Genomic DNA, 72089 nt, shown 5'->3' with positions numbered 1-72089 from the left:
TTAAATGCATGCAGTTTGTTTATTTGAAAGAAAGCGTTAAGCTTGTCCCATTGAAAGAATGAGAATAACTCTATTCACTGAATGGACAACTGCAGCCTCTTTCATTGAATGAACCTACAAAGTTTTGTGCACGAGGAAAATATGTTTGGTTCGTTGCATTGAAACAAGGAATACAGTTTGATTCAATGAATCAATGGTTCTCGTTTGATTGAATGATTCAATGCATGCAACTTGTGTATTTGAAAGAAATCGTTAATCTTGTCCCTTTGAAAGAATGAGAATAACTCTACTCACTGAATTGACAAGTGCAGCCTCTTTCATTAAATGAAAGTATGCAGTTTGTTTCACTGTGCAAGGGAGTTAGTTTTGTTGCATTGAAACAATGAATACAGTTTGATTCAATGAATCAATGGTTGTAGTTTGATTGAATGCATGCAGTTTGTTGAATTGAACGAAAGCGTTAAGCTTGTCCCATTGAAAGAATGAGAATAACTCTACTCACTGAATTGACAAGTGCAGCCTCTTTCATTGAATGAAAGTATGCAGTTTGGTTCACTATGTAAGGGAGATAGGTTTGTTCCATTGAAAGAAGGAATACGGTTTCATTAATTGAATCAATGATTGTAGATTTATTCAATGATTCAATGAATGCAGTTTCTTTCATTGAATGAAAGCCTTAGGCTGGTCCCATTGAATGAAAGAGAATAGCTCTACTCATTGAATGACAAGTGCAGCATTTTTCATTGAATGAACATATGCAGTTTGTTTCACTGTACAAGGGAGGTAGGTTTGTTGCATTGATTCAATGAATAAGGTTTGATTCATTGAAGCAATGATTTCACTTGGATTAAATGATTCAATGAATGCAATTTGTTTCATTGAATGAAAGCATTAAGCTTGTCCCACTGAATGAATGAGAGTAGCTCTACTCATTGAATTGACAAGTGCAGCCTTTTAAATGAATGAACCTACAAAGTTTTGTTCAGGAGAAAAGTACGTTTGGTTTGTTGCATTGAAACAAGGAATACGGTTTGATTCAATGAATCAATGGTTATAGTTTGATTGAATGATTATATGCATGCAGTTTGTTTATTTGAAAGAAAGCGTTAAGCTTGTCCCATTGAAAGAATGAGAATAACTCTACTCACGGAATTGACAAGTGCAACCTCTTTCATTGAATGAAAGTATGCAGTTTGGTTCACTATGTAAGGGAGTTAGGTTTGTTCCATTGAAAGTAGGAATACGGTCTGATTAATTGAAGCAATGTTTTCACTTTGATTCAATGATTCAATGAATGCAGTTTCTTTCATTGAATGAAAGCCTTAGGCTGGTCCCATTGAATGAAAGAGAATAGCTCTACTCATTGAATTGACAAGTGCAGCATTTTTCGTTGAATGAACATATACAGTTTGTTTCACTGTACAAGGGAGGTCGGTTTGTTGCATTGATTCAATGAATAAGGTTTGATTCATTGAAGCAATGATTTCACTTGGATTAAATGATTCAATGAATGCAGTTTGTTTCATTGAATGAAAGCATTAAGCTTGTCCCACTGAATGAATGAGAGTAGCTCTACTCATTTAATTGACAAGTGCAGCCTTTTAAATGAATGAACCTACAAAGTTTTGTTCAGGAGAAAAGTACGTTTGGTTTGTTGCATTGAAACAAGGAATACGGTTTGATTCAATGAATCAATGGTTATAGTTTGATTGAATGATTATATGCATGCAGTTTGTTTATTTGAAAGAAAGCGTTAAGCTTGTCCCATTGAAAGAATGAGAATAACTCTATTCACTGAATGGACAACTGCAGTCTCTTTCATTGAATGAACCTACAAAGTTTTGTGCACAAGGAAAGTATGTTTGGTTTGTTGCATTGAAACAAGGAATACAGTTTGATTCAATGAATCAATGGTTATAGTTTGATTGAATGATTGAATGCATGCAGTTTCTGTATTTGAAAGAAACCATTAAGCTTCTCCCATTGACAGAATGAGAATAACTCTACTCACTGAATTGACAAGTGCAGTCCCTTTCATTGAATGAAAGTATGCAGTTTGTTTCACTGTACAAGGGAGTTAGGTTTCTGGCATTGAAACAATGAATACAGTTTGATTCAATGAATCAATGGTTGTAGTTTGATTGAATGCATGCAGTTTGTTTAATTGAACGAAAGCGTTAAGATTGTCCCACTGAATGAATGAGAGTAGCTCTACTCATTGAATTGACAAGTGCAGCCTTTTTCATGAATGAACCTATAAAGTTTTGTTAACGAGAAAATAATGTTTGGTTTGTTGCATTGAACCAAGTAATATAGTTTGATTCAATGAATCAATGGTTGTAGTTTGATTGAATGATTCAATGCATGTAGTTTGTTTATTTGGAGGAAATCGTTAAGCTTGTCCCATTGAAAGAATGAGAATAACTCTACTCACTGAATTGACAAGTGCAGCCCCTTTCATTGAATGAAAGTATGCAGTTTGTTTCACTGTGCAAGGGAGTTAGGTTTGTTGCATTGAAACAATGAATACAGTTTGATTCAATGAATCAATGGTTGTAGTTTGATTGAATGCATGCAGTTTGTTGAATTGAACGAAAGCGTTAAGCTTGTCCATTGGAAGAATGAGAATAACTCTACTCAATGAATTGACAAGTGCAGCCTCTTTCATTGAATGAAAGTATGCAGTTTGGTTCACTATGTAAGGGAGATAGGTTTGTTCCATTGAAAGAAGGAATACGGTTTGATTAATTGAATCAATGATTGTAGATTTATTCAATGATTCAATGAATGCAGTTTCTTTCATTGAAAGAAAGCCTTAGGCTGGTCCCATTGAATGAAAGAGAATAGCTCTACTCATTGAATTGACAAGTGCAGCATTTTTCATTGAATGAACATATGCAGTTTGTTTCACTGTACAAGGGAGGTAGGTTTGTTGCATTGATTCAATGAATAAGGTTTGATTCATTGAAGCAATGATTTCACTTGGATTAAATGATTCAATGAATGCAGTTTGTTTCATTGAATGAAAGCATTAAGCTTGTCCCACTGAATGAATGAGAGTAGCTCTACTCATTGAATTGACAAGTGCAGCCTTTTTAATGAATGAACCTACAAAGTTTTGTTCAGGAGAAAAGTACGTTTGGTTTGTTGCATTGAAACAAGGAATACGGTTTGATTCAATGAATCAATGGTTATAGTTTGATTGAATGATTGAATGCATGCAGTTTGTTTATTTGAAAGAAATCGTTAATCTTGTCCCTTTGAAAGAATGAGAATAACTCTACTCACTGAATTGACAAGTGCAGCCTCTTTCATTAAATGAAAGTATGCAGTTTGTTTCACTGTGCAAGGGAGTTAGGTTTGTTGCATTGAAACAATGAATACAGTTTGATTCAATAAATCAATGGTTGTAGTTTGATTGAAAGCATGCAGTTTGTTGAATTGAACGAAAGCGTTAAGCTTGTCCCATTGAAAGAATGAGAATAACTCTACTCACTGAATTGACAAGTGCAGCCTCTTTCATTGAATGAAAGTATGCAGTTTGGTTCACTATGTAAGGGAGTTAGGTTTGTTCCATTGAAAGTAGGAATACGGTCTGATTAATTGAAGCAATGTTTTCACTTTGATTCAATGATTCAATGAATGCAGTTTCTTTCATTGAATGAAAGCCTTAGGCTGGTCCCATTGAATGAATGAGAATAGCTCTACTCATTGAATTGACAAGTGCAGCACTTTTCATTGAATGAACATATGCAGTTTGTTTCACTGTACAAGGGAGGTAGGTTTGTTGCATTGATTCAATGAAAAAGGTTTGATTCATTGAAGCAATGATTTCACTTGGATTAAATGATTCAATGAATGCAGTTTGTTTCATTGAATGAAAGCATTAAGCTTGTCCCACTGAATGAATGAGAGTAGCTCTACTCATTGAATTGACAAGTGCAGCCTTTTTCATGAATGAACCTATAAAGTTTTGTTCAGGAGAAAAGTACGTTTGGTTTGTTGCATTGAACCAAGTAATATAGTTTGATTCAATGAATCAATGCTTGTAGTTTGATTGAATGATTCAATGCATGTAGTTTGTTTATTTGGAGGAAATCGTTAAGCTTGTCCCATTGAAAGAATGAGAATAACTCTACTCACTGAATTGACAAGTGCAGCCCCTTTCATTGAATGAAAGTATGCAGTTTGTTTCACTGTGCAAGGGAGTTAGGTTTGTTGCATTGAAACAATGAATACAGTTTGATTCAATGAATCAATGGTTGTAGTTTGATTGAATGCATGCAGTTTGTTGAATTGAACGAAAGCGTTAAGCTTGTCCATTGAAAGAATGAGAATAACTCTACTCAATGAATTGACAAGTGGAGCCTCTTTAATTGAATGAAAGTATGCAGTTTGGTTCACTATGTAAGGGAGATAGGTTTGTTCCATTGAAAGAAGGAATACGGTTTGATTAATTGAATCAATGATTGTAGATTTATTCAATGATTCAATGAATGCAGTTTCTTTCATTGAATGAAAGCCTTAGGCTGGTCCCATTGAATGAAAGAGAATAGCTCTACTCATTGAATTGACAAGTGCAGCATTTTTCATTGAATGAACAGATGCAGTTTGTTTCACTGTACAAGGGAGGTAGGTTTGTTGCATTGATTCAATGAATAAGGTTTGATTCATTGAAGCAATGATTTCACTTGGATTAAATGATTCAATGAATGCAGTTTGTTTCATTGAATGAAAGCATTAAGCTTGTCCCACTTAATGAATGAGAGTAGCTCTACTCATTGAATTGACAAGTGCAGCCTTTTTAATGAATGAACCTACAAAGTTTTGTTCAGGAGAAAAGTACGTTTGGTTTGTTGCATTGAAACAAGGAATACGGTTTGATTCAATGAATCAATGGTTATAGTTTGATTGAATGATTGAATGCATGTAGTTTGTTTATTTGAAAGAAATCGTTAATCTTGTCCCTTTGAAAGAATGAGAATAACCCTACTCACTGAATTGACAAGTGCAGCCTCTTTCATTAAATGAAAGTATGCAGTTTGTTTCACTGTGCAAGGGAGTTAGGTTTGTTGCATTGAAACAATGAATACAGTTTGATTCAATGACTCAATGGTTGTAGTTTGATTGAAAGCATGCAGTTTGTTGAATTGAACGAAAGCGTTAAGCTTGTCCCATTGAAAGAATGAGAATAACTCTACTCACTGAATTGACAAGTGCAGCCTCTTTCATTGAATGAAAGTATGCAGTTTGGTTCACTATGTAAGGGAGTTAGGTTTGTTCCATTGAAAGTAGGAATACGGTCTGATTAATTGAAGCAATGTTTTCACTTTGATTCAATGATTCAATGAATGCAGTTTCTTTCATTGAATGAAAGCCTTAGGCTGGTCCCATTGAATGAATGAGAATAGCTCTACTCATTGAATTGACAAGTGCAGCACTTTTCATTGAATGAACATATGCAGTTTGTTTCACTGTACAAGGGAGGTAGGTTTGTTGCATTGATTCAATGAAAAAGGTTTGATTCATTGAAGCAATGATTTCACTTGGATTAAATGATTCAATGAATGCAGTTTGTTTCATTGAATGAAAGCATTAAGCTTGTCCCACTGAATGAATGAGAGTAGCTCTACTCATTGAATTGACAAGTGCAGCCTTTTTAATGAATGAACCTGCAACGTTTTGTTCAGGAGAAAAGTACGTTTGGTTTGTTGCATTGAAACAAGGAATACGGTTTGATTCAATGAATCAATGGTTATAGTTTGATTGAATGATTAAATGCATGCAGTTTGTTTATTTGAAAGAAAGCGTTAAGCTTGTCCCATTGAAAGAATGAGAATAACTCTATTCACTGAATGGACAAGTGCAGCCTCTTTCATTGAATGAACCTACAAAGTTTTGTGCATGAGGAAAATATGTTTGGTTTGTTGCATTGAAACAAGGAATACAGTTTGATTCAATGAATCAATGGTTATAGTTTGATTGAATGATTCAATGCATGCAAATTGTTTATTTGAAAGAAATCGTTAATCTTGTCCCTTTGAAAGAATGAGAATAACTCTACTCACTGAATTGACAAGTGCGGCCTCTTTCATTAAATGAAAGTATGCAGTTTGTTTCACTGTGCAAGGGAGTTAGGTTTGTTGCATTGAAACAATGAATACAGTTTGATTCAATGAATCAATGGTTGTAGTTTGATTGAATGCATGCAGTTTGTTTAATTGAACGAAAGCGTTCAGCTTGTCCCATTGAAAGAATGAGAATAACTCTATTCACTGAATGGACAACTGCAGCCTCTTTCATTGAATGAACCTACAAAGTTTTGTGCACAAGGAAAGTATGTTTGGTTTGTTGCATTGAAACAAGGAATACAGTTTGATTCAATGAATCAATGGTTATAGTTTGATTGAATGATTCAATGCATGCAGTTTCTGGATTTGAAAGAAACCGTTAAGCTTCTCCCATTGACAGAATGAGAATAACTCTACTCACTGAATTGACAAGTGCAGCCCCTTTCATTGAATGAAAGTATGCAGTTTGTTTCACTGTACAAGGGAGTTAGGTTTCTGGCATTGAAACAATGAATACAGTTTGATTCAATGAATCAATGGTTGTAGATTGATTGAATGCATGCAGTTTGTTTAATTGAACGAAAGCGTTAAGATTGTCCCAATGAATGAATGAGAGTAGCTCTACTCATTGAATTGACAAGTGCAGCCTTTTTCATGAATGAACCTACAAACTTTTGTTCAGGAGAAAATAATGTTTGGTTTGTTGCATTGAACCAAGTAATATAGTTTGATTCAATGAATCAATGGTTGTAGTTTGATTGAATGATTCAATGCATGTAGTTTGTTTATTTGGAGGAAATCGTTAAGCTTGTCCCATTGAAAGAATGAGAATAACTCTACTCAATGAATTGACAAGTGGAGCCTCTTTAATTGAATGAAAGTATGCAGTTTGTTTCACTATGTAAGGGAGATAGGTTTGTTCCATTGAAAGAAGGAATACGGTTTGATTAATTGAATCAATGATTGTAGATTTATTCAATGATTCAATGAATGCAGTTTCTTTCATTGAATGAAAGCCTTAGGCTGGTCCCATTGAATGAAAGAGAATAGCTCTACTCATTGAATTGACAAGTGCAGCATTTTTCATTGAATGAACAGATGCAGTTTGTTTCACTGTACAAGGGAGGTAGGTTTGTTGCATTGATTCAATGAATAAGGTTTGATTCATTGAAGCAATGATTTCACTTGGATTAAATGATTCAATGCATGTAGTTTGTTTATTTGGAGGAAATAGTTAAGCTTGTCCCATTGAAAGAATGAGAATAACTCTACTCACTGAATTGACAAGTGGAGCCTCTTTAATTGAATGAAAGTATGCAGTTTGGTTCACTATGTAAGGGAGATAGGTTTGTTCCATTGAAAGAAGGAATACGGTTTGATTAATTGAATCAATGATTGTAGATTTATTCAATGATTCAATGAATGCAGTTTCTTTCATTGAATGAAAGCCTTAGGCTGGTCCCATTGAATGAAAGAGAATAGCTCTACTCATTGAATGACAAGTGCAGCATTTTTCATTGAATGAACATATGCAGTTTGTTTCACTGTACAAGGGAGGTAGGTTTGTTGCATTGATTCAATGAATAAGGTTTGATTCATTGAAGCAATGATTTCACTTGGATTAAATGATTCAATGAATGCAGTTTGTTTCATTGAATGAAAGCATTAAGCTTGTCCCACTGAATGAATGAGAGTAGCTCTACTCATTGAATTGACAAGTGCAGCCTTTTTAATGAATGAACCTACAAAGTTTTGTTCAGGAGAAAAGTACGTTTGGTTTGTTGCATTGAAACAAGGAATACAGTTTGATTCAATGAATCAATGGTTATAGTTTGATTGAATGATTAAATGCATGCAGTTTGTTTATTTGAAAGAAAGCGTTAAGCTTGTCCCATTGAAAGAATGAGAATAACTCTATTCACTGAATGGACAACTGCAGCCTCTTTCATTGAATGAACCTACAAAGTTTTGTGCACAAGGAAAGTATGTTTGGTTTGTTGCATTGAAACAAGGAATACAGTTTGATTCAATGAATCAATGGTTATAGTTTGATTGAATGATTGAATGCATGCAGTTTCTGTATTTGAAAGAAACCGTTAAGCTTCTCCCATTGACAGAATGAGAATAACTCTACTCACTGAATTGACAAGTGCAGCCAATTGAATGAAAGTATGCAGTTTGTTTCACTGTACAAGGGAGTTAGGTTTCTGGCATTGAAACAATGAATACAGTTTGATTCAATGAATCAATGGTTGTAGTTTGATTGAATGCATGCAGTTTGTTTAATTGAACGAAAGCGTTAAGATTGTCCCACTGAATGAATGAGAGTAGCTCTACTCATTGAATTGACAAGTGCAGCCTTTTTCATGAATGAACCTATAAAGTTTTGTTCAGGAGAAAATTATGTTTGGTTTGTTGCATTGAACCAAGTAATATAGTTTGATTCAATGAATCAATGGTTGTAGTTTGATTGAATGATTCAATGCATGTAGTTTGTTTATTTGGAGGAAATCGTTAAGCTTGTCCAATTGAAAGAATGAGAATAACTCTACTCACTGAATTGACAAGTGCAGCCCCTTTCATTGAATGAAAGTATGCAGTTTGTTTCACTGTGCAAGGGAGTTAGGTTTGTTGCATTGAAACAATGAATACAGTTTGATTCAATGAATCAATGGTTGTAGTTTGATTAATTGCATGCAGTTTGTTGAATTGAACGAAAGCGTTAAGCTTGTCCATTGAAAGAATGAGAATAACTCTACTCAATGAATTGACAAGTGCAGCCTCTTTCATTGAATGAAAGTATGAAGTTTGGTTCACTATGTAAGGGAGATAGGTTTGTTCCATTGAAAGAAGGAATACGGTTTGATTAATTGAATCAATGATTGTAGATTTATTCAATGATTCAATGAATGCAGTTTCTTTCATTGAATGAAAGCCTTAGGCTGGTCCCATTGAATGAAAGAGAATAGCTCTACTCATTGCATTGACAAGTGCAGCATTTTTCATTGAATGAACATATGCAGTTTGTTTCACTGTACAAGGGAGGTAGGTTTGTTGCATTGATTCAATGAATAAGGATTGATTCATTGAAGCAATGATTTCACTTGGATTAAATGATTCAATGAATGCAGTTTGTTTCATTGAATGAAAGCATTAAGCTTGTCCCACTGAATGAATGAGAGTAGCTCTACTCATTGAATTGACAAGTGCAGCCTTTTTAATGAATGAACCTACAAAGTTTTGTTCAGGAGAAAAGTACGTTTGGTTTGTTGCATTGAAACAAGGAATACAGTTTGATTCAATGAATCAATGGTTATAGTTTGATTGAATGATTAAATGCATGCAGTTTGTTTATTTGAAAGAAAGCGTTAAGCTTGTCCCATTGAAAGAATGAGAATAACTCTATTCACTGAATGGACAAGTGCAGCCTCTTTCATTGAATGAACCTACAAAGTTTTGTGCACGAGGAAAATATGTTTGGTTCGTTGCATTGAAACAAGGAATACAGTTTGATTCAATGAATCAATGGTTCTCGTTTGATTGAATGATTCAATGCATGCAACTTGTGTATTTGAAAGAAATCGTTAATCTTGTCCCTTTGAAAGAATGAGAATAACTCTACTCACTGAATTGACAAGTGCAGCCTCTTTCATTAAATGAAAGTATGCAGTTTGTTTCACTGTGCAAGGGAGTTAGGTTTGTTGCATTGAAACAATGAATACAGTTTGATTCAATGAATCAATGGTTGTAGTTTGATTGAATGCATGCAGTTTGTTGAATTGAACGAAAGCGTTAAGCTTGTCCCATTGAAAGAATGAGAATAACTCTACTCACTGAATTGACAAGGGCAGCCCCTTTCATTGAATGAAAGTATGCAGTTTGTTTCACTGTGCAAGGGAGTTAGGTTTGTTGCATTGAAACAATGAATACAGTTTGATTCAATGAATCAATGGTTGTAGTTTGATTAATTGCATGCAGTTTGTTGAATTGAACGAAAGCGTTAAGCTTGTCCATTGAAAGAATGAGAATAACTCTACTCAATGAATTGACAAGTGCAGCCTCTTTCATTGAATGAAAGTATGCAGTTTGGTTCACTATGTAAGGGAGATAGGTTTGTTCCATTGAAAGAAGGAATACGGTTTGATTAATTGAATCAATGATTGTAGATTTATTCAATGATTCAATGAATGCAGTTTCTTTCATTGAATGAAAGCCTTAGGCTGGTCCCATTGAATGAAAGAGAATAGCTCTACTCATTGAATGACAAGTGCAGCATTTTTCATTGAATGAACATATGCAGTTTGTTTCACTGTACAAGGGAGGTAGGTTTGTTGCATTGATTCAATGAATAAGGTTTGATTCATTGAAGCAATGATTTCACTTGGATTAAATGATTCAATGAATGCAATTTGTTTCATTGAATGAAAGCATTAAGCTTGTCCCACTGAATGAATGAGAGTAGCTCTACTCATTGAATTGACAAGTGCAGCCTTTTTAATGAATGAACCTACAAAGTTTTGTTCAGGAGAAAAGTACGTTTGGTTTGTTGCATTGAAACAAGGAATACGGTTTGATTCAATGAATCAATGGTTATAGTTTGATTGAATGATTAAATGCATGCAGTTTGTTTATTTGAAAGAAAGCGTTAAGCTTGTCCCATTGAAAGAATGAGAATAACTCTACTCACGGAATTGACAAGTGCAGCCTCTTTCATTGAATGAAAGTATGCAGTTTGGTTCACTATGTAAGGGAGTTAGGTTTGTTCCATTGAAAGTAGGAATACGGTCTGATTAATTGAAGCAATGTTTTCACTTTGATTCAATGATTCAATGAATGCAGTTTCTTTCATTGAATGAAAGCCTTAGGCTGGTCCCATTGAATGAAAGAGAATAGCTCTACTCATTGAATTGACAAGTGCAGCATTTTTCGTTGAATGAACATATACAGTTTGTTTCACTGTACAAGGGAGGTCGGTTTGTTGCATTGATTCAATGAATAAGGTTTGATTCATTGAAGCAATGATTTCACTTGGATTAAATGATTCAATGAATGCAGTTTGTTTCATTGAATGAAAGCATTAAGCTTGTCACACTGAATGAATGAGAGTAGCTCTACTCATTGAATTGACAAGTGCAGCCTTTTTAATGAATGAACCTACAAAGTTTTGTTCAGGAGAAAAGTACGTTTGGTTTGTTGCATTGAAACAAGGAATACGGTTTGATTCAATGAATCAATAGTTACAGTTTGATTGAATGATTAAATGCATGCAGTTTGTTTATTTGAAAGAAAGCGTTAAGCTTGTCCCATTGAAAGAATGAGAATAACTCTATTCACTGAATGGACAACTGCAGTCTCTTTCATTGAATGAACCTACAAAGTTTTGTGCACAAGGAAAGTATGTTTGGTTTGTTGCATTGAAACAAGGAATACAGTTTGATTCAATGAATCAATGGTTATAGTTTGATTGAATGATTGAATGCATGCAGTTTCTGTATTTGAAAGAAACCATTAAGATTCTCCCATTGACAGAATGAGAATAACTCTACTCACTGAATTGACAAGTGCAGACCCTTTCATTGAATGAAAGTATGCAGTTTGTTTCACTGTACAAGGGTTTCTGGCATTGAAACAATGAATACAGTTTGATTCAATGAATCAATGGTTGTAGTTTGATTGAATGCATGCAGTTTGTTTAATTGAACGAAAGCGTTAAGATTGTCCCACTGAATGAATGAGAGTAGCTCTACTCATTGAATTGACAAGTGCAGCCTTTTTCATGAATGAACCTATAAAGTTTTGTTAACGAGAAAATAATGTTTGGTTTGTTGCATTGAACCAAGTAATATAGTTTGATTCAATGAATCAATGGTTGTAGTTTGATTGAATGATTCAATGCATGTAGTTTGTTTATTTGGAGGAAATCGTTAAGCTTGTCCCATTGAAAGAATGAGAATAACTCTACTCACTGAATTGACAAGTGCCGCCCCTTTCATTGAATGAAAGTATGCAGTTTGTTTCACTCTGCAAGGGAGTTACGTTTGTTGCATTGAAACAATGAATACAGTTTGATTCAATGAATCAATGGTTGTAGTTTGATTGAATGCATGCAGTTTGTTGAATTGAACGAAAGCGTTAAGCTTGTCCATTGGAAGAATGAGAATAACTCTACTCACTGAATTGACAAGTGCAGCCTCTTTCATTGAATGAAAGTATGCAGTTTGGTTCACTATGTAAGGGAGATAGGTTTGTTCCATTGAAAGAAGGAATACGGTTTGATTAATTGAATCAATGATTGTAGATTTATTCAATGATTCAATGAATGCAGTTTCTTTCATTGAAAGAAAGCCTTAGGCTGGTCCCATTGAATGAAAGAGAATAGCTCTACTCATTGAATTGACAAGTGCAGCATTTTTCATTGAATGAACATATGCAGTTTGTTTCACTGTACAAGGGAGGTAGGTTTGTTGCATTGATTCAATGAATAAGGTTTGATTCATTGAAGCAATGATTTCACTTGGATTAAATGATTCAATGAATGCAGTTTGTTTCATTGAATGAAAGCATTAAGCTTGTCCCACTTAATGAATGAGAGTAGCTCTACTCATTGAATTGACAAGTGCAGCCTTTTTAATGAATGAACCTGCAACGTTTTGTTCAGGAGAAAAGTACGTTTGGTTTGTTGCATTGAAACAAGGAATACAGTTTGATTCAATGAATCAATGGTTATAGTTTGATTGAATGATTAAATGCATGCAGTTTGTTTATTTGAAAGAAAGCGTTAAGCTTGTCCCATTGAAAGAATGAGAATAACTCTATTCACTGAATGGACAAGTGCAGCCTCTTTCATTGAATGAACCTACAAAGTTTTGTGCATGAGGAAAATATGTTTGGTTTGTTGCATTGAAACAAGGAATACAGTTTGATTCAATGAATCAATGGTTATAGTTTGATTGAATGATTCAATGCATGCAAATTGTTTATTTGAAAGAAATCGTTAATCTTGTCCCTTTGAAAGAATGAGAATAACTCTACTCACTGAATTGACAAGTGCGGCCTCTTTCATTAAATGAAAGTATGCAGTTTGTTTCACTGTGCAAGGGAGTTAGGTTTGTTGCATTGAAACAATGAATACAGTTTGATTCAATGAATCAATGGTTGTAGTTTGATTGAATGCATGCAGTTTGTTTAATTGAACGAAAGCATTAAGCTTGTCCCATTGAAAGAATGAGAATAACTCTATTCACTGAATGGACAACTGCAGCCTCTTTCATTGAATGAACCTACAAAGTTTTGTGCACAAGGAAAGTATGTTTGGTTTGTTGCATTGAAACAAGGAATACAGTTTGATTCAATGAATCAATGGTTATAGTTTGATTGAATGATTCAATGCATGCAGTTTCTGGATTTGAAAGAAACCGTTAAGCTTCTCCCATTGACAGAATGAGAATAACTCTACTCACTGAATTGACAAGTGCAGCCCCTTTCATTGAATGAAAGTATGCAGTTTGTTTCACTGTACAAGGGAGTTAGGTTTCTGGCATTGAAACAATGAATACAGTTTGATTCAATGAATCAATGGTTGTAGATTGATTGAATGCATGCAGTTTGTTTAATTGAACGAAAGCGTTAAGATTGTCCCAATGAATGAATGAGAGTAGGTCTACTCATTGAATTGACAAGTGCAGCCTTTTTCATGAATGAACCTACAAACTTTTGTTCAGGAGAAAATTATGTTTGGTTTGTTGCATTGAACCAAGTAATATAGTTTGATTCAATGAATCAATGGTTGTAGTTCGATTGAATGATTCAATGCATGTAGTTTGTTTATTTGGAGGAAATCGTTAAGCTTGTCCCATTGAAAGAATGAGAATAACTCTACTCACTGAATTGACAAGTGCAGCCCCTTTCATTGAATGAAAGTATGCAGTTTGTTTCACTGTGCAAGGGAGTTAGGTTTGTTGCATTGAAACAATGAATACAGTTTGATTCAATGAATCAATGGTTGTAGTTTGATTGAATGCATGCAGTTTGTTGAATTGAACGAAAGCGTTAAGCTTGTCCATTGAAAGAATGAGAATAACTCTACTCAATGAATTGACAAGTGCAGCCTCTTTCATTGAATGAAAGTATGCAGTTTGGTTCACTATGTAAGGGAGATAGGTTTGTTCCATTGAAAGATGGAATACGGTCTGATTAATTGAATCAATGATTGTAGATTTATTCAATGATTCAATGAATGCAGTTTCTTTCATTGAATGAAAGCCTTAGGCTGGTCCCATTGAATGAAAGAGAATAGCTCTACTCATTGAATTGACAAGTGCAGCATTTTTCATTGAATGAACATATGCAGTTTGTTTCACTGCACAAGGGAGGTAGGTTTGTTGCATTGATTCAATGAATAAGGTTTGATTCATTGAAGCAATGATTTCACTTGGATTAAATGATTCAATGAATGCAGTTTGTTTCATTGAATGAAAGCATTAAGCTTGTCCCACTGAATGAATGAGAGTAGCTCTACTCATTGAATTGACAAGTGCAGCCTTTTTAATGAATGAACCTACAAAGTTTTGTTCAGGAGAAAAGTATGTTTGGTTTGTTGCATTGAAACAAGGAATACAGTTTGATTCAATGAATCAATGGTTATAGTTTGATTGAATGATTAAATGCATGCAGTTTGTTTATTTGAAAGAAAGCGTTAAGCTTGTCCCATTGAAAGAATGAGAATAACTCTATTCACTGAATGGACAACTGCAGCCTCTTTCATTGAATGAACCTACAAAGTTTTGTGCACAAGGAAAGTATGTTTGGTTTGTTGCATTGAAACAAGGCATACAGTTTGATTCAATGAATCAATGGTTATAGTTTGATTGAATGATTGAATGCATGCAGTTTCTGTATTTGAAAGAAACCGTTAAGCTTCTCCCATTGACAGAATGAGAATAACTCTACTCACTGAATTGACAAGTGCAGCCCCTTTCATTGAATGAAAGTATGCAGTTTGTTTCACTGTACAAGGGAGTTAGGTTTCTGGCATTGAAACGATGAATACAGTTTGATTCAATGAATCAATGGTTGTAGTTTGATTGAATGCATGCAGTTTGTTTAATTGAACGAAAGCGTTACGATTGTCCCAATGAATGAATGAGAGTAGCTCTACTCATTGAATTGACAAGTGCAGCCTTTTTCATGAATGAACCTACAAAGTTTTGTTCAGGAGAAAATTATGTTTGGTTTGTTGCATTGAACCAAGTAATATAGTTTGATTCAATGAATCAATGGTTGTAGTTTGATTGAATGATTCAATGCATGTAGTTTGTTTATTTGGAGGAAATCGTTAAGCTTGTCCCATTGAAAGAATGAGAATAACTCTACTCACTGAATTGACAAGTGGAGCCCCTTTCATTGAATGAAAGTATGCAGTTTGTTTCACTGTGCAAGGGAGTTAGGTTTGTTGCATTGAAACAATGAATACAGTTTGATTCAATGAATCAATGGTTGTAGTTTGATTGAATGCATGCAGTTTGTTGAATTGAACGAAAGCGTTAAGCTTGTCCATTGAAAGAATGAGAATAACTCTATTCACTGAATGGACAAGTGCAGCCTCTTTGATTGAATGAAAGTATGCAGTTTGTTTCACTGTACAAGGGAGTTAGTTTTGTTGCATTGAAACAATGAATACAGTTTGATTCAATGAATCAATGGTTGTAGTTTGATTGAATGCATGCAGTTTGTTTAATTTAACGAAAGAGTTAAGATTGTCCCACTGAATGAATGAGAGTAGCTCTACTTATTGAATTGACAAGTGCAGCCTTTTTCATGAATAAACCTATAAAGTTTTGTTCACGAGAAAATTATGTTTGGTTTGTTGCATTGAACCAAGTAATATAGTTTGATTCAATGAATCAATGGTTGTAGTTTGATTGAATGATTCAATGCATGTAGTTTGTTTATTTGGAGGAAATCGTTAAGCTTGTCCCATTGAAAGAATGAGAATAACTCTACTCACTGAATTGACAAGTGCAGCCCCTTTCATTGAATGAAAGTATGCAGTTTGTTTCACTGTGCAAGGGAGTTAGGTTTGTTGCATTGAAACAATGAATACAGTTTGATTCAATGAATCAATGGTTGTAGTTTGATTGATTGCATGCAGTTTGTTGAATTGAACGAAAGCGTTAAGCTTGTCCATTGAAAGAATGAGAATAACTCTACTCACTGAATTGACAAGTGCAGCCTCTTTCATTGAATGAAAGTATGTAGTTTGGTTCACTATGTAAGGGAGTTAGGTTTGTTTCATTGAAAGAAGGAATACGGTCTGATTAATTGAAGCAATGTTTTCACTTTGATTGAATGATTCAATGAATGCAGTTTCTTTCATTGAATGAAAGCCTTAGGCTGGTCCCATTGAATGAAAGAGAATAGCTCTACTCATTGAATTGACAAGTGCAGCATTTTTCATTGAATGAACATATGCAGTTTGTTTCACTGCACAAGGGAGGTAGGTTTGTTGCATTGATTCAATGAATAAGGTTTGATTCATTGAAGCAATGATTTCACTTGGATTAAATGATTCAATGAATGCAGTTTGTTTCATTGAATGAAAGCATTAAGCTTGTCCCACTGAATGAATGAGAGTAGCTCTACTCATTGAATTGACAAGTGCAGCCTTTTTAATGAATGAACCTACAAAGTTTTGTTCAGGAGAAAAGTACGTTTGGTTTGTTGCATTGAAACAAGGAATACAGTTTGATTCAATGAATCAATGGTTATAGTTTGATTGAATGATTAAATGCATGCAGTTTGTTTATTTGAAAGAAATCGTTAAGCTTGTCCCATTGAAAGAATGAGAATAACTCTATTCACTGAATGGACAACTGCAGCCTCTTTCATTGAATGAACCTACAAAGTTTTGTGCACAAGGAAAGTATGTTTGGTTTGTTGCATTGAAACAAGGAATACAGTTTGATTCAATGAATCAATGGTTATAGTTTGATTGAATGATTCAATGCATGCAGTTTCTGGATTTGAAAGAAACCGTTAAGCTTCTCCCATTGACAGAATGAGAATAACTCTACTCACTGAATTGACAAGTGCAGCCAATTGAATGAAAGTATGCAGTTTGTTTCACTGTACAAGGGAGTTAGGTTTCTGGCATTGAAACAATGAATACAGTTTGATTCAATGAATCAATGGTTGTAGTTTGATTGAATGCATGCAGTTTGTTTAATTGAACGAAAGCGTTACGATTGTCCCAATGAATGAATGAGAGTAGCTCTACTCATTGAATTGACAAGTGCAGCCTTTTTCATGAATGGACCTACAAAGTTTTGTTCAGGAGAAAATTATGTTTGGTTTGTTGCATTGAACCAAGTAATATAGTTTGATTCAATGAATCAATGGTTGTAGTTTGATTGAATGATTCAATGCATGTAGTTTGTTTATTTGGAGGAAATCGTTAAGCTTGTCCCATTGAAAGAATGAGAATAACTCTACTCACTGAATTGACAAGTGGAGCCCCTTTCATTGAATGAAAGTATGCAGTTTGTTTCACTGTGCAAGGGAGTTAGGTTTGTTGCATAGAAACAATGAATACAGTTTGATTCAATGAATCAATGGTTGTAGTTTGATTGAATGCATGCAGTTTGTTGAATTGAACGAAAGCGTTAAGCTTGTCCATTGAAAGAATGAGAATAACTCTATTCACTGAATGGACAAGTGCAGCCTCTTTGATTGAATGAAAGTATGCAGTTTGTTTCACTGTACAAGGGAGTTAGTTTTGTTGCATTGAAACAATGAATACAGTTTGATTCAATGAATCAATGGTTGTAGTTTGATTGAATGCATGCAGTTTGTTTAATTTAACGAAAGAGTTAAGATTGTCCCACTGAATGAATGAGAGTAGCTCTACTTATTGAATTGACAAGTGCAGCCTTTTTCATGAATAAACCTATAAAGTTTTGTTCACGAGAAAATTATGTTTGGTTTGTTGCATTGAACCAAGTAATACAGTTTGATTCAATGAATCAATGGTTGTAGTTTGATTGAATGATTCAATGCATGTAGTTTGTTTATTTGGAGGAAATCGTTAAGCTTGTCCCATTGAAAGAATGAGAATAACTCTACTCACTGAATTGACAAGTGCAGCCCCTTTCATTGAATGAAAGTATGCAGTTTGTTTCACTGTGCAAGGGAGTTAGGTTTGTTGCATTGAAACAATGAATACAGTTTGATTCAATGAATCAATGGTTGTAGTTTGATTGATTGCATGCAGTTTGTTGAATTGAACGAAAGCGTTAAGCTTGTCCATTGAAAGAATGAGAATAACTCTACTCACTGAATTGACAAGTGCAGCCTCTTTCATTGAATGAAAGTATGTAGTTTGGTTCACTATGTAAGGGAGTTAGGTTTGTTCCATTGAAAGAAGGAATACGGTCTGATTAATTGAAGCAATGTTTTCACTTTGATTGAATGATTCAATGAATGCAGTTTCTTTTATTGAATGAAAGCCTTAGGCTGGTCCCATTGAATGAAAGAGAATAGCTCTACTCATTGAATTGACAAGTGCAGCATTTTTCATTGAATGAACATATGCAGTTTGTTTCACTGCACAAGGGAGGTAGGTTTGTTGCATTGATTCAATGAATAAGGTTTGATTCATTGAAGCAATGATTTCACTTGGATTAAATGATTCAATGAATGCAGTTTGTTTCATTGAATGAAAGCATTAAGCTTGTCCCACTGAATGAATGAGAGTAGCTCTACTCATTGAATTGACAAGTGCAGCCTTTTTAATGAATGAACCTACAAAGTTTTGTTCAGGAGAAAAGTACGTTTGGTTTGTTGCATTGAAACAAGGAATACAGTTTGATTCAATGAATCAATGGTTATAGTTTGATTGAATGATTAAATGCATGCAGTTTGTTTATTTGAAAGAAAGCGTTAAGCTTGTCCCATTGAAAGAATGAGAATAACTCTATTCACTGAATGGACAACTGCAGCCTCTTTCATTGAATGAACCTACAAAGTTTTGTGCACAAGGAAAGTATGTTTGGTTTGTTGCATTGAAACAAGGAATACAGTTTGATTCAATGAATCAATGGTTATAGTTTGATTGAATGATTGAATGCATGCAGTTTCTGTATTTGAAAGAAACCGTTAAACTTCTCCCATTGACAGAATGAGAATAACTCTACTCACTGAATTGACAAGTGCAGCCAATTGAATGAAAGTATGCAGTTTGTTTCACTGTACAAGGGAGTTAGGTTTCTGGCATTGAAACAATGAATACAGTTTGATTCAATGAATCAATGGTTGTAGTTTGATTGAATGCATGCAGTTTGTTTAATTGAACGAAAGCGTTAAGATTGTCCCACTGAATGAATGAGAGTAGCTCTACTCATTGAATTGACAAGTGCAGCCTTTTTCATGAATGAACCTATAAAGTTTTGTTCAGGAGAAAATTATGTTTGGTTTGTTGCATTGAACCAAGTAATATAGTTTGATTCAATGAATCAATGGTTGTAGTTTGATTGAATGATTCAATGCATGTAGTTTGTTTATTTGGGGGAAATCGTTAAGCTTGTCCCATTGAAAGAATGAGAATAACTCTACTCACTGAATTGACAAGTGCAGCCCCTTTCATTGAATGAAAGTATGCAGTTTGTTTCACTGTGCAAGGGAGTTAGGTTTGTTGCATTGAAACAATGAATACAGTTTGATTCAATGAATCAATGGTTGTAGTTTGATTGATTGCATGCAGTTTGTTGAATTGAACGAAAGCGTTAAGCTTGTCCATTGAAAGAATGAGAATAACTCTACTCAATGAATTGACAAGTGCAGCCTCTTTCATTGAATGAAAGTATGCAGTTTGGTTCACTATGTAAGGGAGATAGGTTTGTTCCATTGAAAGAAGGAATACGGTTTGATTAATTGAATCAATGATTGTAGATTTATTCAATGATTCAATGAATGCAGTTTCTTTCATTGAATGAAAGCCTTAGGCTGGTCCCATTGAATGAAAGAGAATAGCTCTACTCATTGAATTGACAAGTGCAGCATTTTTCATTGAATGAACATATGCAGTTTGTTTCACTGTACAAGGGAGGTAGGTTTGTTGCATTGATTCAATGAATAAGGTTTGATTCATTGAAGCAATGATTTCACTTGGATTAAATGATTCAATGAATGCAGTTTGTTTCATTGAATGAAAGCATTAAGCTTGTCCCACTGAATGAATGAGAGTAGCTCTACTCATTGAATTGACAAGTGCAGCCTTTTTAATGAATGAACCTACAAAGTTTTGTTCAGGAGAAAAGTACGTTTGGTTTGTTGCATTGAAACAAGGAATACAGTTTGATTCAATGAATCAATGGTTATAGTTTGATTGAATGATTAAATGCATGCAGTTTGTTTATTTGAAAGAAAGCGTTAAGCTTGTCCCATTGAAAGAATGAGAATAACTCTATTCACTGAATGGACAAGTGCAGCCTCTTTCATTGAATGAACCTACAAAGTTTTGTGCACGAGGAAAATATGTTTGGTTCGTTGCATTGAAACAAGGAATACAGTTTGATTCAATGAATCAATGGTTCTCGTTTGATTGAATGATTCAATGCATGCAACTTGTGTATTTGAAAGAAATCGTTAATCTTGTCCCTTTGAAAGAATGAGAATAACTCTACTCACTGAATTGACAAGTGCAGCCTCTTTCATTAAATGAAAGTATGCAGTTTGTTTCACTGTGCAAGGGAGTTAGGTTTGTTGCATTGAAACAATGAATACAGTTTGATTCAATGAATCAATGGTTGTAGTTTGATTGAATGCATGCAGTTTGTTGAATTGAACGAAAGCGTTAAGCTTGTCCCATTGAAAGAATGAGAATAACTCTACTCACTGAATTGACAAGGGCAGCCCCTTTCATTGAATGAAAGTATGCAGTTTGTTTCACTGTGCAAGGGAGTTAGGTTTGTTGCATTGAAACAATGAATACAGTTTGATTCAATGAATCAATGGTTGTAGTTTTATTAATTGCATGCAGTTTGTTGAATTGAACGAAAGCGTTAAGCTTGTCCATTGAAAGAATGAGAATAACTCTACTCAATGAATTGACAAGTGCAGCCTCTTTCATTGAATGAAAGTATGCAGTTTGGTTCACTATGTAAGGGAGATAGGTTTGTTCCATTGAAAGAAGGAATACGGTTTGATTAATTGAATTAATGATTGTAGATTTATTCAATGATTCAATGAATGCAGTTTCTTTCATTGAATGAAAGCCTTAGGCTGGTCCCATTGAATGAAAGAGAAGAGCTCTACTCATTGAATGACAAGTGCAGCATTTTTCATTGAATGAACATATGCAGTTTGTTTCACTGTACAAGGGAGGTAGGTTTGTTGCATTGATTCAATGAATAAGGTTTGATTCATTGAAGCAATGATTTCACTTGGATTAAATGATTCAATGAATGCAATTTGTTTCATTGAATGAAAGCATTAAGCTTGTCCCACTGAATGAATGAGAGTAGCTCTACTCATTGAATTGACAAGTGCAGCCTTTTAAATGAATGAACCTACAAAGTTTTGTTCAGGAGAAAAGTACGTTTGGTTTGTTGCATTGAAACAAGGAATACGGTTTGATTCAATGAATCAATGGTTATAGTTTGATTGAATGAATAAATGCATGCAGTTTGTTTATTTGAAAGAAAGCGTTAAGCTTGTCCCATTGAAAGAATGAGAATAACTCTACTCACGGAATTGACAAGTGCAGCCTCTTTCATTGAATGAAAGTATGCAGTTTGGTTCACTATGTAAGGGAGTTAGGTTTGTTCCATTGAAAGTAGGAATACGGTCTGATTAATTGAAGCAATGTTTTCACTTTGATTCAATGATTCAATGAATGCAGTTTCTTTCATTGAATGAAAGCCTTAGGCTGGTCCCATTGAATGAAAGAGAATAGCTCTACTCATTGAATTGACAAGTGCAGCATTTTTCGTTGAATGAACATATACAGTTTGTTTCACTGTACAAGGGAGGTCGGTTTGTTGCATTGATTCAATGAATAAGGTTTGATTCATTGAAGCAATGATTTCACTTGGATTAAATGATTCAATGAATGCAGTTTGTTTCATTGAATGAAAGCATTAAGCTTGTCACACTGAATGAATGAGAGTAGCTCTACTCATTGAATTGACAAGTGCAGCCTTTTTAATGAATGAACCTACAAAGTTTTGTTCAGGAGAAAAGTACGTTTGGTTTGTTGCATTGAAACAAGGAATACGGTTTGATTCAATGAATCAATAGTTACAGTTTGATTGAATGATTAAATGCATGCAGTTTGTTTATTTGAAAGAAAGCGTTAAGCTTGTCCCATTGAAAGAATGAGAATAACTCTATTCACTGAATGGACAACTGCAGTCTCTTTCATTGAATGAACCTACAAAGTTTTGTGCACAAGGAAAGTATGTTTGGTTTGTTGCATTGAAACAAGGAATACAGTTTGATTCAATGAATCAATGGTTATAGTTTGATTGAATGATTGAATGCATGCAGTTTCTGTATTTGAAAGAAACCATTAAGCTTCTCCCATTGACAGAATGAGAATAACTCTACTCACTGAATTGACAAGTGCAGACCCTTTCATTGAATGAAAGTATGCAGTTTGTTTCACTGTACAAGGGTTTCTGGCATTGAAACAATGAATACAGTTTGATTCAATGAATCAATGGTTGTAGTTTGATTGAATGCATGCAGTTTGTTTAATTGAACGAAAGCGTTAAGATTGTCCCACTGAATGAATGAGAGTAGCTCTACTCATTGAATTGACAAGTGCAGCCTTTTTCATGAATGAACCTATAAAGTTTTGTTAACGAGAAAATAATGTTTGGTTTGTTGCATTGAACCAAGTAATATAGTTTGATTCAATGAATCAATGGTTGTAGTTTGATTGAATGATTCAATGCATGTAGTTTGTTTATTTGGAGGAAATCGTTAAGCTTGTCCCATTGAAAGAATGAGAATAACTCTACTCACTGAATTGACAAGTGCAGCCCCTTTCATTGAATGAAAGTATGCAGTTTGTTTCACTCTGCAAGGGAGTTAGGTTTGTTGCATTGAAACAATGAATACAGTTTGATTCAATGAATCAATGGTTGTAGTTTGATTGAATGCATGCAGTTTGTTGAATTGAACGAAAGCGTTAAGCTTGTCCATTGGAAGAATGAGAATAACTCTACTCAATGAATTGACAAGTGCAGCCTCTTTCATTGAATGAAAGTATGCAGTTTGGTTCACTATGTAAGGGAGATAGGTTTGTTCCATTGAAAGAAGGAATACGGTTTGATTAATTGAATCAATGATTGTAGATTTATTCAATGATTCAATGAATGCAGTTTCTTTCATTGAAAGAAAGCCTTAGGCTGGTCCCATTGAATGAAAGAGAATAGCTCTACTCATTGAATTGACAAGTGCAGCATTTTTCATTGAATGAACATATGCAGTTTGTTTCACTGTACAAGGGAGGTAGGTTTGTTGCATTGATTCAATGAATAAGGTTTGATTCATTGAAGCAATGATTTCACTTGGATTAAATGATTCAATGAATGCAGTTTGTTTCATTGAATGAAAGCATTAAGCTTGTCCCACTTAATGAATGAGAGTAGCTCTACTCATTGAATTGACAAGTGCAGCCTTTTTAATGAATGAACCTACAAAGTTTTGTTCAGGAGAAAAGTACGTTTGGTTTGTTGCATTGAAACAAGGAATACGGTTTGATTCAATGAATCAATGGTTATAGTTTGATTGAATGATTGAATGCATGCAGTTTGTTTATTTGAAAGAAAGCGTTAAGCTTGTCCCATTGAAAGAATGAGAATAACTCTATTCACTGAATGGACAACTGCAGCCTCTTTCATTGAATGAACCTACAAAGTTTTGTGCACGAGGAAAATATGTTTGGTTCGTTGCATTGAAACAAGGAATACAGTTTGATTCAATGAATCAATGGTTATAGTTTGATTGAATGATTCAATGCATGCAATTTGTTTATTTGAAAGAAATCGTTAATCTTGTCCCTTTGAAAGAATGAGAATAACTCTACTCACTGAATTGACAAGTGCAGCCTCTTTCATTAAATGAAAGTATGCAGTTTGTTTCACTGTGCAAGGGAGTTAGGTTTGTTGCATTGAAACAATGAATACAGTTTGATTCAATAAATCAATGGTTGTAGTTTGATTGAAAGCATGCAGTTTGTTGAATTGAACGAAAGCGTTAAGCTTGTCCCATTGAAAGAATGAGAATAACTCTACTCACTGAATTGACAAGTGCAGCCTCTTTCATTGAATGAAAGTATGCAGTTTGGTTCACTATGTAAGGGAGTTAGGTTTGTTCCATTGAAAGTAGGAATACGGTCTGATTAATTGAAGCAATGTTTTCACTTTGATTCAATGATTCAATGAATGCAGTTTCTTTCATTGAATGAAAGCCTTAGGCTGGTCCCATTGAATGAATGAGAATAGCTCTACTCATTGAATTGACAAGTGCAGCACTTTTCATTGAATGAACATATGCAGTTTGTTTCACTGTACAAGGGAGGTAGGTTTGTTGCATTGATTCAATGAAAAAGGTTTGATTCATTGAAGCAATGATTTCACTTGGATTAAATGATTCAATGAATGCAGTTTGTTTCATTGAATGAAAGCATTAGGCTTGTCCCACTGAATGAATGAGAGTAGCTCTACTCATTGAATTGACAAGTGCAGCCTTTTTAATGAATGAACCTGCAACGTTTTGTTCAGGAGAAAAGTACGTTTGGTTTGTTGCATTGAAACAAGGAATACAGTTTGATTCAATGAATCAATGGTTATAGTTTGATTGAATGATTAAATGCATGCAGTTTGTTTATTTGAAAGAAAGCGTTAAGCTTGTCCCATTGAAAGAATGAGAATAACTCTATTCACTGAATGGACAAGTGCAGCCTCTTTCATTGAATGAACCTACAAAGTTTTGTGCATGAGTAAAATATGTTTGGTTTGTTGCATTGAAACAAGGAATACAGTTTGATTCAATGAATCAATGGTTATAGTTTGATTGAATGATTCAATGCATGCAAATTGTTTATTTGAAAGAAATCGTTAATCTTGTCCCTTTGAAAGAATGAGAATAACTCTACTCACTGAATTGACAAGTGCGGCCTCTTTCATTAAATGAAAGTATGCAGTTTGTTTCACTGTGCAAGGGAGTTAGGTTTGTTGCATTGAAACAATGAATACAGTTTGATTCAATGAATCAATGGTTGTAGTTTGATTGAATGCATGCAGTTTGTTTAATTGAACGAAAGCGTCAAGCTTGTCCCATTGAAAGAATGAGAATAACTCTATTCACTGAATGGACAACTGCAGCCTCTTTCATTGAATGAACCTACAAAGTTTTGTGCACAAGGAAAGTATGTTTGGTTTGTTGCATTGAAACAAGGAATACAGTTTGATTCAATGAATCAATGGTTATAGTTTGATTGAATGATTCAATGCATGCAGTTTCTGGATTTGAAAGAAACCGTTAAGCTTCTCCCATTGACAGAATGAGAATAACTCTACTCACTGAATTGACAAGTGCAGCCCCTTTCATTGAATGAAAGTATGCAGTTTGTTTCACTGTACAAGGGAGTTAGGTTTCTGGCATTGAAACAATGAATACAGTTTGATTCAATGAATCAATGGTTGTAGATTGATTGAATGCATGCAGTTTGTTTAATTGAACGAAAGCGTTAAGATTGTCCCAATGAATGAATGAGAGTAGGTCTACTCATTGAATTGACAAGTGCAGCCTTTTTCATGAATGAACCTACAAACTTTTGTTCAGGAGAAAATTATGTTTGGTTTGTTGCATTGAACCAAGTAATATAGTTTGATTCAATGAATCAATGGTTGTAGTTTGATTGAATGATTCAATGCATGTAGTTTGTTTATTTGGAGGAAATCGTTAAGCTTGTCCCATTGAAAGAATGAGAATAACTCTACTCACTGAATTGACAAGTGCAGCCCCTTTCATTGAATGAAAGTATGCAGTTTGTTTCACTGTGCAAGGGAGTTAGGTTTGTTGCATTGAAACAATGAATACAGTTTGATTCAATAAATCAATGGTTGTAGTTTGATTGAATGCATGCAGTTTGTTGAATTGAACGAAAGCGTTAAGCTTGTCCATTGAAAGAATGAGAATAACTCTACTCAATGAATTGACAAGTGCAGCCTCTTTCATTGAATGAAAGTATGCAGTTTGGTTCACTATGTAAGGGAGATAGGTTTGTTCCATTGAAAGATGGAATACGGTCTGATTAATTGAATCAATGATTGTAGATTTATTCAATGATTCAATGAATGCAGTTTCTTTCATTGAATGAAAGCCTTAGGCTGGTCCCATTGAATGAAAGAGAATAGCTCTACTCATTGAATTGACAAGTGCAGCATTTTTCATTGAATGAACATATGCAGTTTGTTTCACTGCACAAGGGAGGTAGGTTTGTTGCATTGATTCAATGAATAAGGTTTGATTCATTGAAGCAATGATTTCACTTGGATTAAATGATTCAATGAATGCAGTTTGTTTCATTGAATGAAAGCATTAAGCTTGTCCCACTGAATGAATGAGAGTAGCTCTACTCATTGAATTGACAAGTGCAGCCTTTTTAATGAATGAACCTACAAAGTTTTGTTCAGGAGAAAAGTATGTTTGGTTTGTTGCATTGAAACAAGGAATACAGTTTGATTCAATGAATCAATGGTTATAGTTTGATTGAATGATTAAATGCATGCAGTTTGTTTATTTGAAAGAAAGCGTTAAGCTTGTCCCATTGAAAGAATGAGAATAACTCTATTCACTGAATGGACAACTGCAGCCTCTTTCATTGAATGAACCTACAAAGTTTTGTGCACAAGGAAAGTATGTTTGGTTTGTTGCATTGAAACAAGGAATACAGTTTGATTCAATGAATCAATGGTTATAGTTTGATTGAATGATTGAATGCATGCAGTTTCTGTATTTGAAAGAAACCGTTAAGCTTCTCCCATTGACAGAATGAGAATAACTCTACTCACTGAATTGACAAGTGCAGCCCCTTTCATTGAATGAAAGTATGCAGTTTGTTTCACTGTACAAGGGAGTTAGGTTTCTGGCATTGAAACAATGAATACAGTTTGATTCAATAAATCAATGGTTGTAGTTTGATTGAATGCATGCAGTTTGTTTAATTGAACGAAAGTGTTACGATTGTCCCAATGAATGAATGAGAGTAGCTCTACTCATTGAATTGACAAGTGCAGCCTTTTTCATGAATGAACCTACAATGTTTTGTTCAGGAGAAAATAATGTTTGGTTTGTTGCATTGAACCAAGTAATATAGTTTGATTCAATGAATCAATGGTTGTAGTTTGATTGAATGATTCAATGCATGTAGTTTGTTTATTTGGAGGAAATCGTTAAGCTTGTCCCATTGAAAGAATGAGAATAACTCTACTCACTGAATTGACAAGTGCAGCCCCTTTCATTGAATGAAAGTATGCAGTTTGTTTCACTGTGCAAGGGAGATAGGTTTGTTCCATTGAAAGAAGGAATACGGTTTGATTAATTGAATCAATGATTGTAGATAGATTCAATGATTCAATGAATGCAGTTTCTTTCATTGAATGAAAGCCTTAGGCTGGTCCCATTGAATGAAAGAGAATAGCTCTACTCATTGAATTGACAAGTGCAGCATTTTTCATTGAATGAACAAATGCAGTTTGTTTCACTGTACAAGGGAGGTAGGTTTGTTGCATTGATTCAATGAATAAGGTTTGATTCATTGAAGCAATGATTTCACTTGGATTAAATGATACAATGAATGCAGTTTGTTTCATTGAATGAAAGCGTTAAGCTTGTCCCACTGAATGAATGAGAGTAGCTCTACTCATTGAATTGACAAGTGCAGCCTTTTTAATGAATGGACCTACAAAGTTTTGTTCAGGAGAAAAGTACGTTTGGTTTGTTGCATTGAAACAAGGAATACAGATTGATTCAATGAATCAATGGTTATAGTTTGATTGAATGATTAAATGCATGCAGTTTGTTTATTTGAAAGAAAGCGTTAAGCTTGTCCCATTGAAAGAATGAGAATAACTCTATTCACTGAATGGACAAGTGCAGCCTCTTTCATTGAATGAACCTACAAAGTTTTGTGCACGAGGAAAATATGTTTGGTTCGTTGCATTGAAACAAGGAATACAGTTTGATTCAATGAATCAATGGTTATAGTTTGATTGAATGATTCAATGCATGCAATTTGTTTATTTGAAAGAAATCGTTAATCTTGTCCCTTTGAAAGAATGAGAATAACTCTACTCACTGAATTGACAAGTGCAGCCTCTTTCATTAAATGAAAGTATGCAGTTTGTTTCACTGTGCAAGGGAGTTAGGTTTGTTGCATTGAAACAATGAATACAGTTTGATTCAATAAATCAATGGTTGTAGTTTGATTGAATGCATGCAGTTTGTTGAATTGAACGAAAGCGTTAAGCTTATCCCATTGAAAGAATGAGAATAACTCTACTCACTGAATTGACAAGTGCAGCCTCTTTCATTGAATGAAAGTATGCAGTTTGGTTCACTATGTAAGGGAGTTAGGTTTCTTCCATTGAAAGAAGGAATACGGTCTGATTAATTGAAGCAATGTTTTCACTTTGATTCAATGATTCAATGAATGCAGTTTCTTTCATTGAATGAAAGCCTTAGGCTGGTCCCATTGAATGAAAGAGAATAGCTCTACTCATTGAATTGACAAGTGCAGCATTTTTCATTGAATGAACATATGCAGTTTGTTTCACTGTCCAAGGGAGGTAGGTTTGTTGCATTGATTCAATGAATAAGGTTTGATTCATTGAAGCAATGATTTCACTTGGATTAAATGATTCAATGAATGCAGTTTGTTTCATTGAATGAAAGCATTAAGCTTGTCCCACTGAATGAATGAGAGTAGCTCTACTCATTGAATTGACAAGTGCAGCCTTTTTAATGAATGAACCTACAAAGTTTTGTTCAGGAGAAAAGTACGTTTGGTTTGTTGCATTGAAACAAGGAATACAGTTTGATTCAATGAATCAATGGTTATAGTTTGATTGAATGATTAAATGCATGCAGTTTGTTGATTTGAAAGAAAGCGTTAAGCTTGTCCCATTGAAAGAATGAGAATAACTCTATTCACTGAATGGACAAGTGCAGCCTCTTTCATTGAATGAACCTACAAAGATTTGTGCACGAGGAAAATGTGTTTGGTTCGTTGCATTGAAACAAGGAATACAGTTTGATTCAATGAATCAATGGTTATAGTTTGATTGAATGATTCAATGCATGCAATTTGTTTATTTGAAAGAAATCGTTAATCTTGTCCCTTTGAAAGAATGAGAATAACTCTACTCACTGAATTGACAAGTGCAGCCTCTTTCATTAAATGAAAGTATGCAGTTTGTTTCACTGTGCAAGGGAGTTAGGTTTGTTGCATTGAAACAATGAATACAGTTTGATTCAATGAATCAATGGTTGTAGTTTGATTGAATGCATGCAGTTTGTTGAATTGAACGAAAGCGTTAAGCTTGTCCCATTGAAAGAATGAGAATAACTCTATTCACTGAATGGACAACTGCAGCCTCTTTCATTGAATGAACCTACAAAGTTTTGTGCACAAGGAAAGTATGTTTGGTTTGTTGCATTGAAACAAGGAATACAGTTTGATTCAATAAATCAATGGTTATAGTTTGATTGAATGATTGAATGCATGCAGTTTCTGTATTTGAAAGAAACCATTAAGCTTCTCCCATTGACAGAATGAGAATAACTCTACTCACTGAATTGACAAGTGCAGCCCCTTTCATTGAATGAAAGTATGCAGTTTGTTTCACTGTACAAGGGAGTTAGGTTTCTGGCATTGAAACAATGAATACAGTTTGATTCAATGAATCAATGGTTGTAGTTTGATTGAATGCATGCAGTTTGTTTAATTGAACGAAAGTGTTACGATTGTCCCAATGAATGAATGAGAGTAGCTCTACTCATTGAATTGACAAGTGCAGCCTTTTTCATGAATGAACCTACAATGTTTTGTTCAGGAGAAAATTATGTTTGGTTTGTTGCATTGAACCAAGTAATATAGTTTGATTCAATGAATCAATGGTTGTAGTTTGATTGAATGATTCAATGCATGTAGTTTGTTTATTTGGAGGAAATCGTTAAGCTTGTCCCATTGAAAGAATGAGAATAACTCTACTCACTGAATTGACAAGTGCAGCCCCTTTCATTGAATGAAAGTATGCAGTTTGTTTCACTGTGCAAGGGAGATAGGTTTGTTCCATTGAAAGAAGGAATACGGTTTGATTAATTGAATCAATGATTGTAGATAGATTCAATGATTCAATGAATGCAGTTTCTTTCATTGAATGAAAGCCTTAGGCTGGTCCCATTGAATGAAAGAGAATAGCTCTACTCATTGAATTGACAAGTGCAGCATTTTTCATTGAATGAACAAATGCAGTTTGTTTCACTGTACAAGGGAGGTAGGTTTGTTGCATTGATTCAATGAATAAGGTTTGATTCATTGAAGCAATGATTTCACTTGGATTAAATGATACAATGAATGCAGTTTGTTTCATTGAATGAAAGCGTTAAGCTTGTCCCACTGAATGAATGAGAGTAGCTCTACTCATTGAATTGACAAGTGCAGCCTTTTTAATGAATGGACCTACAAAGTTTTGTTCAGGAGAAAAGTACGTTTGGTTTGTTGCATTGAAACAAGGAATACAGATTGATTCAATGAATCAATGGTTATAGTTTGATTGAATGATTAAATGCATGCAGTTTGTTTATTTGAAAGAAAGCGTTAAGCTTGTCCCATTGAAAGAATGAGAATAACTCTATTCACTGAATGGACAAGTGCAGCCTCTTTCATTGAATGAACCTACAAAGTTTTGTGCACGAGGAAAATATGTTTGGTTCGTTGCATTGAAACAAGGAATACAGTTTGATTCAATGAATCAATGGTTATAGTTTGATTGAATGATTCAATGCATGCAATTTGTTTATTTGAAAGAAATCGTTAATCTTGTCCCTTTGAAAGAATGAGAATAACTCTACTCACTGAATTGACAAGTGCAGCCTCTTTCATTAAATGAAAGTATGCAGTTTGTTTCACTGTGCAAGGGAGTTAGGTTTGTTGCATTGAAACAATGAATACAGTTTGATTCAATAAATCAATGGTTGTAGTTTGATTGAATGCATGCAGTTTGTTGAATTGAACGAAAGCGTTAAGCTTATCCCATTGAAAGAATGAGAATAACTCTACTCACTGAATTGACAAGTGCAGCCTCTTTCATTGAATGAAAGTATGCAGTTTGGTTCACTATGTAAGGGAGTTAGGTTTCTTCCATTGAAAGAAGGAATACGGTCTGATTAATTGAAGCAATGTTTTCACTTTGATTCAATGATTCAATGAATGCAGTTTCTTTCATTGAATGAAAGCCTTAGGCTGGTCCCATTGAATGAAAGAGAATAGCTCTACTCATTGAATTGACAAGTGCAGCATTTTTCATTGAATGAACATATGCAGTTTGTTTCACTGTCCAAGGGAGGTAGGTTTGTTGCATTGATTCAATGAATAAGGTTTGATTCATTGAAGCAATGATTTCACTTGGATTAAATGATTCAATGAATGCAGTTTGTTTCATTGAATGAAAGCATTAAGCTTGTCCCACTGAATGAATGAGAGTAGCTCTACTCATTGAATTGACAAGTGCAGCCTTTTTAATGAATGAACCTACAAAGTTTTGTTCAGGAGAAAAGTACGTTTGGTTTGTTGCATTGAAACAAGGAATACAGTTTGATTCAATGAATCAATGGTTATAGTTTGATTGAATGATTAAATGCATGCAGTTTGTTGATTTGAAAGAAAGCGTTAAGCTTGTCCCATTGAAAGAATGAGAATAACTCTATTCACTGAATGGACAAGTGCAGCCTCTTTCATTGAATGAACCTACAAAGTTTTGTGCACGAGGAAAATGTGTTTGGTTCGTTGCATTGAAACAAGGAATACAGTTTGATTCAATGAATCAATGGTTATAGTTTGATTGAATGATTCAATGCATGCAATTTGTTTATTTGAAAGAAATCGTTAATCTTGTCCCTTTGAAAGAATGAGAATAACTCTACTCACTGAATTGACAAGTGCAGCCTCTTTCATTAAATGAAAGTATGCAGTTTGTTTCACTGTGCAAGGGAGTTAGGTTTGTTGCATTGAAACAATGAATACAGTTTGATTCAATGAATCAATGGTTGTAGTTTGATTGAATGCATGCAGTTTGTTGAATTGAACGAAAGCGTTACGATTGTCCCAATGAATGAATGAGAGTAGCTCTACTCATTGAATTGACAAGTGCAGCCTTTTTCATGAATGAACCTACAAAGTTTTCTTCAGGAGAAAATTATGTTTGGTTTGTTGCATTGAACCAAGTAATATAGTTTGATTCAATGAATCAATGGTTGTAGTTTGATTGAATGATTCAATGCATGTAGTTTGTTTATTTGGAGGAAATCGTTAAGCTTGTCCCATTGAAAGAATGAGAATAACTCTACTCACTGAATTGACAAGTGGAGCCCCTTTCATTGAATGAAAGTATGCAGTTTGTTTCACTGTGCAAGGGAGTTAGGTTTGTTGCATTGAAACAATGAATACAGTTTGATTCAATGAATCAATGGTTGTAGTTTGATTGAATGCATGCAGTTTGTTGAATTGAACGAAAGCGTTAAGCTTGTCCATTGAAAGAATGAGAATAACTCTATTCACTGAATGGACAAGTGCAGCCTCTTTGATTGAATGAAAGTATGCAGTTTGTTTCACTGTACAAGGGAGTTAGTTTTGTTGCATTGAAACAATGAATACAGTTTGATTCAATGAATCAATGGTTGTAGTTTGATTGAATGCATGCAGTTTGTTTAATTTAACGAAAGAGTTAAGATTGTCCCACTGAATGAATGAGAGTAGCTCTACTTATTGAATTGACAAGTGCAGCCTTTTTCATGAATAAACCTATAAAGTTTTGTTCACGAGAAAATTATGTTTGGTTTGTTGCATTGAACCAAGTAATATAGTTTGATTCAATGAATCAATGGTTGTAGTTTGATTGAATGATTGAATGCATGCAGTTTGTTTATTTGGAGGAAATCGTTGAGCTTGTCCCATTGAAAGATTGAGAATAACTCTACTCACTGAATTGACAAGTGCAGCCCCTTTCATTGAATGAAAGTATGCAGTTTGTTTCACTGTACAAGGCAGTTAGGTTTGTTGCATTGAAACGATGAATACAGTTTGATTCAATGAATCAATGGTTGTAGCTTGATTGAATGCATGCAGTTTGTTTCATTGAATGAAAGCCTTAGGATGGTCCCATTGAATGAAAGAAAATAGCTCTACTCAATGAATTGACAAGTGCAGCCTCTTTCATTGAATGAAAGTCTGCAGTTTGGTTCACTATGTAAGGGAGATAGGTTTGTTCCATTGAAAGAAGGAATACGGTTTGATTAATTGAATCAATGATTGTAGATAGATTCAATGATTCAATGAATGCAGTTTCTTTCATTGAATGAAAGCCTTAGGCTGGTCACATTGAATGAAAGAGAATAGCTCTACTCATTGAATTGACAAGTGCAGCATTTTTCATTGAATGAACATATGCAGTTTGTTTCACTGTCCAAGGGAGGTAGGTTTGTTGCATTGATTCAATGAATAAGGTTTGATTCATTGAAGCAATGATTTCACTTGGATTAAATGATTCAATGAATGCAGTTTGTTTCATTGAATGAAAGCGTTAAGCTTGTCCCACTGAATGAATGAGAGTAGCTCTACTCATTGAATTGACAAGTGCAGCCTTTGTAATGAAGAAACATACAAAGTTTTGTTCAGGAGAAAAGTACGTTTGGTTTGTTGCATTGAAACAAGGAATACAGTTTGATTCAATGAATCAATGGTTGTAGTTTGATTGAATGCATGCAGTTTGTTGAATTGAACGAAAGCGTTAAGCTTGTCCATTGAAAGAATGAGAATAACTCTACTCAATGAATTGGCAAGTGCAGCCTCTTTCATTGAATGAAAGTATGCAGTTTGGTTCACTATGTAAGGGAGATAGGTTTGTTCCATTGAAAGAAGGAATACGGTTTGATTAATTGAATCAATGATTGTAGATAGATTCAATGATTCAATGAATGCAGTTTCGTTCATTGAATGAAAGCCTTAGGCTGGTCCCATTGAATGAAAGAGAATAGCTCTACTCATTGAATTGACAAGTGCAGCATTTTTTATTGAATGAACAAATGCAGTTTGTTTCACTGTACAAGGGAGGTAGGTTTGTTGCATTGATTCAATGAATAAGGTTTGATTCATTGAAGCAATGATTTCACTTGGATTAAATGATACAATGAATGCAGTTTGTTTCATTGAATGAAAGCGTTAAGCTTGTCCCACTGAATGAATGAGAGTAGCTCTACTCATTGAATTGACAAGTGCAGCCTTTTTAATAAATGGACCTACAAAGTTTTGTTCAGGAGAAAAGTACGTTTGGTTTGTTGCATTGAAACAAGGAATACAGATTGATTCAATGAATCAATGGTTATAGTTTGATTGAATGATTAAATGCATGCAGTTTGTTTATTTGAAAGAAAGCGTTAAGCTTGTCCCATTGAAAGAATGAGAATAACTCTATTCACTGAATGGACAAGTGCAGCCTCTTTCATTGAATGAACCTACAAAGTTTTGTGCACGAGGAAAATATGTTTGGTTCGTTGCATTGAAACAAGGAATACAGTTTGATTCAATGAATCAATGGTTGTAGTTTGATTGAATGATTCAATGCATGCAATTTGTTTATTTGAAAGAAATCGTTAATCTTGTCCCTTTGAAAGAATGAGAATAACTCTACTCACTGAATTGACAAGTGCAGCCTCTTTCATTAAATGAAAGTATGCAGTTTGTTTCACTGTGCAAGGGAGTTAGGTTTGTTGCATTGAAACAATGAATACAGTTTGATTCAATAAATCAATGGTTGTAGTTTGATTGAATGCATGCAGTTTGTTGAATTGAACGAAAGCGTTAAGCTTGTCCCATTGAAAGAATGAGAATAACTCTACTCACTGAATTGACAAGTGCAGCCTCTTTCATTGAATGAAAGTATGCAGTTTGGTTCACTATGTAAGGGAGTTAGGTTTCTTCCATTGAAAGAAGGAATACGGTCTGATTAATTGAAGCAATGTTTTCACTTTGATTCAATGATTCAATGAATGCAGTTTCTTTCATTGAATGAAAGCCTTAGGCTGGTCCCATTGAATGAAATAGAATAGCTCTACTCATTGAATTGACAAGTGCAGCATTTTTCATTGAATGAACATATGCAGTTTGTTTCACTGTCCAAGGGAGGTAGGTTTGTTGCATTGATTCAATGAATAAGGTTTGATTCATTGAAGCAATGATTTCACTTGGATTAAATGATTCAATGAATGCAGTTTGTTTCATTGAATGAAAGCATTAAGCTTGTCCCACTGAATGAATGAGAGTAGCTCTACTCATTGAATTGACAAGTGCAGCCTTTTTAATGAATGAACCTACAAAGTTTTGTTCAGGAGAAAAGTACGTTTGGTTTGTTGCATTGAAACAAGGAATACAGTTTGATTCAATGAATCAATGGTTATAGTTTGATTGAATGATTAAATGCATGCAGTTTGTTTATTTGAAAGAAAGCGTTAAGCTTGTCCCATTGAAAGAATGAGAATAACTCTATTCACTGAATGGACAAGTGCAGCTTCTTTCATTGAATGAACCTACAAAGTTTTGTGCACGAGGAAAATGTGTTTGGTTCGTTGCATTGAAACAAGGAATACAGTTTGATTCAATGAATCAATGGTTATAGTTTGATTGAATGATTCAATGCATGCAATTTGTTTATTTGAAAGAAATCGTTAATCTTGTCCCTTTGAAAGAATGAGAATAACTCTACTCACTGAATTGACAAGTGCAGCCTCTTTCATTAAATGAAAGTATGCAGTTTGTTTCACTGTGCAAGGGAGTTAGGTTTGTTGCATTGAAACAATGAATACAGTTTGATTCAATGACTCAATGGTTGTAGTTTGATTGAATGCATGCAGTTTGTTGAATTGAACGAAAGCGTTAAGCTTGTCCCATTGAAAGAATGAGAATAACTCTATTCACTGAATGGACAACTGCAGCCTCTTTCATTGAATGAACCTACAAAGTTTTGTGCACAAGGAAAGTATGTTTGGTTTGTTGCATTGAAACAAGGAATACAGTTTGATTCAATGAATCAATGGTTATAGTTTGATTGAATGATTGAATGCATGCAGTTTCTGTATTTGAAAGAAACCATTAAGCTTCTCCCATTGACAGAATGAGAATAACTCTACTCACTGAATTGACAAGTGCAGCCCCTTTCATTGAATGAAAGTATGCAGTTTGTTTCACTGTACAAGGGAGTTAGGTTTCTGGCATTGAAACGATGAATACAGTTTGATTCAATGAATCAATGGTTGTAGTTTGATTGAATGCATGCAGTTTGTTTAATTGAACGAAAGCGTTACGATTGTCCCAATGAATGAATGAGAGTAGCTCTACTCATTGAATTGACAAGTGCAGCCTTTTTCATGAATGAACCTACAAAGTTTTGTTCAGGAGAAAATTATGTTTGGTTTGTTGCATTGAACCAAGTAATATAGTTTGATTCAATGAATCAATGGTTGTAGTTTGATTGAATGATTCAATGCATGTAGTTTGTTTATTTGGAGGAAATCGTTAAGCTTGTCCCATTGAAAGAATGAGAATAACTCTACTCACTGAATTGACAAGTGCAGCCTCTTTCATTGAATGAAAGTATGCAGTTTGGTTCACTATGTAAGGGAGTTAGGTTTCTTCCATTGAAAGAAGGAATACGGTCTGATTAATTGAAGCAATGTTTTCACTTTGATTCAATGATTCAATGAATGCAGTTTCTTTCATTGAATGAAAGCCTTAGGCTGGTCCCATTGAATGAAATAGAATAGCTCTACTCATTGAATTGACAAGTGCAGCATTTTTCATTGAATGAACATATGCAGTTTGTTTCACTGTCCAAGGGAGGTAGGTTTGTTGCATTGATTCAATGAATAAGGTTTGATTCATTGAAGCAATGATTTCACTTGGATTAAATGATTCAATGAATGCAGTTTGTTTCATTGAATGAAAGCATTAAGCTTGTCCCACTGAATGAATGAGAGTAGCTCTACTCATTGAATTGACAAGTGCAGCCTTTTTAATGAATGAACCTACAAAGTTTTGTTCAGGAGAAAAGTACGTTTGGTTTGTTGCATTGAAACAAGGAATACAGTTTGATTCAATGAATCAATGGTTATAGTTTGATTGAATGATTAAATGCATGCAGTTTGTTTATTTGAAAGAAAGCGTTAAGCTTGTCCCATTGAAAGAATGAGAATAACTCTATTCACTGAATGGACAAGTGCAGCTTCTTTCATTGAATGAACCTACAAAGTTTTGTGCACGAGGAAAATGTGTTTGGTTCGTTGCATTGAAACAAGGAATACAGTTTGATTCAATGAATCAATGGTTATAGTTTGATTGAATGATTCAATGCATGCAATTTGTTTATTTGAAAGAAATCGTTAATCTTGTCCCTTTGAAAGAATGAGAATAACTCTACTCACTGAATTGACAAGTGCAGCCTCTTTCATTAAATGAAAGTATGCAGTTTGTTTCACTGTGCAAGGGAGTTAGGTTTGTTGCATTGAAACAATGAATACAGTTTGATTCAATGACTCAATGGTTGTAGTTTGATTGAATGCATGCAGTTTGTTGAATTGAACGAAAGCGTTAAGCTTGTCCCATTGAAAGAATGAGAATAACTCTATTCACTGAATGGACAACTGCAGCCTCTTTCATTGAATGAACCTACAAAGTTTTGTGCACAAGGAAAGTATGTTTGGTTTGTTGCATTGAAACAAGGAATACAGTTTGATTCAATGAATCAATGGTTATAGTTTGATTGAATGATTGAATGCATGCAGTTTCTGTATTTGAAAGAAACCATTAAGCTTCTCCCATTGACAGAATGAGAATAACTCTACTCACTGAATTGACAAGTGCAGCCCCTTTCATTGAATGAAAGTATGCAGTTTGTTTCACTGTACAAGGGAGTTAGGTTTCTGGCATTGAAACGATGAATACAGTTTGATTCAATGAATCAATGGTTGTAGTTTGATTGAATGCATGCAGTTTGTTGAATTGAACGAAAGCGTTACGATTGTCCCAATGAATGAATGAGAGTAGCTCTACTCATTGAATTGACAAGTGCAGCCTTTTTCATGAATGAACCTACAAAGTTTTGTTCAGGAGAAAATTATGTTTGGTTTGTTGCATTGAACCAAGTAATATAGTTTGATTCAATGAATCAATGGTTGTAGTTTGATTGAATGATTCAATGCATGTAGTTTGTTTATTTGGAGGAAATCGTTAAGCTTGTCCCATTGAAAGAATGAGAATAACTCTACTCACTGAATTGACAAGTGGAGCCCCTTTCATTGAATGAAAGTATGCAGTTTGTTTCACTGTGCAAGGGAGTTAGGTTTGTTGCATTGAAACAATTAATACAGTTTGATTCAATGAATCAATGGTTGTAGTTTGATTGAATGCATGCAGTTTGTTGAATTGAACGAAAGCGTTAAGCTTGTCCATTGAAAGAATGAGAATAACTCTATTCACTGAATGGACAAGTGCAGCCTCTTTGATTGAATGAAAGTATGCAGTTTGTTTCACTGTACAAGGGAGTTAGTTTTGTTGCATTGAAACAATGAATACAGTTTGATTCAATGAATCAATGGTTGTAGTTTGATTGAATGCATGCAGTTTGTTTAATTTAACGAAAGAGTTAAGATTGTCCCACTGAATGAATGAGAGTAGCTCTACTTATTGAATTGACAAGTGCAGCCTTTTTCATGAATGAACCTATAAAGTTTTGTTCACGAGAAAATTATGTTTGGTTTGTTGCATTGAACCAAGTAATATAGTTTGATTCAATGAATCAATGGTTGTAGTTTGATTGAATGATTGAATGCATGCAGTTTGTTTATTTGGAGGAAATCGTTGAGCTTGTCCCATTGAAAGATTGAGAATAACTCTACTCACTGAATTGACAAGTGCAGCCCCTTTCATTGAATGAAAGTATGCAGTTTGTTTCACTGTACAAGACAGTTAGGTTTGTTGCATTGAAACGATGAATACAGTTTGATTCAATGAATCAATGGTTGTAGCTTGATTGAATGCATGCAGTTTGTTTCATTGAATGAAAGCCTTAGGATGGTCCCATTGAATGAAAGAAAATAGCTCTACTCAATGAATTGACAAGTGCAGCCTCTTTCATTGAATGAAAGTATGCAGTTTGGATCACTATGTAAGGGAGATAGGTTTGTTCCATTGAAAGAAGGAATACGGTTTGATTAATTGAATCAATGATTGTAGATAGATTCAATGATTCAATGAATGCAGTTTCTTTCATTGAATGAAAGCCTTAGGCTGGTCCCATTGAATGAAAGAGAATAGCTCTACTCATTGAATTGACAAGTGCAGCATTTTTCATTGAATGAACATATGCAGTTTGTTTCACTGTCCAAGGGAGGTAGGTTTGTTGCATTGATTCAATGAATAAGGTTTGATTCATTGAAGCAATGATTTCACTTGGATTAAATGATTCAATGAATGCAGTTTGTTTCATTGAATGAAAGCATTAAGCTTGTCCCACTGAATGAATGAGAGTAGCTCTACTCATTGAATTGACAAGTGCAGCCTTTTTAATGAATGAACCTACAAAGTTTTGTTCAGGAGAAAAGTACGTTTGGTTTGTTGCATTGAAACCAGGAATACAGTTTGATTCAATGAATCAATGGTTATAGTTTGATTGAATGATTAAATGCATGCAGTTTGTTTATTTGAAAGAAAGCGTTAAGCTTGTCCCATTGAAAGAATGAGAATAACTCTATTCACTGAATGGACAAGTGCAGCTTCTTTCATTGAATGAACCTACAAAGTTTTGTGCACGAGGAAAATGTGTTTGGTTCGTTGCATTGAAACAAGGAATACAGTTTGATTCAATGAATCAATGGTTATAGTTTGATTGAATGATTCAATGCATGCAATTTGTTTATTTGAAAGAAATCGTTAATCTTGTCCCTTTGAAAGAATGAGAATAACTCTACTCACTGAATTGACAAGTGCAGCCTCTTTCATTAAATGAAAGTATGCAGTTTGTTTCACTGTGCAAGGGAGTTAGGTTTGTTGCATTGAAACAATGAATACAGTTTGATTCAATGACTCAATGGTTGTAGTTTGATTGAATGCATGCAGTTTGTTGAATTGAACGAAAGCGTTAAGCTTGTCCCATTGAAAGAATGAGAATAACTCTATTCACTGAATGGACAACTGCAGCCTCTTTCATTGAATGAACCTACAAAGTTTTGTGCACAAGGAAAGTATGTTTGGTTTGTTGCATTGAAACAAGGAATACAGTTTGATTCAATGAATCAATGGTTATAGTTTGATTGAATGATTGAATGCATGCAGTTTCCGTATTTGAAAGAAACCATTAAGCTTCTCCCATTGACAGAATGAGAATAACTCTACTCACTGAATTGACAAGTGCAGCCCCTTTCATTGAATGAAAGTATGCAGTTTGTTTCACTGTACAAGGGAGTTAGGTTTCTGGCATTGAAACGATGAATACAGTTTTATTCAATGAATCAATGGTTGTAGTTTGATTGAATGCATGCAGTTTGTTTAATTGAACGAAAGCGTTACGATTGTCCCAATGAATGAATGAGAGTAGCTCTACTCATTGAATTGACAAGTGCAGCCTTTTTCATGAATGAACCTACAAAGTTTTGTTCAGGAGAAAATTATGTTTGGTTTGTTGCATTGAACCAAGTAATATAGTTTGATTCAATGAATCAATGGTTGTAGTTTGATTGAATGATTCAATGCATGTAGTTTGTTTATTTGGAGGAAATCGTTAAGCTTGTCCCATTGAAAGAATGAGAATAACTCTACTCACTGAATTGACAAGTGGAGCCCCTTTCATTGAATGAAAGTATGCAGTTTGTTTCACTGTGCAAGGGAGTTAGGTTTGTTGCATTGAAACAATTAATACAGTTTGATTCAATGAATCAATGGTTGTAGTTTGATTGAATGCATGCAGTTTGTTGAATTGAACGAAAGCGTTAAGCTTGTCCATTGAAAGAATGAGAATAACTCTATTCACTGAATGGACAAGTGCAGCCTCTTTGATTGAATGAAAGTATGCAGTTTGTTTCACTGTACAAGGGAGTTAGTTTTGTTGCATTGAAACAATGAATACAGTTTGATTCAATGAATCAATGGTTGTAGTTTGATTGAATGCATGCAGTTTGTTTATTTGGAGGAAATCGTTGAGCTTGTCCCATTGAAAGATTGAGAATAACTCTACTCACTGAATTGACAAGTGCAGCCCCTTTCATTGAATGAAAGTATGCAGTTTGTTTCACTGTACAAGACAGTTAGGTTTGTTGCATTGAAACGATGAATACAGTTTGATTCAATAATCAATGGTTGTAGCTTGATTGAATGCATGCAGTTTGTTTCATTGAATGAAAGCCTTAGGATGGTCCCATTGAATGAAAGAAAATAGCTCTACTCAATGAATTGACAAGTGCAGCCTCTTTCATTGAATGAAAGTATGCAGTTTGGATCACTATGTAAGGGAGATAGGTTTGTTCCATTGAAAGAAGGAATACGGTTTGATTAATTGAATCAATGATTGTAGATAGATTCAATGATTCAATGAATGCAGTTTCTTTCATTGAATGAAAGCCTTAGGCTGTTCCCATTGAATGAAAGAGAATAGCTCTACTCATTGAATTGACAAGTGCAGCATTTTTCATTGAATGAACATATGCAGTTTGTTTCACTGTCCAAGGGAGGTAGGTTTGTTGCATTGATTCAATGAATAAGGTTTGATTCATTGAAGCAATGATTTCACTTGGATTAAATGATTCAATGAATGCAGTTTGTTTCATTGAATGAAAGCGTTAAGCTTGTCCCACTGAATGAATGAGAGTAGCTCTACTCATTGAATTGACAAGTGCAGCCTTTGTAATGAAGAAACATACAAAGTTTTGTTCAGGAGAAAAGTACGTTTGGTTTGTTGCATTGAAACAAGGAATACAGTTTGATTCAATGAATCAATGGTTATAGTTTGATTGAATGATTAAATGCATGCAGTTTGTTTGTTTGAAAGAAAGCGTTAAGCTTGTCCCATTGAAAGAATGAGAATAACTCTATTCACTGAATGGACAAGTGCAGCCTCTTTCATTGAAAGAACCTACAAAGTTTTGTGCACGAGGAAAGTATGTTTGGTTTGTTGTATTGAAACAAGGAATACAGTTTGATTCAATGAATCAATGGTTCTAGTTTGATTGAATGATTAAATGCATGCAGTTTGTTTATTTGAAAGAAATCGTTAATCTTGTTCCATTGAAAGAATGAGAATAACTCTACTCACTGAATTGACAAGTGCATCCTCTTTCATTGAATGAAAGTATGCAGTTTGGTTCACTATGTAAGGGAGTTAGGTTTGTTCCATTGAAAGTAGGAATACGGTCTGATTAATTGAAGCAATGTTTTCACTTTGATTCAATGATTAAATGAATGCAGTTTCTTTCATTGAATGAAAGCCTTAGGCTGATCCCATTGAATGAAAGAGAATAGCTCTACTCATTGTATTGACAAGTGCAGCATTTTTCATTGAATGAACATATGCAGTTTGTTTCACTGTACAAGGGAGGTAGGTTTGTTGCATTGATTCAATGAATAAGGTTTGATTCATTGAAGCAATGATTTCACTTGGATTAAATGATTCAATGAATGCAGTTTGTTTCATTGAATGAGAGCATTAAGCTTGTCCCACTGAATGAATGAGAGTAGCTCTACTCATTGAATTGACAAGTGCAGCCTTTTTAATGAATGAACCTACAAAGTTTTGTTCAGGAGAAAAGTACGTTTGGTTTGTTGCATTGAAACAAGGAATACAGTTTGTTTCAATGAATCAATAGTTATAGTTTGATTGAATGATTAAATGCATGCAGTTTGTTTATTTGAAAGAAAGCGTTAAGCTTGTCCCATTGAAAGAATGAGAATAACTCTATTCACTGAATGGACAACTGCAGCCTCTTTCATTGAATGAACCTACAAAGTTTTGTGCACAAGGAAAGTATGTTTGGTTTGTTGCATTGAAACAAGGAATACAGTTTGATTCAATGAATCAATGGTTATAGTTTGATTGAATGATTCAATGCATGCAGTTTCTGTATTTGAAAGAAACCATTAAGCTTCTCCCATTGACAGAATGAGAATAACTCTACTCACTGAATTGACAAGTGCAGCCCCTTTCATTGAATGAAAGTATGCAGTTTGTTTCACTGTACAAGGGAGTTAGGTTTCTGGCATTGAAACGATGAATACAGTTTGATTCAATGAATCAATGGTTGTCGTTTGATTGAATGCATGCAGTTTGTTTAATTGAACGAAAGCGTTACGATTGTCCCAATGAATGAATGAGAGTAGCTCTACTCATTGAATTGACAAGTGCAGCCTTTTTCATGAATGAACCTACAAAGTTTTGTTCAGGAGAAAATTATGTTTGGTTTGTTGCATTGAACCAAGTAATATAGTTTGATTCAATGAATCAATGGTTGTAGTTTGATGGAATGATTCAATGCATGTAGTTTGTTTATTTGGAGGAAATCGTTAAGCTTGTCCCATTGAAAGAATGAGAATAACTCTACTCACTGAATTGACAAGTGGAGCCCCTTTCATTGAATGAAAGTATGCAGTTTGTTTCACTGTGCAAGGGAGTTAGGTTTGTTGCATTGAAACAATGAATACAGTTTGATTCAATGAATCAATGGTTGTAGTTTGATTGAATGCATGCAGTTTGTTGAATTGAACGAAAGCGTTAAGCTTGTCCATTGAAAGAATGAGAATAACTCTATTCACTGAATGGACAAGTGCAGCCTCTTTGATTGAATGAAAGTATGCAGTTTGTTTCACTGTACAAGGGAGTTAGTTTTGTTGCATTGAAACAATGAATACAGTTTGATTCAATGAATCAATGGTTGTAGTTTGATTGAATGCATGCAGTTTGTTTAATTTAACGAAAGAGTTAAGATTGTCCCACTGAATGAATGAGAGTAGCTCTACTTATTGAATTGACAAGTGCAGCCTTTTTCATGAATAAACCTATAAAGTTTTGTTCACGAGAAAATTATGTTTGGTTTGTTGCATTGAACCAAGTAATATAGTTTGATTCAATGAATCAATGGTTGTAGTTTGATTGAATGATTGAATGCATGCAGTTTGTTTATTTGGAGGAAATCGTTGAGCTTGTCCCATTGAAAGATTGAGAATAACTCTACTCACTGAATTGACAAGTGCAGCCCCTTTCATTGAATGAAAGTATGCAGTTTGTTTCACTGTACAAGGCAGTTAGGTTTGTTGCATTGAAACGATGAATACAGTTTGATTCAATGAATCAATGGTTGTAGCTTGATTGAATGCATGCAGTTTGTTTCATTGAATGAAAGCCTTAGGATGGTCCCATTGAATGAAAGAAAATAGCTCTACTCAATGAATTGACAAGTGCAGCCTCTTTCATTGAATGAAAGTATGCAGTTTGGTTCACTATGTAAGGGAGATAGGTTTGTTCCATTGAAAGAAGGAATACGGTTTGATTAATTGAATCAATAATTGTAGATAGATTCAATGATTCAATGAATGCAGTTTCTTTCATTGAATGAAAGCCTTAGGCTGGTCCCATTGAATGAAAGAGAATAGCTCTACTCATTGAATTGACAAGTGCAGCATTTTTCATTGAAAGAACATATGCAGTTTGTTTCACTGTCCAAGGGAGGTAGGTTTGTTGCATTGATTCAATGAATAAGGTTTGATTCATTGAAGCAATGATTTCACTTGGATTAAATGATTCAATGAATGCAGTTTGTTTCATTAAATGAAAGCGTTAAGCTTGTCGCACTGAATGAATGAGAGTAGCTCTACTCATTGAATTGACAAGTGCAGCCTTTGTAATGAAGAAACATACAAAGTTTTGTTCAGGAGAAAAGTACGTTTGGTTTGTTGCATTGAAACAAGGAATACAGTTTGATTCAATGAATCAATGGTTATAGTTTGATTGAATGATTAAATGCATGCAGTTTGTTTATTTGAAAGAAAGCGTTAAGCTTGTCCCATTGAAAGAATGAGAATAACTCTACTCACTGAATTGACAAGTGCAGCCTCTTTCATTGAATGAAAGTATGCAGTTTGGTTCACTATGTAAGGGAGTTAGGTTTCTTCCATTGACAGAAGGAATACGGTCTGATTAATTGAAGCAATGTTTTCACTTTGATTCAATGATTCAATGAATGCAGTTTCTTTCATTGAATGAAAGCCTTAGGCTGGTCCCATTGAATGAAATAGAATAGCTCTACTCATTGAATTGACAAGTGCAGCATTTTTCATTGAATGAACATATGCAGTTTGTTTCACTGTACAAGGGAGGTAGGTTTGTTGCATTGATTCAATGAATAAGGTTTGATTCATTGAAGCAATGATTTCACTTGGATTAAATGATTCAATGAATGCAGTTTGTTTCATTGAATGAAAGCATTAAGCTTGTCCCACTGAATGAATGAGAGTAGCTCTACTCATTGAATTGACAAGTGCAGCCTTTTTAATGAATGAACCTACAAAGTTTTGTTCAGGAGAAAAGTACGTTTGGTTTGTTGCATTGAAACAAGGAATACAGTTTGATTCAATGAATCAATGGTTATAGTTTGATTGAATGATTAAATGCGTGCAGTTTGTTTATTTGAAAGAAAGCGTTAAGCTTGTCCCATTGAAAGAATGAGAATAACTCTATTCACTGAATGGACAAGTGCAGCCTCTTTCATTGAATGAACCTACAAAGTTTTGTGCACGAGGAAAATATGTTTGGTTCGTTGCATTGAAACAAGGAATACAGTTTGATTCAATGAATCAATGGTTATAGTTTGATTGAATGATTCAATGCATGCAATTTGTTTATTTGAAAGAAATCGTTAATCTTGTCCCTTTGAAAGAATGAGAATAACTCTACTCACTGAATTGACAAGTGCAGCCTCTTTCATTAAATGAAAGTATGCAGTTTGTTTCACTGTGCAAGGGAGTTAGGTTTGTTGCATGGAAACAATGAATACAGTTTGATTCAATGACTCAATGGTTGTAGTTTGATTGAATGCATGCAGTTTGTTGAATTGAACGAAAGCGTTAAGCTTGTCCCATTGAAAGAATGAGAATAACTCTACTCAATGAATTGACAAGTGCAGCCTCTTTCATTGAATGAAAGTATGCAGTTTGGTTCACTATGTAAGGGAGTTAGGTTTGTTCCATTGAAAGTAGGAATACGGTCTGATTAATTGAAGCAATGTTTTCACTTTGATTCAATGATTCAATGAATGCAGTTTCTTTCATTGAATGAAAGCCTTAGGCTGGTCCCATTATATGAAATAGAATAGCTCTACTCATTGAATTGACAAGTGCAGCATTTTTCATTGAATGAACATATGCAGTTTGTTTCACTGTACAAGGGAGGTAGGTTTGTTGCATTGATTCAATGAATAAGGTTTGATTCATTGAAGCAATGATTTCACTTGGATTAAATGATTCAATGAATGCAGTTTGTTTCATTGAATGAAAGCATTAAGCTTGTCCCACTGAATGAATGAGAGTAGCTCTACTCATTGAATTGACAAGTGCAGCCTTTTTAATGAATGAACCTACAAAGTTTTGTTCAGGAGAAAAGTACGTTTGGTTTGTTGCATTGAAACAAGGAATACAGTTTGATTCAATGAATCAATGGTTATAGTTTGATTGAATGATTAAATGCGTGCAGTTTGTTTATTTGAAAGAAAGCGTTAAGCTTGTCCCATTGAAAGAATGAGAATAACTCTATTCACTGAATGGACAAGTGCAGCCTCTTTCATTGAATGAACCTACAAAGTTTTGTGCACGAGGAAAATATGTTTGGTTCGTTGCATTGAAACAAGGAATACAGTTTGATTCAATGAATCAATGGTTATAGTTTGATTGAATGATTCAATGCATGCAATTTGTTTATTTGAAAGAAATCGTTAATCTTGTCCCTTTGAAAGAATGAGAATAACTCTACTCACTGAATTGACAAGTGCAGCCTCTTTCATTAAATGAAAGTATGCAGTTTGTTTCACTGTGCAAGGGAGTTAGGTTTGTTGCATGGAAACAATGAATACAGTTTGATTCAATGACTCAATGGTTGTAGTTTGATTGAATGCATGCAGTTTGTTGAATTGAACGAAAGCGTTAAGCTTGTCCCATTGAAAGAATGAGAATAACTCTACTCAATGAATTGACAAGTGCAGCGTCTTTCATTGAATGAAAGTATGCAGTTTGGTTCACTATGTAAGGGAGTTAGGTTTGTTTCTTTGAAAGTAGGAATACGGTCTGATTAATTGAATCAATGTTTTCACTTTGATTCAATGATTAAATGAATGCAGTTTCTTTCATTGAATGAAAGCCTTAGTCTGATCCAATTGAATGAAAGAGAATAGCTCTACTCATTGTATTGACAAGTGCAGCATTTTTCATTGAATGAACATATGCAGTTTGTTTCACTGTACAAGGGAGGTAGGTTTGTTGCATTGATTCAATGAATAAGGTTTGATTCATTGAAGCAATGATTTCACTTGGATTAAATGATTCAATGAATGCAGTTTGTTTCATTGAATGAAAGCATTAAGCTTGTCCCACTGAATGAATGAGAGTAGCTCTACTCATTGAATTGACAAGTGCAGCCTTTTTAATGAATGAACCTACAAAGTTTTGTTCAGGAGAAAAGTACGTTTCGTTTGTTGCATTGAAACAAGGAATACAGTTTGATTCAATGAATCAATAGTTATAGTTTGATTGAATGATTAAATGCATGCAGTTTGTTTATTTGAAAGAAAGCGTTAAGCTTGTCCCATTGAAAGAATGAGAATAACTCTATTCACTGAATGGACAACTGCAGCCTCTTTCATTGAATGAACCTACAAAGTTTTGTGCACAAGGAAAGTATGTTTGGTTTGTTGCATTGAAACAAGGAATACAGTTTGATTCAATGAATCAATGGTTATAGTTTGATTGAATGATTCAATGCATGCAGTTTCTGTATTTGAAAGAAACCATTAAGCTTCTCCCATTGACAGAATGAGAATAACTCTACTCACTGAATTGACAAGTGCAGCCCCTTTCATTGAATGAAAGTATGCAGTTTGTTTCACTGTACAAGGGAGTTAGGTTTCTGGCATTGAAACGATGAATACAGTTTTATTCAATGAATCAATGGTTGTAGTTTGATTGAATGCATGCAGTTTGTTTAATTGAACGAAAGCGTTACGATTGTCCCAATGAATGAATGAGAGTAGCTCTACTCATTGAATTGACAAGTGCAGCCTTTTTCATGAATGAACCTACAACGTTTTGTTCAGGAGAAAATTATGTTTGGTTTGTTGCATTGAACCAAGTAATATAGTTTGATTCAATGAATCAATGGTTGTAGTTTGATTGAATGATTCAATGCATGTAGTTTGTTTATTTGGAGGAAATCGTTAAGCTTGTCCCATTGAAAGAATGAGAATAACTCTACTCACTGAATTGACAAGTGGAGCCCCTTTCATTGAATGAAAGTATGCAGTTTGTTTCACTGTGCAAGGGAGTTAGGTTTGTTGCATTGAAACAATGAATACAGTTTGATTCAATGAATCAATGGTTGTAGTTTGATTGAATGCATGCAGTTTGTTGAATTGAACGAAAGCGTTAAGCTTGTCCATTGAAAGAATGAGAATATCTCTACTCATTGAATTGAGAAGTGCAGCATTTTTCATTGAATGAACATATGCAGTTTGTTTCACTGTACAAGGGAGGTAGGTTTGTTGCATTGATTCAATGAATAAGGTTTGATTCATTGAAGCAATAATTTCACTTGGATTAAATGATTCAATGAATGTAGTTTGTTTCATTGAATGAAAGCATTAAGCTTGTCCCACTGAATGGATGAGAGTAGCTCTACTCAATGAATTGACAAGTGCAGCCTTTTTAATGAATGAACCTACAAAGTTTTGTTCAGGAGAAAAGTACGTTTGGTTTGTTGCATTGAAACCAGGAATACAGTTTGATACAATGAATCAATGGTTATAGTTTGATTGAATGATTAAATGCATGCAGTTTGTTTATTTGAAAGAAAGCGTTAAGCTTGTCCCATTGAAAGAATGAGAATAACTCTATTCACTGAATGGACAACTGCAGCCTCTTTCAATGAATGAACCGACAAAGTTTTGTGCACAAGGAAAGTATGTTTGGTTTGTTGTATTGAAACAAGGAATACAGTTTGATTCAATGAATCAATGGTTATAGTTTGATTGAATGATTCAATGCATGCAGTTTCTGTATTTGAAAGAAACCGTTAAGCTTCTCCCATTTACAGAATGAGAATAACTCTACTCACTGAATTGACAAGTGCAGCCCCTTTCATTGAATGAAAGTATGCAGTTTGTTTCACTGTACAGGGAGTTAGGTTTCTGGCATTGAAACAATGAATACAGTTTGATTCAATGAATCAATGGTTGTCGTTTGATTGAATGCATGCAGTTTGTTTAATTGAACGAAAGCGTTAAGATTGTCCCACTGAATGAATGAGAGTAGCTCTACTCATTGAATTGACAAGTGCAGCCTTTTTCATGAATGAACCTATAAAGTTTTGTTCACGAGAACATTATGTTTGGTTTGTTGCATTGAACCAAGTAATATAGTTTGATTCAATGAATCAATGGTTGTAGTTTGATTGAATGATTCAATGCATGTAGTTTGTTTATTTGGAGGAAATCGTTAAGCTTGTCCCATTGAAAGAATGAGAATAACTCTACTCACTGAATTGACAAGTGCAGCCTCTTTCATTGAATGAAAGTATGCAGTTTGTTTCACTGTGCAAGGGAGTTAGGTTTGTTGCATTGAAACAATGAATACAGTTTGATTCAATGAATCAATGGTTGTAGTTTGATTGAATGCATGCAGTTTGTTTCATTGAACAAAAGCGTTAAGCTTGTCCATTGAAAGAATGAGAATAACTCTACTCAATGAATTGACAAGTGCAGCCTCTTTCATTGAATGAAAGTATGCAGTTTGGTTCACTATGTAAGGGAGATAGGTTTGTTACATTGAAAGAAGGAATACGGTTTGAATAATTGAATCAATGATTGTAGATTTATTCAATGATTCAATGAATGCAGTTTCTTTCATTGAATGAAAGCCTCAGGCTGGTCCCATTGAATGAAAGAGAATAGCTCTGCTCATTGAATTGACAAGTGCAGCATTTTTCATTGAATGAACATATGCAGTTTGTTTCACTGTACAAGGGAGGTAGGTTTGTTGCATTGATTCAATGAATAAGGTTTGATTCATTGAAGTAATGATTTCACTTGGATTAAATGATTCAATGAATGCAGTTTGTTTCATTGAATGAAAGCATTAAGCTTGTCCCACTGAATGAATGAGAGTAGCTCTACTCATTGAATTGACAAGTGCAGCCTTTTTAATGAATGAACCTACAAAGTTTTGTTCAGGAGAAAAGTACGTTTGGTTTGTTGCATTGAAACAAGGAATACAGTTTGATTCAATGAATCAATGGTTATAGTTTGATTGAATGATTAAATGCATGCAGTTTGTTTATTTGAAAGAAAGCGTTAAGCTTGTCCCATTGAAAGAATGAGAATAACTCTATTCACTGAATGGACAAGTGCAGCCCCTTTCATTGAATGCACCTACAAAGTTTTGTGCACGAGGAAAATATGTTTGGTTTGTTGCATTGAAACAAGGAATACAGTTTGATTCAATGAATCAATGGTTATAGTTTGATTGAATGATTAAATGCATGCAGTTTGTTTATTTGAAAGAAATCGTTAATCTTGTCCCATTGAAAGAATGAGAATAACTCTACTCACTGAATTGACAAGTGCAGCCTCTTTCATTAAATGAAAGTATGCAGTTTGTTTCACTGTGCAAGGGAGTTAGGTTTGTTGCATTGAAACAAGGAATACAGTTTGATTCAATGAATCTATGGTTATAGTTTGATTGAATGATTCAGTGCATGCAGTTACTGTATTAGAAAGAAACCTTTAAGCTTCTCACATTGACAGAATGAGAATAACTCTACTCACTGAATTCACAAGTGCAGCCCCTTTCATTGAATGAAAGTATGCAGATTGTTTCACTGTACTAGGGAGTTAGGGTTGTTGCATTGAAACAATGAATACAGTTTGATTCAATGAATCAATGGTTGTAGTTTGATTGAATGCATGCAGTTTGTTTAATTGAACGAAAGCGTTAAGCTGGTCCATTGAAAGAATGAGAATAACTCTACTGAATGAATTGACAAGTGCAGCCTCTTTCATTGAATGAATGTATGCAGTTTGGTTCACTATGTAAGGGAGATAGGTTTGTTCCATTGAAAGAAGGAATACGGTTTGATTAATTGAATCAATGATTGTAGATTGATTCAATGATTCAATGAATGCAGTTTCTTTCATTGAATGAAAGCCATAGGCTGGTCCCATTAAATGAAAGAGAATACCTCGACTCATTGAATTGACAAGTGCAGCATTTTTCATTGAATGAACATATGCAGTTTGTTTCACTGTACAAGGGAGGTAGGTTTGTTGCATTGATTCAATGAATAAGGTTTGATTCATTGAAGCAATAATTTCACTTTGATTAAATGATTCAATGAATGCAGTTTGTTTCATTGAATGAAAGCATTAAGCTTGTCCCACTGAATGAATGAGAGTAGCTCTACTCATTGAATTGACAAGTGCAGCCTTTGTAAAGAATGAACAGACAAAGTTTTGTTCAGGAGAAAAGTACGTTTGGTTTGTTGCATTGAAACAAGGAATACAGTTTGATTCAATGAATCAATGGTTATAGTTTGACTGAATGATTAAATGCATGCAGTTTGTTTATTTGAAAGAAAGCGTTAAGCTTGTCCCATTGAAAGAATGAGAATAACTCTATTCACTGAATGGACAAGTGCAGCCTCTTTCATTGAATGAACCTACAAAGTTTTGTGCACGAGGAAAGTATGTTTGGTTTGTGGCATTGAAACAAGGAATACAGTTTGATTCAATGAATCAATGGTTGTAGTTTGATTGAATGCATGCAGTTTGTTTAATTGAAAGAAAGCGTTAAGCTTGTCCCATTGAAAGAATCAGAATAACTCTACTCACTGAATTGACAAGTGCAGCCTCTTTCATTGAATGAAAGTATGCAGTTTGGTTCACTATGTAAGGGAGTTAGGTTTGTTCCATTGAAAGAAGGAATACGGTCTGATTAATTGAAACAATGATTTCACTTTGATTCAATGATTCAATGAATGCAGTTTCTTTCATTGAATTAAAGCCTTAGGCTGGTCCCATTGAATGAAAGAGAATATCTCTACTCATTGAATTGACAAGTGCAGCATTTTTCATTGAATGAACATATGCAGGTTGTTTCACTGTACAAGGGAGGTAGGTTTGTTGCATTGATTCAATGAATAAGGTTTGATTCATTGAAGCAATAATTTCACTTGGATTAAATGATTCAATGAATGCAGTTTGTTTCATTGAATGAAAGCATTAAGCTTGTCCCACTGAATGGATGAGAGTAGTTCTACTCAATGAATTGACAAGTGCAGCCTTTTTAATGAATGAACCTACAAAGTTTTGTTCAGGAGAAAAGTACGTTTGGTTTGTTGCATTGAAACAAGGAATACAGTTTGATACAATGAATCAATGGTTATAGTTTGATTGAATGATTAAATGCATGCAGTTTGTTTATTTGAAAGAAAGCGTTAAGCTTGTCCCATTGAAAGAATGAGAATAACTCTATTCACTGAATGGACAACTGCAGCCTCTTTCAATGAATGAACCTACAAAGTTTTGTGCACAAGGAAAGTATGTTTGGTTTGTTGTATTGAAACAAGGAATACAGTTTGATTCAATGAATCAATGGTTATAGTTTGATTGAATGATTCAATGCATGCAGTTTCTGTATTTGAAAGAAACCGTTAAGCTTCTCCCATTTACAGAATGAGAATAACTCTACTCACTGAATTGACAAGTGCAGCCCCTTTCATTGAATGAAAGTATGCAGTTTGTTTCACTGTACAAGGGAGTTAGGTTTCTGGCATTGAAACAATGAATACAGTTTGATTCAATGAATCAATGGTTGTCGTTTGATTGAATGCATGCAGTTTGTTTAATTGAACGAAAGCGTTAAGATTGTCCCACTGAATGAATGAGAGTAGCTCTACTCATTGAATTGACAAGTGCAGCCTTTTTCATGAATGAACCTATAAAGTTTTGTTCACGAGAACATTATGTTTGGTTTGTTGCATTGAACCAAGTAATATAGTTTGATTCAATGAATCAATGGTTGTAGTTTGATTGAATGATTCAATGCATGTAGTTTGTTTATTTGGAGGAAATCGTTAAGCTTGTCCCATTGAAAGAATGAGAATAACTCTACTCACTGAATTGACAAGTGCAGCCCCTTTCATTGAATGAAAGTATGCAGTTTGTTTCACTGTGCAAGGGAGTTAGGTTTGTTGCATTGAAACAATGAATACAGTTTGATTCAATGAATCAATGGTTGTCGTTTGATTGAATGCATGCAGTTTGTTTCATTGAACAAAAGCGTTAAGCTTGTCCATTGAAAGAATGAGAATAACTCTACTCAATGAATTGACAAGTGCAGCCTCTTTCATTGAATGAAAGTATGCAGTTTGGTTCACTATGTAAGGGAGATAGGTTTGTTACATTGAAAGAAGGAATACGGTTTGAATAATTGAATCAATGATTGTAGATTTATTCAATGATTCAATGAATGCAGTTTCTTTCATTGAATGAAAGCCTCAGGCTGGTCCCATTGAATGAAAGAGAATAGCTCTGCTCATTGAATTGACAAGTGCAGCATTTTTCATTGAATGAACATATGCAGTTTGTTTCACTGTACAAGGGAGGTAGGTTTGTTGCATTGATTCAATGAATAAGGTTTGATTCATTGAAGTAATGATTTCACTTGGATTAAATGATTCAATGAATGCAGTTTGTTTCATTGAATGAAAGCATTAAGCTTGTCCCACTGAATGAATGAGAGTAGCTCTACTCATTGAATTGACAAGTGCAGCCTTTTTAATGAATGAACCTACAAAGTTTTGTTCAGGAGAAAAGTACGTTTGGTTTGTTGCATTGAAACAAGGAATACAGTTTGATTCAATGAATCAATGGTTATAGTTTGATTGAATGATTAAATGCATGCAGTTTGTTTATTTGAAAGAAAGCATTAAGCTTGTCCCATTGAAAGAATGAGAATAACTCTATTCACTGAATGGACAAGTGCAGCCCCTTTCATTGAATGCACCTACAAAGTTTTGTGCACGAGGAAAATATGTTTGGTTTGTTGCATTGAAACAAGGAATACAGTTTGATTCAATGAATCAATGGTTATAGTTTGATTGAATGATTAAATGCATGCAGTTTGTTTCTTTGAAAGAAATCGTTAATCTTGTCCCATTGAAAGAATGAGAATAACTCTACTCACTGAATTGACAAGTGCAGCCTCTTTCATTAAATGAAAGTATGCAGTTTGTTTCACTGTGCAAGGGAGTTAGGTTTGTTGCATTGAAACAAGGAATACAGTTTGATTCAATGAATCTATGGTTGTAGTTTGATTGAATGATTCAGTGCATGCAGTTACTGTATTAGAAAGAAACCTTTAAGCTTCTCACATTGACAGAATGAGAATAACTCTACTCACTGAATTCACAAGTGCAGCCCCTTTCATTGAATGAAAGTATGCAGTTTGTTTCACTGTACTAGGGAGTTAGGGTTGTTGCATTGAAACAATGAATACAGTTTGATTCAATGAATCAATGGTTGTAGTTTGATTGAATGCATGCAGTTTGTTTAATTGAACGAAAGCGTTAAGCTGGTCCATTGAAAGAATGAGAATAACTCTACTCAATGAATTGACAAGTGCAGCCTCTTTCATTGAATGAATGTATGCAGTTTGGTTCACTATGTAAGGGAGATAGGTTTGTTCCATTGAAAGAAGGAATACGGTTTGATTAATTGAATCAATGATTGTAGATTGATTCAATGATTCAATGATTGCAGTTTCTTTCATTGAATGAAAGCCATAGGCTGGTCCCATTAAATGAAAGAGAATAGCTCGACTCATTGAATTGACAAGTGCAGCATTTTTCATTGAATGAACATATGCAGTTTGTTTCACTGTACAAGGGAGGTAGGTTTGTTACATTGATTCAATGAATAAGGTTTGATTCATTGAAGCAATAATTTCACTTTGATTAAATGATTCAATGAATGCAGTTTGTTTCATTGAATGAAAGCATTAAGCTTGTCCCACTGAATGAATGAGAGTAGCTCTACTCATTGAATTGACAAGTGCAGCCTTTGTAAAGAATGAACAGACAAAGTTTAGTTCAGGAGAAAAGTACGTTTGGTTTGTTGCATTGAAACAAGGAATACAGTTTGATTCAATGAATCAATGGTTATAGTTTGATTGAATGATTAAATGCATGCAGTTTGTTTATTTGAAAGAAAGCGTTAAGCTTGTCCCATTGAAAGAATGAGAATAACTCTATTCACTGAATGGACAAGTGCAGCCTCTTTCATTGAATGAACCTACAAAGTTTTGTGCACGAGGAAAGTATGTTTGGTTTGTGGCATTGAAACAAGGAATACAGTTTGATTCAATGAATCAATGGTTGTAGTTTGATTGAATGCATGCAGTTTGTTTAATTGAAAGAAAGCGTTAAGCTTGTCCCATTGAAAGAATCAGAATAACTCTACTCACTGAATTGACAAGTGCAGCCTCTTTCATTGAATGAAAGTATGCAGTTTGGTTCACTATGTAAGGGAGTTAGGTTTGTTCCATTGAAAGAAGGAATACGGTCTGATTAATTGAAGCAATGATTTCACTTTGATTCAATGATTCAATGAATGCAGTTTCTTTCATTGAATTAAAGCCTTAGGCTGTTCCCATTGAATGAAAGAGAATATCTCTACTCATTGAATTGACAAGTGCAGCATTTTTCATTGAATGAACATATGCAGGTTGTTTCACTGTACAAGGGAGGTAGGTTTGTTGCATTGATTCAATGAATAAGGTTTGATTCATTGAAGCAATAATTTCACTTGGATTAAATGATTCAATGAATGCAGTTTGTTTCATTGAATGAAAGCATTAAGCTTGTCCCACTGAATGGATGAGAGTAGCTCTACTCAATGAATTGACCAGTGCAGTCTTTTTAATGAATGAACCTACAAAGTTTTGTTCAGGAGAAAAGTACGTTTGGTTTGTTGCATTGAACCAAGGAATACAGTTTGATACAATGAAACAATGGTTATAGTTTGATTGAATGATTAAATGCATGCAGTTTGTTTATTTGAAAGAAAGCGTTAAGCTTGTCCCATTGAAAGAATGAGAATAACTCTATTCACTGAATGGACAAGTGCAGCCTCTTTCATTGAATGAACCTACAAAGTTTTGTGCACAAGGAAAGTATGTTTGGTTTGTTGTATTGAAACAAGGAATACAGTTTGATTCAATGAATCAATAGTTATAGTTTGATTGAATGATTCAATGCATGCAGTTTCTGTATTTGAAAGAAACCGTTAAGCTTCTCCCATTTACAGAATGAGAATAACTCTACTCACTGAATTGACAAGTGCAGCCCCTTTCATTGAATGAAAGTATGCAGTTTGTTTCACTGTACAAGGGAGTTAGGTTTCTGGCATTGAAACAATGAATACAGTTTGATTCAATGAATCAATGGTTATAGTTTGATTGAATGATTAAATGCATGCAGTTTGTTTATTTGAAAGAAAGCGTTAAGGTTGTCCCATTGAAAGAATGAGAATAACTCTATTCACTGAATGGACAAGTGCAGCCTTTTTGATTGAATGAAAGTATGCAGTTTGTTTCACTGTACAAGGGAGTTAGTTTTGTTGCATTGAAACAATGAATACAGTTTGATTCAATGAATCAATGGTTGTAGTTTGATTGCATGCAGTTTGTTTAATTTAACGAAAGCGTTAAGATTGTCCCACTGAATGAATGAGAGTAGCTCTACTTATTGAAATGACAAGTGCAGCCTTTATCATGAATGAACCTATAAAGTTTTGTTCATGAGAAAATTATGTTTGGTTTGGTGCATTGAACCAAGTAATATAGTTTGATTTAATGAATCAATGGTTGTAGTTTGATTGAATGATTGAATGCATGCAGTTTGTTTATTTGGAGGAAATCGTTGAGCTTGTCCCATTGAAAGAATGAGAATAACTCTACACACTGAATTGTCAAGTGCAGCCCCTTTCATTGAATGAAAGTATGCAGTTTGTTTCACTGTGCAAGGGAGTTAGGTTTGTTGCATTGAAACAATGAATACAGTTTGATTCAATGAATCAATGGTTTTAGCTTGATTGAATGCATGCAGTTTGTTGAATTGAACGAAAGCGTTAAGCTTGTCCATTGAAAGAATGAGAATAACTCTACTCAATGAATTGACAAGTGCAGCCTCTTTCATTGAATGAACCTACAAGGTTTTGTGCACGAGGAAAATATGTTTGGTTGTTGCATTGAAACAATGAATACAGTTTGATTCAATGAATCAATGGTTGTAGTTTGATTGAATGCATGCAGTTTGTTTAATTGAACGAAAGCGTTAAGAGTGTCCCACTGAATGAATGAGAGTAGCTCTACTCATTGAATTGACAAGTGCAGCCTCTTTCATTGAATGAAAGTATGCAGTTTGGTTCACTATGTAAGGGAGATAGGTTTGTCCCATTGAAAGAATGATTACGGTTTGATTAATTGAATCAATGATTGTAGATTTATTCAATGATTCAATGAATGCAGTTTCTTTCATTGAATGAAAGCCTTAGGCTGGTCCCATTGAATGAAAGAAAATAGCTCTACTCATTGAATTGACAAGTGCAGCATTTTTCATTGAATGAACATATGCAGTTTGTTTCACTGTACAAGGGAGGTCGGTTTGTTGCATTGATTCAATGAATAAGTTTTGATTCATTGAAGCAATAATTTCACTTTGATTAAATGATTCAATGAATGCAGTTTGTTTCATTGAATGAAAGCATTAAGCTTGTCCCACTGAATGAATGAGAGTAGCTCTACTCATTGAATTGACAAGTGCAGCCTTTTAAATGAATGAACCTACAAAGCTTTGTGCACGAGGAAAGTATGTTTGGTTTGTTGCATTGAAACAAGGAATACAGTTTGATTCAATGAATCAATGGTTATAGTTTGATTGAATGATTGAATGCATGCAGTTTGTTTATTTGAAAGAAAGCGTTAAGCTTGTCCCATTGAAAGAATGAGAATAACTCTTTTCACTGAATGGACAAGTGCATCCGCTTTGATTGAATGAAAGTATGCAGTTTGTTTCACTGTACAAGGGAGTTAGGTTTCTGGCATTGAAACAATGAATACAGTTTGATTCAATGAATCAATGGTTGTAGTTTGATTGAATGCATGCAGTTTGGTTAATTGAACGAAAGCGTTAAGATTGTCCCACTGAATGAATGAGAGTAGCTCTACTCATTGAATTGACAAGTGCAGCCTTCTTCATGAATGAACCTATAAAGTTTTGTTCACGAGAAAATTATGTTTGGTTTGTTGCATTGAACCAAGTAATATAGTTTGATTCAATGAATCAATGGTTGTAGTTTGATTGAATGATTCAATGCATGTAGTTTGTTTATTTGGAGGAAATCGTTAAGCTTGTCCCATTGAAAGAATGAGAATAACTCTACTCACTGAATTGACAAGTGCAGCCCCTTTCAGTGAATGAAAGTATGCAGTTTGTTTCACTCTGCAAGGGAGTTAGGTTTGTTGCATTGAAACAATGAATACAGTTTGATTCAATGAATCAATGGTTGTAATTTGATTGAATGCATGCAGTTTGTTTAATTGAACGAAAGCGTTAAGCTTGTCCCATTGAAAGAATGAGAATAACTCTACTCACTGAATTGACAAGTGCAGCCTCTTTCATTGAATGAAAGTTTGCAGTTTGGTTCACTATGTAAGGGAGATAGGTGTGTTCCATTGAAAAAAGGAATACGGTCTGATTAATTGAATCAATGATTGTAGATTTATTCAATGATTCAATTAATGCAGTTTCTTTCATTGAATGAAAGCCTTAGGCTGGTCCCATTGAATGAAAGAGAATAGCTCTACTCATTGAATTGACAAGTGCAGCATTTTATATTGAATGAACATATGCAGTTTGTTTCACTGTACAAGGGAGGTAGGTATGTTGCATTGATTCAATGAATAAGGTTTGATTCATTGAAGCAATAATTTCACTTTGATGAAATGATTCAATGAATGCAGTTTGGTTCATTGAATGAAAGCGTTAAGCTTGTCCCACTGAATGAATGAGAGTAGCTCGACTCATTGAATTGACAAGTGCAGCTTTTTTAATGAAGGAACATACAACGTTTTGTTCAGGAGAAAAGTACGTTTGGTTTGTTGCATTGAAACAAGGAATACAGTTTGATTCAATGAATCAATGGTTATAGTTTGATTGAATGATTAAATGCATGCAGTTTGTTTATTTGAAAGAAAGCGTTAAGCTTGTCCCATTGAAAGAATGAGAATAACTCAATTCACTGAATGGACAAGTGCAGCCTCTTTCATTGAATGAACCTACAAAGTTTTGTGCAGGAGGAAAGTATGTTTGGTTTGTTGCATTGAAACAAGGAATACAGTTTGATTCAATGAATCAATGGTTATAGTTTGATTGAATGATTAAATGCATGCAGTTTGATTATTTCAAAGAAAGCGTTAATCTTGTCCCATTGAAAGAATGAGAATAACTCTATTCACTGAATTGACAAGTGCAGCCTCTTTCATTAAATGAAAGTATGCAGTTTGTTTCACTGTGCAAGGGAGTTAGGTTTGTTGCATTGAAACAATGAATACAGTTTGATTCAATGAATCAATGGTTGTAGTTTGATTGAATGCATGCAGTTTGTTTAATTGAACGAAAGCGTTAAGCTTGTCCCATTGAAAGAATGAGAATAACTCTACTCACTGAATTGACAAGTGCAGCCTCTTTCATTGAATGAAAGTATGCAGTTTGGTTCACTATGTAAGGGAGATAGGTGTGTTCCATTGAAAGAAGGAATACGGTCTGATTAATTGAAGCAATCATTTCACTTTGATTCAATGATTCAATGAATGCAGTTTCTTTCATTGAATGAAAGCTTTAGGCTGGTCCCATTGAATGAAAGAGAATAGCTCTACTCATTGAATTGACAAGTGCAGCATTTTTCATTGAATGAACATATGCAGTTTGTTTCACTGTACAAGGGAGGTAGGTTTGTTGCTTTGATTCAATGAATAAGGTTTGATTCATGGAAGCAATGATTTCACTTGGATTAAATGATTCAATGAATGCAGTTTGTTACATTGAATGAAAGCATTAGGCTTGTCCCACTGAATGAATGAGAGTAGCTCTACTCATTGAATTGACAAGTGCAGCCTTTTTAATGAATGAACCTACAAAGTTTTGTTCAGGAGAAAAGTACGTTTGGTTTGTTGCATTGAAACAAGGAATACAGTTTGATTCAATGAATCAATGGTTATAGTTTGATTGAATGATTAAATGCATGCAGTTTGTTTATTTGAAAGAAAGCGTTAAGCTTGTCCCATTGAAAGAATGAGAATAACTCTATTCACTGAATGGACAACTGCAGCCTCTTTCATTGAATGACCCTACAAAGTTTTGTGCACAAGGAAAGTATGTTTGGTTTGTTGCATTGAAACAAGGAATACAGTTTGATTCAATGAATCAATGGTTGTAGTTTGATTGAATGCATGCAGTTTGTTTAATTGAACGAAAGCGTTAAGATTGTCCCACTGAATGAATGAGAGTAGCTCTACTCATTGAATTGACAAGAGCAGCGTTTTTCATGAATGAACCTAGAAAGTTTTGTTCACGAGAAAATTATGTTTGGTTTGTTGCATTGAACCAAGTAATATAGTTTGATTCAATGAATCAATGGTTGTAGTTTGATTGAATGATTCAATGCATGTAGTTTGTTTATTTGGAGGAAATCGTTAAGCTTGTCCTCTTGAAAGAATGAGAATAACTCTACTCACTGAATTGACAAGTGCAGCCCCTTTCATTGAATGAAAGTATGCAGTTTGGTTCAATATGTAAGGGAGATAGGTTTGTTCCATTGAAAGAAGGAATACGGTTTGATTAATTGAATCAATGATTGTAGATTTATTCAATGATTCAATGAATGCAGTTTCTTTCATTGAATGAAAGCCTTAGGCTGGTCCCATTGAATCAAAGAGAATAGCTCTACTCATTGAATTGACAAGTGCAGCATTTTTCATTGAATGAACATATGCAGTTTGTTTCACTGTACAAGGGAGGTAGGTTTGTTGCATTGATTCAATGAGTAAGGTTTGATTCATTGAAGCAATGATTTCACTTGGATTAAATGATTCAATGAATGCAGTTTGTTTCCTTGAATGAAAGCATGAAGCTTGTCCCACTGAATGAATGAGATTAGCTCTACTCATTGAATAGACAAGTGCAGCCTTTTTAATGAATGAACCTACAAAGTTTTGTGCAGGAGAAAAGTACGTTTGGTTTGTTGCATTGAAACAAGGAATACAGTTTGATTCAATGAATCAATGGTTATAGTTTGATTGAATGATTAAATGCATGCAATTTGTTTATTTGAAAGAAAGCGTTAAGCTTGTCCCATTGAAAGAATGAGAATAACTCTATTCACTGAATTGACAAGTGCAGCCTCTTTCATTGAATTAAAGTATGCAGTTTGGTTCACTATGTAAGGGAGATAGGTTTGTTCCATTGAAAGAAGGAATACGGTCTGATTAATTGAAGCAATCATTTCACTTTGATTCAATGATTCAATGAATGCAGTTTCTTTCATTGAATGAAAGCCTTAGGCTGGTCCCATTGAATGAAAGAGAACAGCTCTACTCATTGAATTGACAAGTGCAGCATTTTTCATTGAATGAACATATGCAGTTTGTTTCACTGTACAAGGGAGGTAGGTTTGTTGCATTGATTCAATGAATAAGGTTTGATTCATTGAAGCAATGATTTCACTTGGATTAAATGATTCAATGAATGCAGTTTGTTACATTGAATGAAAGCATTAGGCTTGTCCCACTGAATGAATGAGAGTAGCTCTATTGAATGAATTGACAAGTGCAGCCTTTTGAATGAATGAACCTACAAAGTTTTGTTCAGGAGAAAAGTACGTTTGGTTTGTTGCATTGAAACAAGGAATACAGTTTGATTCAATGAATCAATGGTTATAGTTTGATTGAATGATTAAATGCATGCAGTTTGTTTATTTGAAAGAAAGCGTTAAGCTTGTCCCATTGAAAGAATGAGAATAACTCTATTCACTGAATGGACAAGTGCAGCCTCTTTCATTGAATGAACCTACAAAGTTTTGTGCACGAGGAAAATATGTTTGGTTCGTTGCATTGAAACAAGGAATAATGTTTGATTCAATGAATCAATGGTTGTAGTTTGACTGAATGCATGCAGTTTGTTTAATTGAACGAAATCGTTAAGCTTGTCCATTGAAAGAATGAGAATAACTCTACTCAATGAATTGACAAGTGCAGCCTCTTTCATTGAATGAAAGTATGCAGTTTGGTTCACTATGTAAGGGAGTTAGGTTTGTCCCATTGAAAGAAGGAATACGGTCTGATTAATTGAAGTAATCATTTCACTTTGATTCAATGATTCAATGAATGCAGTTTCTTTCATTGAATGAAAGCCTTAGGCTGGTCCCATTGAATGAAAGAGAATAGTTCTACTCATTGAATTGACAAGTGCAGCATTTTGCATTGAATGAACATATGCAGTTTGTTTCACTGTACAAGGGAGGTAGGTTTGTTGCATTGATTCAATGAATAAGGTTTGATTCATTGAAGCAATGATTTCACTTGGATTAAATGATTCAATGAATGCAGTTTGTTTCATTGAATGAAAGCATTAAGCTTGTCCCACTGAATGAATGAGAGTAGCTCTACTCAATGAATTGAAAGTGCAGCCTTTTCAATGAATGAACCTACAAAGTTTTGTGCAGGAGAAAAGTACATTTGGTTTGTTGCATTGAAACAAGGAATACAGTTTGATTCAATGAATCAATGGTTATAGTTTGATTGAATGATTTAATGCATGCAGTTTGTTTATTTGAAAGAAAGCGTTAAGCTTGTCCCATTGAAAGAATGAGAATAACTCTATTCACTGAATGGACAAGTGCAGCCTCTTTCATTGAATGAACCTACAAAGTTTTGTGCACGAGGAAAATATGTTTGGTTCGTTGCATTGAAACAAGGAATAATGTTTGATTCAATGAATCAATGGTTGTAGTTTGATTGAATGCATGCAGTTTGTTTAATTGAATGAAAGCGTTAAGCTTGTCCATTGAAAGAATGAGAATAACTCTACTCAATGAATTGACAAGTGCAGCCTCTTTCATTGAATGAAAGTATGCAGTTTGGTTCACTATGTAAGGGAGTTAGGTTTGTTCCATTGAAAGAAGGAATACGGTCTGATTAATTGAAGGAATCATTTCACTTTGATTCAATGATTCAATGAATGCAGTTTCTTTCATTGAATGAAAGCCTTAGGCTGGTCCCATTGAATGAAAGAGAATAGTTCTACTCATTGAATTGACAAGTGCAGCATTTTGCATTGAATGAACATATGCAGTTTGTTTCACTGTACAAGGGAGGTAGGTTTGTTGCATTGATTCAATGAATAAGGTTTGATTCATTGAAGCAATGATTTCACTTGGATTAAATGATTCAATGAATGCAGTTTGTTTCATTGAATGAAAGCATTAAGCTTGTCCCACTGAATGAATGAGAGTAGCTCTACTCAATGAATTGAAAGTGCAGCCTTTTTAATGAATGAACCTACAAAGTTTTGTGCAGGAGAAAAGTACGTTTGGTTTGTTGCATTGAAACAAGGAATACAGTTTGATTCAATGAATCAATGGTTATAGTTTGATTGAATGATTTAATGCATGCAGTTTGTTTATTTGAAAGAAAGCGTTAAGCTTGTCCCATTGAAAGAATGAGAATAACTCTATTCACTGAATGGACAACTGCAGCCTCTTTCATTGAATGAACCTACAAAGTTTTGTGCACAAGGAGAGTATGTTCCGTTTTGTTGCATTGAAACAAGGAATACACTTTGATTCAATGAATCAGTGGTTATAGTTTGATTGAATGATTCAATGCATGCAGTTTGTTTATTTGAAAGAAACCGTTAAGCTTCTCCCATTGACAGAATGAGAATAACTCTACTCACTGAATTGACAAGTGCAGCCCCTTTCATTGAATGAAAGTATGCAGTTTGTTTCACTGTACAAGGGAGTTAGGTTTCTGGCATTGAAACAATGAATACAGTTTGATTCAATGAATCAATGGTTGTACTTTGATTGAATGCATGCAGTTTGTTTAATTGAACGAAAGCGTTAAGAGTGTCCCACTGAATGAATGAGAGTAGCTCTACTCATGGAATTGACAAGTGCAGCCTTTTTCATGAATGAACCTATAAAGTTTTGTTCACGAGAAAATTATGTTTGGTTTGTTGCACTGAACCAAGTAATATAGTTTGATTCAATGAATCAATGGTTGTAGTTTGATTGAATGATTCAATGCATGTAGTTTGTTTATTTGTAGGAAATCGTTAAGCTTGTCCCATTGAAAGAATGAGAATAACTCTACTCACTGAATTGACAAGTGCAGCCCCTTTCATTGAATGAAAGTATGCAGTTTGTTTCACTCTGCAAGGGAGTTAGGTTTGTTGCATTGAACCAATGAATACAGTTTGATTCAATGAATCAATGGTTGTAGTTTGATTGAATTGCATGCAGTTTGTTTAATTGAACGAAAGCGTTAAGCTTGTCCATTGAAGGAATGAGAATAACTCTACTCAATGAATTGACAAGTGCAGCCTCTTTCATTGATTGAAAGTATGCAGTTTGGTTCACTATGTAAGGGAGATAGGTTTGTTCCATTGAAAGAAGGAATACGGTTTGATTAATTGAATCATTGATTGTAGATTTATTCAATGATTCAATGAATGCAGTTTCTTTCATTGAATGAAAGCCTTAGGATGGTCACATTGAATGAAAGAGAATAGCTCTACTCATTGAATTGACAAGTGAAGCATTTATCATTGAATGAACATATGCTGTTTGTTTCACTGTACAAGGGAGGTAGGTTTGTTGCATTGATTCAATGAATAAGGTTTGATTCATTGAAGCAATAATTTCACTTTGATGAAATGATTCAATGAATGCAGTTTGTTTCATTGAATGAAAGCATTAAGCTTGTCCCACTGAATGAATGAGAGTAGCTCTCCTCATTGAATTGACAAGTGCAGCCTTTTTAATGAATGAACCTACAAAGTTGTGTTCAGGAGAAAAGTACGTTTGGTTTGTTGCATTGAAACAAGGAATACAGTTTGATTCAATGAATCAATGGTTATAGTTTGATTGAATGATTAAATGCATGCAGTTTGTTTATTTGAAAGAAAGCGTTAAGCTTGTCCCATTGAAAGAATGAGAATAACTCTATTCACTGAATGGACAACTGCAGCCTCTTTCATTGAATGACCCTACAAAGTTTTGTGCACAAGGAAAGTATGTTTGGTTTGTTGCATTGAAACAAGGAATACAGTTTGATTCAATGAATCAATGGTTATAGTTTGATTGAATGCATGCAGTTTGTTTAATTGAACGAAAGCGTTAAGATTGTCCCACTGAATGAATGAGAGTAGCTCTACTCATTGAATTGACAAGTGCAGCCTTTTTCATGAATGAACCTATAAGGTTTTGTTCACGAGAAAATTATGTTTGGTTTGTTGCATTGAACCAAGTAATATAGTTTGATTCAATGAATCAATGGTTGTAGTTTGATTGAATGATTCAATGCATGTAGTTTGTTTATTTGGAGGAAATCGTTAAGCTTGTCCTCTTGAAAGAATGAGAATAACTCTACTCACTGAATTGACAAGTGCAGCCCCTTTCATTGAATGAAAGTCTGCAGTTTGTTTCACTGTGCAAGGGAGTTAGGTTTGTTGCATTGAAACAATGAATACAGTTTGATTCAATGAATCAATGGTTGTAGTTTGATTGAATGCATGCAGTTTGTTTAATTGAACGAAAGCGTTAAGCTTGTCCATTGAAAGAATGAGAATAACTCTACTCAATGAATTGACAAGTGCAGCCTCTTTCATTGAATGAAAGTATGCAGTTTGGTTCACTATGTAAGGGAGATAGGTTTGTTCCATTGAAAGAAGGAATACGGTTTGATTAATTGAATCAATGATTGTAGATTTATTCAATGATTCAATGAATGCAGTTTCTTTCATTGAATGAAAGCCTTAGGCTGGTCCCATTGAATCAAAGAGAATAGCTCTACTCATTGAATTGACAAGTGCAGCATTTTTCATTGAATGAACATATGCAGTTTGTTTCACTGTACAAGGGAGGTAGGTTTGTTGCATTGATTAAATGAATACGGTTTGATTCATTGAAGCAATGATTTCACTTGGATTAAATGATTCAATGAATGCAGTTTGTTTCATTGAATGAAAGCATTAAGCTTGTCCCACTGAATGAATGAGATTAGCTCTACTCAATGAATTGAAAGTGCAGCCTTTTTAATGAATGAATCTACAAAGTTTTGTTCAGGAGAAAAATACGTTTGGTTTGTTGCATTGAAACAAGGAATACAGTTTGATTCAATGAATCAATGGTTATAGTTTGATTGAATGATTAAATGCATGCAGTTTGTTTATTTGAAAGAAAGCGTTAAGCTTGTCCCATTGAAAGAATGAGAATAACTCTACTCACTGAATTGACAAGTGCAGCCTCTTTCATTGAATGAAAGTATGCAGTTTGGTTCACTATGTAAGGGAGTTAGGTTTCTTCCATTGACAGAAGGAATACGGTCTGATTAATTGAAGCAATGTTTTCACTTTGATTCAATGATTCAATGAATGCAGTTTCTTTCATTGAATGAAAGCCTTAGGCTGGTCCCATTGAATGAAATAGAATAGCTCTACTCATTGAATTGACAAGTGCAGCATTTTTCATTGAATGAACATATGCAGTTTGTTTCACTGTACAAGGGAGGTAGGTTTGTTGCATTGATTCAATGAATAAGGTTTGATTCATTGAAGCAATGATTTCACTTGGATTAAATGATTCAATGAATGCAGTTTGTTTCATTGAACGAAAGCATTAAGCTTGTCCCACTGAATGAATGAGAGTAGCTCTACTCATTGAATTGACAAGTGCAGCCTTTTTAATGAATGAACCTACAAAGTTTTGTTCAGGAGAAAAGTACGTTTGGTTTGTTGCATTGAAACAAGGAATACAGTTTGATTCAATGAATCAATGGTTATAGTTTGATTGAATGATTAAATGCGTGCAGTTTGTTTATTTGAAAGAAAGCGTTAAGCTTGTCCCATTGAAAGAATGAGAATAACTCTATTCACTGAATGGACAAGTGCAGCCTCTTTCATTGAATGAACCTACAAAGTTTTGTGCACGAGGAAAATATGTTTGGTTCGTTGCATTGAAACAAGGAATACAGTTTGATTCAATGAATCAATGGTTATAGTTTGATTGAATGATTCAATGCATGCAATTTGTTTATTTGAAAGAAATCGTTAATCTTGTCCCTTTGAAAGAATGAGAATAACTCTACTCACTGAATTGACAAGTGCAGCCTCTTTCATTAAATGAAAGTATGCAGTTTGTTTCACTGCGCAAGGGAGTTAGGTTTGTTGCATGGAAACAATGAATACAGTTTGATTCAATGACTCAATGGTTGTAGTTTGATTGAATGCATGCAGTTTGTTGAATTGAACGAAAGCGTTAAGCTTGTCCCATTGAAAGAATGAGAATAACTCTACTCAATGAATTGACAAGTGCAGCCTCTTTCATTGAATGAAAGTATGCAGTTTGGTTCACTATGTAAGGGAGTTAGGTTTGTTCCATTGAAAGTAGGAATACGGTCTGATTAATTGAAGCAATGTTTTCACTTTGATTCAATGATTCAATGAATGCAGTTTCTTTCATTGAATGAAAGCCTTAGGCTGGTCCCATTATATGAAATAGAATAGCTCTACTCATTGAATTGACAAGTGCAGCATTTTTCATTGAATGAACATATGCAGTTTGTTTCACTGTACAAGGGAGGTAGGTTTGTTGCATTGATTCAATGAATAAGGTTTGATTCATTGAAGCAATGATTTCACTTGGATTAAATGATTCAATGAATGCAGTTTGTTTCATTGAATGAAAGCATTAAGCTTGTCCCACTGAATGAATGAGAGTAGCTCTACTCATTGAATTGACAAGTGCAGCCTTTTTAATGAATGAACCTACAAAGTTTTGTTCAGGAGAAAAGTACGTTTGGTTTGTTGCATTGAAACAAGGAATACAGTTTGATTCAATGAATCAATGGTTATAGTTTGATTGAATGATTAAATGCGTGCAGTTTGTTTATTTGAAAGAAAGCGTTAAGCTTGTCCCATTGAAAGAATGAGAATAACTCTATTCACTGAATGGACAAGTGCAGCCTCTTTCATTGAATGAACCTACCAAGTTTTGTGCACGAGGAAAATATGTTTGGTTCGTTGCATTGAAACAAGGAATACAGTTTGATTCAATGAATCAATGGTTATAGTTTGATTGAATGATTCAATGCATGCAATTTGTTTATTTGAAAGAAATCGTTAATCTTGTCCCTTTGAAAGAATGAGAATAACTCTACTCACTGAATTGACAAGTGCAGCCTCTTTCATTAAATGAAAGTATGCAGTTTGTTTCACTGTGCAAGGGAGTTAGGTTTGTTGCATGGAAACAATGAATACAGTTTGATTCAATGACTCAATGGTTGTAGTTTGATTGAATGCATGCAGTTTGTTGAATTGAACGAAAGCGTTAAGCTTGTCCCATTGAAAGAATGAGAATAACTCTACTCAATGAATTGACAAGTGCAGCCTCTTTCATTGAATGAAAGTATGCAGTTTGGTTCACTAGGTAAGGGAGTTAGGTTTGTTCCATTGAAAGTAGGAATACGGTCTGATTAATTGAATCAATGTTTTCACTTTGATTCAATGATTAAATGAATGCAGTTTCTTTCATTGAATGAAAGCCTTAGTCTGATCCCATTGAATGAAAGAGAATAGCTCTACTCATTGTATTGACAAGTGCAGCATTTTTCATTGAATGAACATATGCAGTTTGTTTCACTGTACAAGGGAGGTAGGTTTGTTGCATTGATTCAATGAATAAGGTTTGATTCATTGAAGCAATGATTTCACTTGGATTAAATGATTCAATGAATGCAGTTTGTTTCATTGAATGAAAGCATTAAGCTTGTCCCACTGAATGAATGAGAGTAGCTCTACTCATTGAATTGACAAGTGCAGCCTTTTTAATGAATGAACCTACAAAGTTTTGTTCAGGAGAAAAGTACGTTTCGTTTGTTGCATTGAAACAAGGAATACAGTTTGATTCAATGAATCAATAGTTATAGTTTGATTGAATGATTAAATGCATGCAGTTTGTTTATTTGAAAGAAAGCGTTAAGCTGGTCCCATTGAAAGAATGAGAATAACTCTATTCACTGAATGGACAACTGCAGCCTCTTTCATTGAATGAACCTACAAAGTTTTGTGCACAAGGAAAGTATGTTTGGTTTGTTGCATTGAAACAAGGAATACAGTTTGATTCAATGAATCAATGGTTATAGTTTGATTGAATGATTCAATGCATGCAATTTGTTTATTTGAAAGAAATCGTTAATCTTGTCCCTTTGAAAGAATGAGAATAACTCTACTCACTGAATTGACAAGTGCAGCCTCTTTCATTAAATGAAAGTATGCAGTTTGTTTCACTGTGCAAGGGAGTTAGGTTTGTTGCATGGAAACAATGAATACAGTTTGATTCAATGACTCAATGGTTGTAGTTTGATTGAATTGCATGCAGTTTGTTTAATTGAACGAAAGCGTTAAGCTTGTCCATTGAAGGAATGAGAATAACTCTACTCAATGAATTGACAAGTGCAGCCTCTTTCATTGATTGAAAGTATGCAGTTTGGTTCACTATGTAAGGGAGATAGGTTTGTACCATTGAAAGAAGGAATACGGTTTGATTAATTGAATCATTGATTGTAGATTTATTCAATGATTCAATGAATGCAGTTTCTTTCATTGAATGAAAGCCTTAGGATGGTCACATTGAATGAAAGAGAATAGCTCTACTCATTGAATTGACAAGTGAAGCATTTATCATTGAATGAACATATGCTGTTTGTTTCACTGTACAAGGGAGGTAGGTTTGTTGCATTGATTCAATGAATAGGGTTTGATTCATTGAAGCAATAATTTCACTTTGATGAAATGATTCAATGAATGCAGTTTGTTTCATTGAATGAAAGCATTAAGCTTGTCCCACTGAATGAATGAGAGTAGCTCTCCTCATTGAATTGACATGTGCAGCCTTTTTAATGAATGAACCTACAAAGTTGTGTTCAGGAGAAAAGTACGTTTGGTTTGTTGCATTGAAACAAGGAATACAGTTTGATTCAATGAATCAATGGTTATAGTTTGATTGAATGATTAAATGCGTGCAGTTTGTTTATTTGAAAGAAAGCGTTAAGCTTGTCCCATTGAAAGAATGAGAATAACTCTATTCACTGAATGGACAAGTGCAGCCTCTTTCATTGAATGAACCTACAAAGTTTTGTGCACGAGGAAAATATGTTTGGTTCGTTGCATTGAAACAAGGAATACAGTTTGATTCAATGAATCAATGGTTATAGTTTGATTGAATGATTCAATGCATGCAATTTGTTTATTTGAAAGAAATCGTTAATCTTGTCCCTTTGAAAGAATGAGAATAACTCTACTCACTGAATTGACAAGTGCAGCCTCTTTCATTAAATGAAAGTATGCAGTTTGTTTCACTGCGCAAGGGAGTTAGGTTTGTTGCATGGAAACAATGAATACAGTTTGATTCAATGACTCAATGGTTGTAGTTTGATTGAATGCATGCAGTTTGTTGAATTGAACGAAAGCGTTAAGCTTGTCCCATTGAAAGAATGAGAATAACTCTACTCAATGAATTGACAAATGCAGCCTCTTTCATTGAATGAAAGTATGCAGTTTGGTTCACTATGTAAGGGAGTTAGGTTTGTTCCATTGAAAGTAGGAATACGGTCTGATTAATTGAAGCAATGTTTTCACTTTGATTCAATGATTCAATGAATGCAGTTTCTTTCATTGAATGAAAGCCTTAGGCTGGTCCCATTATATGAAATAGAATAGCTCTACTCATTGAATTGACAAGTGCAGCATTTTTCATTGAATGAACATATGCAGTTTGTTTCACTGTACAAGGGAGGTAGGTTTGTTGCATTGATTCAATGAATAAGGTTTGATTCATTGAAGCAATGATTTCACTTGGATTAAATGATTCAATGAATGCAGTTTGTTTCATTGAATGAAAGCATTAAGCTTGTCCCACTGAATGAATGAGAGTAGCTCTACTCATTGAATTGACAAGTGCAGCCTTTTTAATGAATGAACCTACAAAGTTTTGTTCAGGAGAAAAGTACGTTTGGTTTGTTGCATTGAAACAAGGAATACAGTTTGA

The sequence above is a fragment of the Chiloscyllium punctatum genome, chromosome 8, assembly GCF_047496795.1.
Source record: "Chiloscyllium punctatum isolate Juve2018m chromosome 8, sChiPun1.3, whole genome shotgun sequence".
Taxonomy (NCBI): Eukaryota; Metazoa; Chordata; class Chondrichthyes; order Orectolobiformes; family Hemiscylliidae; genus Chiloscyllium; species Chiloscyllium punctatum.
Note: the sequence above shows the minus strand (reverse complement) of the source record.